At 43.1% G+C, this 72089-nt stretch overlaps 1 protein-coding gene across 1 annotated transcript; it reads right to left on the bottom strand.

The window, feature by feature from the left end:
- Window positions 1–32277: 32277 nt before the first annotated feature.
- Window positions 32278–66042, bottom strand: LOC308631626 (tyrosine-protein kinase SYK-like; the record flags this gene model as incomplete). Its single annotated transcript, XM_081263005.1, has 4 exons — window positions 65831–66042; window positions 50473–50934; window positions 49008–49168; window positions 32278–32461 (listed from the first exon to the last, which is right to left on the bottom strand). Exons 2-4 carry the CDS (start codon window positions 50884–50886, stop codon window positions 32278–32280), a joined length of 759 nt encoding a protein of 252 aa, XP_081119131.1. The 5' UTR covers window positions 50887–50934; window positions 65831–66042.
- Between the last annotated feature and the right edge of the window lie 6047 nt (window positions 66043–72089).

The raw sequence follows: 72089 nt of genomic DNA, 5'->3' as shown, positions 1-72089 counted from the left end.
CACTATGTCTGGCACTTTGGTAGTTTTTACCACAAGCTATGCTCATTGCCGAATCTTATCACCATCCCAGCATCATCTTCTCCATGCCTGACTGACTGATGGAAAAAAGGATAGCTTTCTCACTTACAGTTTAAGCCACTGGATAATGAATGGTGCAATTTTCTCTCATGGAACATGTTGGAGAAAGTTTAGGTGTAATATGTTCAGGGAAGTTTAACCATAGACAGCTATAGAAAATTCACTGGACAATGTCCAGTAGACAGTTAGCTAAGTAAGTGTGCATTTTTTGAAAAAACATCTTGAATATAAGACTGGATTTTAGCTTCCAAATCTCAAAATAACTGAATGCCAAGAAGCATTGCTGAGCTGGAGACAGATCCAATACAAATGAGAATATAACATTGGTATTGTTATGGGGCAACCACTCAGAAAACACACTAAATCTGAATTTGAAATGAATAAAAAGAATTTTATTTTATCTATTTTGCCAATTGCCAGTTTTACTTGGTCAGGGACTATTTCTGACAGAGCCCAATTTGGCTCTCTGAAAGAAAAGCTGCCTTGAGCTGTTTGTGGTCCGAATAATTAAGGAAGAAGACCTCATCCTATGGAATTTTGCAAATCACAAGGAAGTGGACTACGGGGCAGAGAAGGCAGTTAGCAGAGCAAACACAGACAACCATACAGAAAGTTATGTTAACAAATACTTACTGAGCATATGTTCCATGTCAGGAATTTCTCCTGGAATATTCTCAGCATTACCCCCAATGCCAAAGATTTAAATGCAAGTAGGGTATGGCCCCTACTTTCAGAAAATAAAAGAAGAATGGGGAAGTTTGTAGTAGGGACCTTGATATGGTGTTCAACATTGGAATTAGTTTCTACCTGGAGATGAATAAATCTCTTTAGAGGAAGTAAGAAAATGGAATATGAGCTCTACCTGAAAAGATGAAGGAGGCACTGGTAGTCAATGGGGAATACAAAGATTTTTCAAAGAGCAGAGTGAGCCATTTGCACCTGATCCTGATGTATTTGAAGATCCATGAATCCCAGTAAGGCCAGGATTGAGAAACATAGAACTTAGTTCTATGTTAGAAACATAGAACCTAGGATGTAGGTGAAGAGGCTTGCATGCCATTCTCAAGAGTTTAGACTGTACCTATCAAATATCAAGTTTGTGTATTACAGAAATATAATAGGTATCAGCAATTTAGATTAATATAATAGGTATCAGCAATTTAGATTATCACTCATTTTCCTCTGTGGTTATCAGTTCCTCCTGATGCTCAGTCATTTTGAATTGAATAAATCTGAATTACGTAGATGCATGTAGACAAGTTTTTCAGTCCTGGCCACTTCAAGCACTACTTTCTCTGGTCTTGCTATTAAGGTGTATTATAAATCAAGTGTTTATGGATAATCAGCTATTTGGAACTCTCACATAATAGACATTTCATATCAATCATATTACTAAATTGATAGAATAAAGTTAAGAGAACCACAGTAAGAAACTATCAGAGAACCTGTAAATAAGAATCCATGAGGGTAGCAAGAGTGAAGCATGAACAGAAAGAGCCAAGGACATTTCTACACACTTTGATCCATTCAGGCCCAAAGCTGAAGACCCTTCTGGTATTCAGTACTTTGGTCCAATAAATTCTGTAAAAAACCACCAAACAGACAAAGTGAATGTACATAGGTTTTTGCCATTTACAACCAAAATAGGAATAACTATTTTTAAAAATCTTATGAAAATTGAAATAAGTAGTTTCATAATTTTTTAAAATAAGTGAATCAAAAGCAAAAAGTCCCAAAGATGGGAGGACCTGCAGAAAAAATTAGAGCAGGGTATATAGATATAAAATTACCTCAATAGTTAAGTAACACTGGGAAATAAGAAAGAAGGGTCATTTCTTGGTAACTAATGGGTAAAGTGTCAGTTTTTACACTTTAGAGATTTTTGTACTTACTAGGAATTAATTTGTATGAGAAATATAAGTCTGGAATTCTGGAGAAAGATTAATCCAAAATGTTTAAATTTAGGATTTGCTAACATTTTTGAGAGTGAGTACTTGGGAGTGAATCAAATATGTGTGTGTCTTGGAAATCAAAGGTGGAAGATTTCCCAGAGAAAGGGATAAAGTTCACTGTGAAAGTAAGCATAGAATTTAGAAAACTGAGGGGCAGTTAAAGCCCCCTTTTTCTTCCATGTTAAACCCCATCAATGGTATTCTCAGGAATGGGAAATTAGGAGAATATTCATTATATATCAGTGGATCCTGAAAAGAAGAATGGTTAAAAAAATGAAACAAGTTGATACTAATCATAATTTCAGTAAAACTAGCAATGAAAAGTATACAACATCTGGAATGATACATAAAGGAGAACATTTTAGAATAGGGTTAAGAGATATTAAAAACACTTATTTCTTAAATGAAATTATGGAGGAAGTAGAAGGAAGCAAAGTGAGGAGGGAATACAACAAAAGAATAAATGCACAGGAAAAAAAGAACTTTTATATAGTTCTAATGGAGGGAGAAAACTTTGGGAATATATGGGAGACAATTTCACCTGGACTAATGACAAAGTAAAGAGGAAAATGGTTTTTAGGAAAAAAACATAATGCTACTGTTTTTACTTCCATGAAGCACAAGGTAGGGGACATACTGAGAATAAGCCCCATGAGAACTAAGAGTTGAGAGTTCAGGTTTAAAATATACATTGTGAATAATAGAAAAAGGTCCAGATCAGCTATTCAGATATAAAAGGGCTTTTTGTTGTTGGCCTTGGCATATTTTTATTTTGTTGTTTTAATTTCACAAATGTAACTAAATTTGCAGAGAAGGTAGATCCCTAATTGTAATCTATCTTTACAACCTGCCTGTGAGCTTCCTGGTATAGAATCTGAGAAACAAAGTGATAAGTGGTATCCAAGTCTCCACTGACTGCATAATTATGGTGAAAAGATCAATAAATAAATGAAGACTGGTGGTTTAAAAACATGGCACAGTGAATGACAGGATGGGTACAAGATTCTAGCTTAATATTTTGCAATATCAAAATCTCAATAAACTGGGAGAACAGGTTCATTAAAGGACTGGGTTAGCTAGAAGGTAATCAGAGAAATGGATCAAGTATACTACCAAGGTTTACTTTTAAAAAACATTTATTTTAAATGATGTTGCATGTATGGATAGATAATACTGAAAGAAATGTGTACTATTATTCATATTACAGAAAACTTAAATATAATAGGTCTCAAATTCCTTGGCATGAAGTGCAGACAACAGTAGGGAGCCCAGGGCAGGGGTAGTGTTCTGGAAATAGATATTGAATTAGTAAGTTGGATATTAGGAGGGAATTTATAAGTTGGGATATAAAAAATAAAGAAAATGGGCTGAAATAAAATTAGGCCACACTCATAAGAACCTGTATTTAAAAGATTTCTACCACATATTCACAGAATTAAGTTTATAGTCCACTAATATATTCTCAAAATAAAATGAGGAGTGTGTCATTTTTTAATATTGTCTTGGGCAAAACTTCTGTGTTATTAGTTCTCACAAATTATTGTTTAATTAATCACTCCAAACAAATTATTTGTAAAGCTAAGCTTAATTTAGTTCAATGTTACTCTTCCTCTGTTGACCATGCTCAAATAGTGTATTTTATATTGTAGTACTATGGCATCTTCCAGGAAGCTAGAAGCTAAATGTCTGAAAATTAAGTGGCTATGATTCCCTAACTTTGGCAACATCCTTCACATCAGGGAAAATATTCAACTCTTGCTTTCTGAGTCTGGATTATTTCTTAGAATGCTCTTCCAGTGTTGGTTCTGGCTTGACTGGAGTGGAAAGGGTGGTGGTGGGCCATGCAGCCTAGCCTGTTATGCAGGTGCAGGCCAGGGCCCAGGGGAGTTGGGTACACTGACCTGTCTCTGCTGCCATGCCCCTTGTGAGCAAAACTGAAGTGATATCTGAGCCAAAGTTTCGGGTTCAAGTGGTAACCAATAGCATGTGTACTTTTCCAAACCATCATTAGCATAAATTTGCACCAGTTGCATTGCTACATTTTCCAAACCCTGATTAGCATGAATGTGGACCAATAGCATTGACCCAAGGATTATAAAATCCTAGCAGAATAAGCTCTAGTGACAAACTGTTGTGGAGTTTTCAAAGTTTCCTGTCATTTGGATTCAGAACACTGGAACTCTGCAAAAGAGAATTGGCTTCATGCTTCTGTGATCTGCTAGAATTAAGATCTGCTTGGCTGCAGAAGCTTGCCTCTTGCATGGAACCGACCCACCCACCAGTACAAGCAAGAATCTCTACTTGGACTAAAGGGTCTTCATAGTGAAGTGTGTGTACTTTTTCATATATATGAATGCAGATGAGATTTGTTGCTATGGAAGGTTAAATAATGAAGTTTTAAAAGTGATGCCAGAATCCACTTTTCATTGAATACCAAATAATTATTTAGTAGAGGTTAGGATAGGTTGCATGCTTGAGACTAAAACGATAGATTCATTGTATTGGTGTTCTCTTTTATCTTATTTGAAAGGGCCATATCATTAACATGATGTAACAAATTCATGATTTGTTCTAAGAGCAAAAGGAAATGAACATTTTTTTGAACATTGTCACTGCAATTTTTATGGGGATTCTTGAAAATATTTTATATCTATAAAAATTACAGTGACAGTGTTCAGAAAATATTCTAAAAATTATGTGGAACCACAAAATTTTAAATATTTGAAGCAATCTTGAGGAGAACAAACAAAAAACCAATAAGTATTACAATAGTCTCTAACATCTATTGATGAACACTTTGCTTATTTGCTCTTGCCAACAGTCCCACTCTTTTTAATTTTTTCTTCCTTTATTTTGCCTTCCTGGAATATGTTGATAGATTTGGTGAGATTGGGCTTCTTTACTTGTTACTAATCTTAGAGAAAGATGATTAACTTTTCCCTTTTCGAGCATTATGTTAGCTTGATAGTAGCAAATACAGTGTTTATTGAGTTTCATTCATTATATACCTAGTTTGGGGAGGTTAATTTTTAAACCAAGAAAAGATGTTTAATATTTTTGAATGCCTTTTGTGTATCTATGGATGTGATCATAATGATTTATATATTTCATTTTTCTTATGTTATGCATGACATTTATAGATTATTATATGTGTTTTTGTTCCTGGGATAAATCCCAAATGGAGAATGATCCTTTAAACTTTTTGTTGAATTCAATGAGGTAGAATTTTGTTGAGGATTTCTGTTTTTATGTTCATTGGAGGCATTGATTTTTCTTTATCTTGTTTTCTCATCTGGTTGATATTTGTATAATGATGGTCTGACAAAATTATTTGGGAAATGTTTCTTCCCTTTAAGTACTCTTTATTAAATTATTTATTTATTTTTTAGTTGCTGATGGACCTTTATTTTATTTATTTATATGCATTGCTGAGGATCAAACATTGTGCCTCACACATGCCAGGCAAGTGCACTACAGCTGAGCCCCCAGGTGGCAGCACCGCCCTCTTAAATACTTTTGAAAATTTTGAGAAAGAGATGATATTCTTTAAACATTTGATAGAGTCTGATTGTGTCATTGCTTTGCCTTAAAACTTTCAGGGCTTTTGAAATGAAGATTAGAATCCTTCACATGACCTGAAAGGCTTATGTGATCCTTATCTGCCTTCCTTCCCAAAGCATAGCTCTCATTTCCATTTTCAAGATACATAAAGTTTCTAGAACATGCTGTTTGACATTTGCACATATTGTTTCTTTTGCCTGGAAATTCTTTCCCTGACCCCTACATTTTGCCAAGGTGATTCCAATTTATCCTACGTGGTATTTCTTAAATATATACTTCTCCAGGGGGCTTCCCTAATACTCCTCCTTCTCCAGCTTAGATTGTCCCTCTGTTTAATGTTCTCAAGGCACTCCATGCTTCTTCATAGCCATTAACAAAATTGCAATAATGTAGCTATCTGTGCTATTTTTGGTTTAATGTTGAACTCCTTTGCTAGTCTGCATGTTTTCCTTTTTTTAAAATATTTTTTTTAGTTGTAGATGTACACAATATCTTTATTTTTATTTATTTATTCTTATATGGTACTGAGGATTGAACTCAGGGTCCCACACATAGAAGGCAAGTGCTCTACCTCTGAGCTACAACCCTAGAGATTATTCTACACCATGATGATGAGTGAGAGTAATGAACTAATATATTTAAAGACCATGTTATTCCTGAAATAAGTTCTACATTTTTCCAAAGTGAAATATAATAGACAATTTGTAACAATCCCAAAAGTATTCAAACTACTTTATCCTTCTAGTAATAACTGTGATTTATTGACAAGAAATACTTAATAAAACATTGATGTTGGGTTACGTGTTGCTTAGCATACTGTAAGCTAAATTATTAATCAGTTTACTCTGATATGACTGTGTTATTCGATTCTCAAATCAAGACAATTTGAAAAGCTAAAGGGATGCAATAAATTGTTGAGTGGGAACAATAGCAGAAACCAGGACTGCCTTTGGTAAACCAGGATACATGATCATCCTGGCTGTTACAGGTTATATTCATTTGTCTACATCTGCCAGATTTACTAGATTTGGAAGCATATTTTTTTGCATTATTTCTTTCTGTCAAATATTTAACTACAAAGTAATCATTAGATAAATAATATTTTATTTCCTCTTTTTAGGAGAGAAAGGGTATGTTTGCTGTGTGTGTGTGTGTGTGTGTGTGTGTGTGTGTGTGTGTTCACCAGCTTTTTGATTTGGTTATTGGCATGAGAATGTTCCCTTTTTATACACACTCAGAATCAACTTCAAAGTTGTATGTGTATATATTATTTACTTGGCACAAATACAGTACCCTTAGCTAATGAAATGTGAATCAAAATAGCATAAAGGGGTTAAATTGGAAGTGAAGAAGACTGTGACATTGGCATTGAGCATTCAAACCTCCTAGGCAGGAATGTGAAGGCAGAGATAAAATTTTTCTTGTATTTTTTCCTATGTTTATGAAAGATAAAATGTGAATAAACACTGTTAATTCTGATTTAAATGTACAAAGTACCCTAATATAACCTAGTGAAGACAGAAGTAATAGCTAAAAGCTGATAAATGTGTATGTAGAAAGTCCCTTAAAATGTAATAACTATTCTGTCAGAGAAGAAGCAAGGACATTATAATCAGGCAATTGGGACTCTATTAATTATTTGTCAATTGGACAATAAAGAAAATAGCTTGATATAGGGATGCTGGATCTAGAAATAGCTGCAGAGGTGATAGAATCTTGACTTTAATTTGAGCATATCTGTTGTATGTCTTCAGCATCATAAGGTCCCATATCAGACAACAGAGTTGATATATAAATGTTGCAATAGCTAAACATCAGATTGTATAAAAAATATGATCATAATGTAAAAAAAAATCACTTGTTTTAGTTTTTAATTGAATCTTTAAAAATGGGCTCCAAAATATATCTACAACATATAAAAATATTAAAGATATTTCAGATTTATTATTCAAATGTCTGCAACTTTAAGTTCCCACTTATTCTTTATTCTTCCACTACAGTCCTGAGTATTGTACCTGCAGGAGATCTCTGCCAAGTCTCTTCCAATAGAATGTGTTTAAATTGAATGTATTGCTTTTCAATATTTTCCCCTTCTTGAACTTCTGTTTGATAATAAAGTTTCATTTTAGGTAATAGGGCTTCATGGTCTCAGGTTGGAATCTCTGAAAGCAGATGCTGAGATGGTGTTTGGGTTGTGTGAGGGTTTGTTTTTTTTAATTGTCTCCTGTCAAAGCAAAATTTCCATGATGGCTGGATGAAGACTCAAAGCTCTGAGCCAGCATGGGATATGAAATTGTCCTCAGCTGCCTTCTCCCTTTGTGTCTGTCCTGTCTTTGGATGCTGGCTGCTCTGGGAAGGTGTGACCTTGAGGCAAGTGGTGAACCTGAAAGAGCCCCTTGTGCAGGGCATCTGCTGGACCTGCTTGCTCTCCCACAGCTGAGCAGCAAATTCTCCAGGGAGGCGTCACTATCTCCATCATATTCTGCACCCCCCTCACATATACACAGACTCACTAAGTACAATAAATATTGACACTAATTTGTTTTCCTATGTTGGATCCTTCACAACTTTGCTATGCCTGTCTTAATTCTTTTTTATTATCTTATTTTTCATTTTCTTTTTTTCTTTCTTTTCATATTTATGTCCACTTCCTTGGCCATTGTAATGCCAGGGAGCCTAGATGGTTTTCTTTCATGCAGTGCTAAATTAAACAGTAGCTTGTCCTTTGCTTCTAGACAAGGTCTACACCTGCCTTCTTTTTTTCTTTTACCTTTTTAAGTTCATTAATTGATTAATTAATTGTACTTAGCTATATATGACAGCAGAATGCAATTTAATTCATTGTACACAATTGCAGCACAACTTTTCATTTTTCTAGTTGTACATGATATAGTGTTGCACCCTATGTGCAGTCAGACATGTACCTTGGTTAATGATGTCCATCACTTTTAACCATCTTTCTTGCCCCCATGCCCCCTCCACACACCTGCCTCCCCTTTGTCCCATCAAAGTTTGTCCATTTTTCCCATGGCCTCCCCCCCCATTATTGATAAGCATCCACTTATCATAGTGGCTTTTGGTTTTCTGTGATTGGTTTACTTCTCTTAGCATAATATTCTCTAACTCTATCCATTTACCTGAAAATGCCATAATTTTATTCTCTTTTAAACCTGGTAATATTCCATTGAGTATATATACCACTGATTATTTATCCATTCATTGATTTAAGGGTATCTTGTTTTTTCCCGTGGTTTAGCTATTGTGAATTGAGCTGGTATAAACATTGATGTGTCTGCATTACTATAGTATGCTGATTCTAAGTCCTTTGGGTATAGACTGAGGAGTGGGATAGCTGGGTCAAATGGTGATTCCATTTCAAGTTTCCTAAGGATTTCCATACTGCTTTCCAGATTGGTTGCACCAATTTGCTATCCCACCAGAAATGTATGAGTGTGTCTTTCCCCCACATCCTCACCAACATTTATTGTTGTCTGTATTCTTGATAACTGCCAGTTCTGAATGATGAAACCTTAAGAGTAGTTTTGATTTTGCACTTCTCTAATTACTAGATATTTTGAACATTTTTTATATATTTGTTGATCAAATGTATGTTTTTTTTTTTCTGAGACGTGTGTGTTCAGCTCCTTAGCCCATTTATTCATTGTGTTGTTTTTGGTGTTAAGTTTTTTTAGTTTTTTATGTATCCTGTGGATGAGTGCTCTATCTGACATGCATATGGCAAAAAAAAAAATGCTCAAAAACATAGGCTCTCTTCACCTCATTGATTGTTTCTTTTGCTGAGAGAAAGGTTTTTAGTTTGAGTCCATCCCATTTGATAATTCTTGATTTTATTTATTGCACTTTAGCTGTCTTGTTAAGGAAGTCAGCGTCTAATCGGACATGATGAAGATTTGGGCCTACATTTTTTTTTCAGTTAGGTGTAGGGTCTCTGGTCTACTTTCAAGGTTATTAATCCACTTTGAGTTGAGTTTTGAGCATGGTGAGAGATTGGGGTTTATTTTTATTCTTCTGCCTGTGGTTTTCCAGTTACATGGCATTTAGTTATACTAATTATCTATTGCAGTTACTTTTTGTTTTGTTTTGTTTAGACAGGGTCTCACTATATTGCTCAGGCTGACCTGCCTCAAATGCCTGGTCTCAGATGATCCTCCTGCCTCAGCCTCCTGAATAACTGGGATTAGAGGAGTATGTCACTATGACAAGACTGTTGTGAGGATATTGTGCTAAAGAGTATTTGATTAAAGGACAGAGTCCAGAAAGTGTAACTAACTCTAAAGAGTGTTGCAGAACAATGCAGTCCTAGTCACTAGGTTTTATGTTAAAACAACCAAGAACTGTGGAATATATTCCCATGGGAGTAAATATTTTTCTAATTGTCTTCAAAATTAAGTATTTTGACTTAAAGATCAATTCTGAGAGAGTTGACTTAATGCAGAGTAGTTCTTGCAGGATAATAATATCCTGCCAATAGAATAAAATTCTGTGAGATCCCACAAAAGAAGCAACATAGACATTTTCATATAGCACACTCCCTTATATATCCATTAGAGGAAAGGCTAAGCTGCCATAACAGAAACTTCTCCCTCATGTCCAGAGTATATAAGTAGTACAAGAAGAGTGAGGGTAATTACTCTATAAAGTTTTCCAAGAATCTGAGTACTTCTATCTGTTTTGCTTTTTCATGAACCAAGGGGGAAGAAAGAAGTGAAGTATTTTCATTTTTAAATATTTCATTTCACTCTTTAATTGCACCCAACACTCCCAGTACCACCCAGTGATTAAAGTATATTTGTATAAGCAAATTAATGAAAAACTGAAAAATCCAGTTAAAAGCTGTAACACAAATGAAGCTGCTTTATTAGTAATGTTATAGTTAAAGCAACATCTCAGGGTTTCATAAATTGACTTTCTGATCACTCAGGTATAATCAAATCAAACCTTTATTGAAGCACACTGGTGGTGACTGACCAGGAACATAAGGTCTGTTCCAGATCAGCCCAAAACAATTGTAAGGGCATTTATTTTAAGCTTGAAATATGCAAAAGGCACATGGGGTTTAGCCAATGCAAGCAAGCCAAGTTACAGAAGTGGGAGATTGCTGTGAGGTGGCAGGAAGCTTAGCCAATCACAATTAGCCCATTCACCTCAGTTACAGAAACAGAGCCCCATTATATTGTTCCTTGTTCTTGAGGGTTTCTACAATAAAAAGGAAGACAACTTGCCGCAGTCAAATAGCCTTTTTATTTGGCATGGCTGTTTTACAAATTGGAGTTAATAAACAAAATGAAGTCACTTTGGCTTGAATATCACAGTAACAGAAGGGGGGCATACATACCAGAGCCATTTGCCACATTATTCACTAAATATTGCCACACATAGAGAATACAGAGTGGTAGGAGAAAATTCTTTTCTTATGGAAATCATAGCTTAGCAGAAGAGATAAACAAGTAAAACCAATAAAATACAGATATTGTCATGGTGAATTACAATATCCTAAGATGGCAGAATGGAGATATACCACAGGAAACATGTCCTGATGGAGAAGATAAGGAAATGAAAAAAGGGAAATGTTAAGAAGCTGTAGAACCATTGGTATCTTAATGGTTCAGCTTTTATCTTGAAGATCATTATCCATTATTGAAGAATTTTAAAGTGGAAAGAGATTATAAAAATATGCTTTGGGGAGATATCATTTGGTGACCTCTTTGGGAAGAACAATGTTGAAGGTATGACATTTAAAACTAAAGGAGGAAGGTCTAGAAGAAGGGGGGGGGCTACAGGAAGTTGCTTTTCATGCAACTTTCCTGGCCTAAAATCAAGAAAGCAGATAAACAGGTTCTCAATGTGGTAAGTGAAAAGAGGGATTTTACTGGATTTAATACTGGACTCTCAGAATAGCTTAGGTACTCAGAAGTGTGGATATAATAAAATTAAATAAGAAAATGCAAAGACAGTTTAAGCAGTGTCTATAGTAGATACAATGCAGGCAAATGGGGAGAGGTACTAAGGAAACTTAGGTGGCACTGTGGCATGTGTTGATATGGAGAAATCAGAGATCAAGTACACTGTCAGAATGATCTAGTGGGTGAGGCTACATTGTAAATTCATGTTGAAAAGATTCTGAGGATCTCCCAGTTGTCCACAATAGCCAAGACAGGCACCATTTTCCCTACCACACTAAGATGGCTAACAGCTGTGGGATGAAGCCCAAGCATGACCTGTTTAATCCAAGCTGGGTTCAAAAACAAAACCAGGCAGAGACCTGCCACATGAGTCAGAGTGTGCCTAGGAAGCCAAGAGAAATTCAGGTGTAGATGATGTTATATCCAGGGGAATATGGGACATTCAGACCCTAGAGATCCCAGGTCCCTCTCACCCACTGAGTCTGGAGTTCACAGGACCAACTGGGGCAGACTGGTTATTTGATCAGGCAGGTGGAAGTGAGTGTGCTCTTGGGAACTGAGCCCAGGAGACTGGGAAGCATTGGATCCATAGGTGGCATAGGGGTTGAAGAATTGGCCCTTCCTCATAAGTGGAACCTAGGGGAGACTCCAGGGATGCAAACTCTCAGCACAGATCTGCAGCTGCCAGGCTCTGGAAGTATGCTGCTTTAAAATCTCAGATCAACCATCACTCAACAAAGCACAAGGGTCTAACTAGACTTAAACTCTACTGTCAGGAGATCCACCTCTGGGAACTCTGCTCACAAAACTCTAGAACAACCACCATGAGAGTAGAGCAGAAAACACTCTCCAATGCACCCCACCTCATACTGCCTAGAACTTCAAACAGCAACTTAATGAGAAACACAAAAAGAGGAAGAAGGATTGGACAGCCTCTGGCTACTACTCATGTTTGCAATGAACACCTCAAGAAAAAATGGAAAGAAAGACACTTGTGGAAAGATAACCAACATATATTCTCATTGGCAATTTTTGACCACTACAACAGAAATGATTCCTTAATTTTTTCATTAAGAACCTTCTTTCCTCTCTTTTTCTCTCTCTCTCTCTCTCTCTCAATCTCTCTTTATATTGTGTGCTTAATGGTTCATGGACATTTGTACAAATACATATTGGTCTCACTTTACTAATTTCTAGAATTTTTGAAGGTAGTTATTTTTCATGATTCTGTGTTTTTTTGAGACCCATTTTTTATTAGAATAATTTGGGGTTTTTTTGTCTTGTCTATTTCTCTTGATTCTCTTTCTCTCTTTTCTTTTGCTAACAGCTAAATTTTGTTGTTCTATACTATTTCATTAATATTTTACTTCTATTTTCTCTCTTTCCTCAAATTTATCATATCCTACATTTCTTCTGCATTTTCTTTTCACCTTTTGAAATTAAAAAAACCCTTCTGCCAACTTACTGTTTTTAATCTTGGCAATTGTTTACCATATCATTTCTTTTTACTATGCCAATTTACATTGTAGATGTCACTATAGGAATTAAGTATTTAGTTTAATACTGTGTTGGGGTAAGGTGATCGGTTGCATTCCCCAGGGAGGTGAGGTGATGAAGTCATCACACACGAACAGACTCCAGGAGTCAGGCTTGGTGGCAGTGAGCTCATTTTATTGTGGAAGAGTTACAGTTTATATAGGGCCTGTCTACCAATCATAATTGTATAGGCCAGCAGTGCAATATCTTGAAGCCAATCATCATAAAAATCAAAGTTAACCATGGTATGGGGAAGTAAGGGAGCTTGCCAAGTGGGTGGGGACAGCAGGAAGGGTCACCCCTGGATGTTTCCAGTGGCCTGTCCTAGAGCAAACAGGTGTTCCTATTTGCTCACACTGAGATATTTTCTCACCTATACCCATTCCATGGCTGTCATCCACACTGCAGGCTTGTTCTTTCCCACATTTTCACCCTTTTATTTTTTGTATGCATGTACTATAATAGCTTTCTTAGTTTCTATCTTATTAACTTGATTGTGTAGGTACTTTATAAAGACATATAGTATAGCAATACAGATAACACCCATGCCAGCGATAACCCAGTTAGTGGGGTCAATCAGAGCAGAAAAGTTATCCCACAGCCTCTGAAGGAAGAAAGGGTTGAGGATTAGGTTTGCTTTAGTTTCATTTAAAATAAGAATATGGGGATGCAGAGTCATAGTGAAATTACTAAAGGCTATATTCCAGGGCCCTTTTAACCATTTGGCTAATTCAAGCTGGGCCTTTGTAACATTTTCCACAGGGATCACTGTTTGACAGACATACAAATATTGAGGGCTAAAGGGTATCCTAACATTCAGTTGAAGTATATCAATCTTTTCATCCATGAGATCAATCTGTTGTTGTCGCATTAGGATACTTCCTGCAATTGCTGGTTAAGTTGCTCTAATACAGTTAAGCCTCCAGTGGAGCATTGAACTACCTGGTTGATAGTGGCAATGTTAGCTGTAGCCTGGGCTAAAGCCATGGCAGCTGCTTCTGCAGCTAGGGTGGAAGCAATAATGGTAGCAGTAATATCAAAGTCCCATTTTGGACATGAGAGGGAGATCTCTTTGGTGAAGTGTACCTGTTGGACAGAGGATTTTAATCTTTTGGGAACCATAGTATGGAGGGAGTCCTCATGAGCTCCACTGTCTTAATGGAGTAATTCCAGCAATTGGTCAACATACAGGAGGAATTAGTACAGTCAAGGTGACAACTGGTGGGGTGGATTGAAGAATGTACAAAGAAAAAAGGTGGTTTAACACACATGTGCCCCCCACACCAGTAGCATGGGTAGCAACAGGGGAATCAAAGGAGCCATCAAACCAGATTGCACCCATGGTAACAGTAGGGTTAATATCTATGCATTTATAAGATCCACATATTAATTGTTTACCCAGTTTTGAAAGACCAGGGGATTGTCTGTTTTTTTAGATTCTGGACATTAGTCATCCAGTTCATATGTTTCTCAAAGGTATTGTCTCTAATGTAGAATCCTCCTATGATGTAGGGCCAAGATCAACTAATGAGCTCATCCAAGAGGAAGAACAGTCAGGTGATGGAAAGGGAGTTTCTCCATGTTATGGCCTCTAGAGGCATCTAGAGCTCTCTGTATATTTGTACCATGGGCAGGGCTACAAGAATAGTTGGGGCCATGAGTGGAGCTCTCTAGCTTGAGGAGGCATGGTAACCCCTTTAGGGAGGTCACTACTGGTAATTGTTCTTGATTCCCCTTGTAGAGAGAGGGGCCTATACCCTACAATACCCCATCTCTCTAGTTCCCAGAGGGTGTCATTATGGAGGCATAATACACACTGGAATATTCTCTTCATGTTGGAAACTTTAGCAAGAAGTGAAAAGGTCCATGTATGATTGACTTTAAGTGATAGGTTCCAAAGATACTGTACTATAGGATCCAAGGTTACAGGACATTGAGAGATAACATTAGTAGTAAACAATAAGGGCAAGACTGTATCATGTAGGCCAACAGATAACAAAATTCCAGAAGTTGGTGCTGCTACCCATCATGCATGTGCTTGTAAGTTAGCGGTAATAATGGAACACATTAACAGAAAAAGAGTGCTTACTTCTGGCTTATGGCCTGCGTCATATCCTGGGCTTGTTGAGCCACACTTTTTGTGTCCTTCCCAAGTTATTTTTTGTGCTCTTATACAATGAGATCATCTGTGATGGTGTGCATTGTTTCTTCTCAATGGTGGTGGGGGTGGGGGTGTCAGCAGGCATAGCATTATCTGGGGTGTCGTTAAGAGAGAGCTTCTTCAGGTGCTTTGCTAGTGGTTCCATGATTCTGGGTGAGAGATTCATGTTGTAGGAATGGGTGTATGTTCTTTGCTGGGATCCAGATGGGCTGAGAGGCCCTTTCTGGAAAGACAAAAGCAAAACCTTACCCTTGTGTTAGCAGTGGATGTGGGCCATTCCATTGATTAGCCATTGAGTTCTTCCAGGGGACTAGGAGGAGCCAGGTAGTGTGGGGGAACGGTCCCCAATGCTTAACAGCTGGGGAAATGCCTGATGCATCAAGAGTTAAAAAATTCAAGTTATTAATGATTGTGTCAAGAGAGTATTAGGGTCCCCTTTATTTTTCCCCTTTTATTTTTGTAATTGAGTTTTTAGGGTTTGGTGGGCTCTTTCCACTATACCTTGTCCCTGGGGGGTTATACAGGATACCAGTTGTATGAGTGAAGTTCCAATTATGTAGGAATTCTTTAAATTTAGCATAGGTCACACTATTATCTGTTTTGATTGCCCAAGGTACACCCATGCAGAGTATTGCTTGCATTAATGCTTTGAAGACATGGTTAGTTGTTTCTCCTGTCAAGGCAGCAGCATATATGAAGTTGGAGAAAGTGTCAATGATAACATTCATAAACTTCTTCAGTTTTCCAAAAGAGGAAATGTGGGATATGTCTCATTGCCCTCTGGAATTGACTCCTTGTGGTTGTAGAGGTCCTAGTGGGACTAAAGGGGCACAGGCTTTGCAGGTATGTACAAGATGTTTAAATTGTTGAATTGTAAGATCTGGAAACAGTCGTTTAATTGCTGCAGGGGAAAGATGAAGTTGTGCATGTAAATGTCGGACTTGTTCAATACTAGAAAGAGAGCTAGTAAAACTTAATCTGTCCACTTCATGATTGCCTTCAGCTAGCGGGCCTGGAAGGCTAATATGGGATCTAAGATGCTGGATATACCAGGGTTGATGTTTTTTTTCAATGAGTTCACTCATAGTAAAAATCATAATGTCAATCAATGAACGTTTGGGTCGGAAAGTGGAAAACCCAAAGTTATGGCATAATTGTACAGCATAGTGACTGTCAGAGAAAATATTAATGAGGCTCGGGTGGGCCTTTAAAGTTTCCATAATTGCTTGTAGCTCTCTCACTTTTACAGACCCATTATGTTTCCCCTTGAGGATGGTTTAAGGGTTGGAATGTATGGTGGCACCCCAGGTCTCATTGTTAGCACCAGTGAAAGCTGAGACTGCATTGGGAATAGGTACCCTTTTGGTACAGCATGCTCCAAATCTTGAATGGGCAAGCTCTTAAAGCCCTGTTGGAATCTAATAGAGGGGTAGTGACAATTGATTTCTTCATTGAAGCCCTCCAGTATAGCCTGGTGTAACATTGTTTTGTACTAGATAATTGAATATCTTCTTGCTGAGAGGGGTGGTTAAAATGTCAGCTCTTTGTTATATAAATGTTTGGCTAAAGTCCACAGTTTTAGTGCTAGGAAGCCAATATCACTGAAAAGTGAGGTGGCCTTTTGAAGCTTGCTGAAAGCTATGTATGACCAATAAAGAGGCCCCTTTTGGTAAAATACTCCAATTGGTACGTAATAGGGCCAGCAAAGGCAAAGATGGATCATACCTTTCTAACTGTATGGATGACACATTGTCATTCATTTTTTGTAGGGTTACACTTGCCTCCATGGGTAAGGTGTCTAGGGGAACTGGAAGGGGCATCCTCCTGTAATAGGGAAAAGAGAGGCTGTAATTCCTGGGACAGCATTCCAAGAAAAGACCTTATCCAGTTAATTTGTCTGCACAATTGTTGCAATTTGGTAAGAGTGTAGGTATCTTTGATTAATAACTGTGGATGGGCAGGGAATATTACATCACCAATGTTATACCCCAGGAAGGTAAAAGGGGCTATCTTTTGGACTTTCTCAGGTGCTCTTGTGAGCCCTATACTCTATAGGTTAGCTACCAATTGCTGCAAGTCTAGTGTGGCAGTATCCTCATGTGTGGTTTGGGGCCCCGGAGCATTGGGGCCCCCTGTCCATTTTTTGGCAACAGAGCCCAATGCCTTTCTCCACGATATCGTGGATAAACACTTTGTTCTTGTTCGTTTTTTGATAATGGAGTACCCTCTATGGTTGTTTGAGAACGCAATTCATTAGCCCAATGTAATGGAGTACCCTCTATGGTGGTTTGAGAACGGCATTCATTAGCCCAATGTCTCCCTCTATGGCATCGTGGGCAAATACCCGGTATTCTACTCCTTTGATACCTAGTTTTGTTAAACCCTCCTCCTATGGGGCAATTCCTTTTAAAATGTCCTGTTTGTTGACAATTGTAGCATGTTCTTGGCCTGGCATATAAAGCCTGTTTTACTGCAGCTGCCACAATTTGCCCTTGTTCATTATTGTCTCTGGCATCTAAAGCCTGTTTTACTGCAGCTGCCATGACTTGCTCTTGTTCATTAATGTCTCTACATAATTTAATATATGTGTTTAAATCTTCCTGTTTCCATGGTCTAATGATATCTCTGCACCAACGATTTGCTTGGTCATAAGCCAGTTGTTTTATTAATGGCATTGCTTGTTCTGTATTCCTAAAAACTCTGGTAGCTGTTTGAATAAGCCTATCTACAAATTCAGCATAAGGTTCATTAGCTCCTTGTATTATCTTAGATAATTGACCTTGTAAACCTCCATGTCCTTGTAAAGTCTTCCATGCCTTAACTGCATCTACAGCAATTTGTAAATATACACCAGGATAATATGCAATTTGTTGCTGCCGATCCTCATAAGGTCCCTTTCCTAACAACATATCTAGATTTCTCTGAGGATAACCAGCTGCTGCATTTCGCCTAGCCATCTCCTTGCAAAATTCCTCATTGGCAACCTTCCATAACAGGTATTGTCCTCCATTTAGCACAGCTTTACAAATATTAGCCCAATCTGCTGGCGTCATGTTTAAGTTGGTAATGGATTCGACCAAGCTTACAGTGAAGGGTGCTTGAGGACCATAGGTTGTTACAGCCTCTTTTAGCTCCTTCACTGTTTTGAAATTTAAACCCTGGTAAATTCGCTGCCCTCCTACCTCAAATACAGGGCATACTTGAGATCCTGTCTCAGGATCCCAACTAACAACTGTGGGGGTTGGGAGTCTCCTAGCATATGGAGGTGGTGCTGTTGATTGGACACTTATGCCCTCTGGTGATAGAATGCTGTTAGTAGCAGTCTCCTGTAGAGGTGGTGCTGTTGGTTGGACACTTACGCTCTCTGATAGAAAGGTGTTATTAACAGTCTCCTGTTGTAACTTTTCCCCTGATGGCTTTTTCTGCTCTAAACTTCCTTCCTCCGTCTCACTAGCTCGAAAGACCTTCTCTTTTACTTGAATCTTTTCCTCTTTCTGACTAACTTGAGAGACCTTCTCTTTTACTTGAATCAATATGTCTTCTCCTTCCTCTACCTTTGTCTGAACTGAAGGCTTTGGACTAAGCAAACCAGATACGAACGTCCACAATGGCAATGTGCCAACTGGCAGAGTCCCTGGGTTGTTCTTTTCTATTCTTTTTAAATCTTCACCATGATGGTTCCATTGTGATATATCTAACAACTCCTCCTTAAAAAGCCATGGGCTACATTGTTGTATTGTATCAACGTATGCTCTGAGTGTTCTTGATTTTACTGGGATGCCTCCTTCCTCTAACAATTTACTTAACAGTCTTTCGGTTTGTTTTTTACTAATTGCTGATCCCGTATTTCTACTATAATACAACCCAACAAGATAACACCAAACAAAACCGAGACAGAATGAAATAAAAATGGAACCACACAAAATCATTATATCAGCCTTTCTATCCTCCTGACATGTGTATCCGTCCTTTCTCCCTATCTGTTCCTCAGACGCAAATAGTTTTTCCTCAGATGTGAGCGGTTTTTCTTCCATCTCACTCATCTCCAGGGACAGGCAAGTTAAAACAAAAATGAAGCAAAACAAAAGAGGAAACTTAGAATGGCTACCCATCCTCTCGCCCTGCCCTCAGGGGCGAGCAGTTTACTTACCCTCAGTCGCTCCCCGTACGGGCCACCAAATGCCGCAGTCTGGCTGGGCACAATTCAGGAGCCACTTGTCAAAAGAAACTAACTTTATTTTTAGAACCACACACGCCAAACAAAACAGCTCATCAGGAAAAAACCCTCAGAGCCCAACTGCCACCACCAGCTTCCCCAAGCCTCTCACTCCCACACAAACCTCACCACCTCCCACAATCCTCCTGCTCTTGAGGCTGATTGGCTGGGTCGCGTGGGCGGAGCCAAATAAGTCCCCTAATGAGCAGCTCCGTAGAGGAGCCAATCAGCTAGATGTTGCTGGGGCCGCTGTGAGCCAATCATCAGCTGGCAGTCTGAAGGGCAGGGAAACAGCCCAATGAACATCACCGCAGAAGAGCCAATCAGCTAGATGTTGCTGGGGCCGCTGTGAACCAATCATCAGCTGGCAGTCTGAAGGGCGGGGAAACAGCCCAATGAACATCACCACAGAACAGCCAATCAGCTAGATGTTGCTGGGGCCGCTGTGAGCCAGTCATCAGCCGGCAGCTGGAAGTTTGCTGGCAGCTGGAAGTTTGCTGGGGCCCCTTTGGCTGTGGCTCTCAACACTCATGGGCTATGACGATATTATCCATGTAATGCATATTGAGGCACTGTTGATGTAAGGACCTTGTAGCAAGGCTGACATAGAGCTGACATAAAGTGGGGATATTTTTCATCCCTTGAGATAGAACATTCCATTGATACCTCCTGGCTGGCATCTGGCAATTTTGTTTATAAACTGAAAAGGCAAAATATGAATGGTCTCGAGGATGTAATGGAATGGAAAAGAAGCAGTCCTTCACCACATGAATGTGGTAAGTCTTTTGGATGCCAGAGGGGGTGAGGCAACCAAGGTTGGAGGGTTCCCATTTTTACCATATGTTCATGGTACAATCATGAAGGAGCCTCCATTTCTGGGTGTCTTTCTTCTGAATTACAAATATTGGTATATTGTGGGGACCAACTGAGTGCTCAATATCCTTGTCCAATTGTTCAGTAACTATTGCTTTCAAATGTCTTAGTTTCTCCTGGGGAATAGGCCACTGCTCAATCCAAATGGGATCCATTGTGTCCCATTGTAGGGAGATAGGTTTGGGGGATGAGTTCGGCAGGACAGTGGCCCTTAGAATGGGGGTTTCTCCCTGATTATCTTGTTTTATCATGTACTAAAATCTCACTATAAAAAGCCTTGTCATCAGTGGTCAGCATGGTATCTATATTGGTAAGGAAGTTTTGTCCCATAGATTGCAGGGAATTCTTTCTTTTAATGGGGGGTAATGGCTCCGGAATTATCATCTGGATCCTCCCAGATTACTGGCTGGGTTGTCTCCCTAGAAGGTTGCAGTCCTGCGGTGCCCCATATGTTGGATTCCTGCCTAGTCTCCCAGGGCATGGCTTGAGTCTCTTCCCATCAGAGCAGTGTCATGTCCACTCCTGTGTGTCCACCACTCCCCGGAAGGGTTGACTGTCCAGTTTGATTAACATCCTAGCCTTGTCCATTCCTATAAGCATAGTCCAGATAACTTTGGGATGGAGGATCCCTCTTGTTAGTGGGGCTGAGGGTTGCCCTTCTTTCCCATTTAAAGGAAGTGGCCCAAGCTTAGTTCTGCAATGCTACCTCCTTTGGCATTTGGGACAGATCAAAGGGGGCTTTAGTGAGGTAGACTGATTGGAGTAGGGGCACTGGTTTTTGAAGTGATGAGTGCCACTGCAGCTCCAGCAAGTAGACCCCTTGTTTGTCCCTGGATGGTTGGTTTGGGGAGATGTAGAGTTGGTGGTCATGGTAGTAAGGGCAGTGAGGACCTGGTTGACTAGGTTAGTTTGAGTACCTAGGTCCTTTGTTGCCCACTCTAACCATTTAAAAACTTATTTCTAACAGGGGCTATGGCAGTTCTAGTCTCAGAAGTTGTGCCCTCCTATACCAATACCTTAATGAACTATTCTGTGGCACCCTCATGAAAGACCTTGCACACTACAGCCTGGGTAACTCTGGAGAGAAATTCTGGGAACCACTCATTGGGTTTTTGAATTAAGGAACTGAGCTAGAATTCAGCCTGCATAGAGGTGCTTATAGGTGCTCTGTACACTCAGGTGGACCTGATCAGAGTATTGGGCCTCTCCAACAACAGCCTGCTTTTGGGGGGTACTATGGTTTCCTTCACCCTTAAGCATATCCGTGGTAATGGCAACTTGGGCAGCAGCATTGCAGATGGCCTGTTGGTCACATTCATCATTAAAATAAGCTTTCCACTGTAGGAACTGTGGTCTTGTTAGGATGCCCTGCATGAGGATGATCCAATCATAGTGAGTCTGGAGATTATCTGCCCACTGGTCCATAAACTTCTCCATATAGGGAGAATCCAGACCATCTTCTAGGGTGGCCTTATGTATGGCGGCTAGATCCTTTTGGGTTGGAGCAATCCAAGGCTGATTTGCTGCACTGGGCCCTACTTTGACAGGGAAAGCCTAGATGGCATGGGACCTCATGTTAAGTAGGTCTGAGTACTGATTCAAAAAGTGATTATTAGGGTAGGGCGGTGGTGTGGCTGTGGAGCTGGAAGAGACTGGCCACTAGATGGAAGTAGAGGACAAGGTGAAAGGGAGTGTTCTGCAGGTGGCTGCTTGCAAGAGGCTGACCTGGCAGTTGTGGGCTGGGTATGGGGATGGGCCCTCTTATTCCTGTGGGCAGGTTCTGGTGCCTCAGAGGAATTGTTGGTGGAGACTCCTTAGGGTGCATTTCCTTCCATGAGGAGGGGGATGGCAGTGGCAATGGAATCTTCAAGTCTAATGTCAGATCTTTCAGCTACAAGGACATTGTGCTGGCTGACAACATTGTCTTCCATTGTTCCTCCCAAACATGCTATGATGGTGGTATGCACTGGAAAGAAGGGGTGAGGGTATGCCTGGCTTTCTTGAATTTTCCTCTTCCAAACCAACACAAGGACGCCATGCCAGAGCTTTTTGTCTCAGAGTGTATCAGTGGACATCAAGGGTGCCAAGCAAACTACATTGTCCCAGAAGTCAAAGATATCGGGGTCATTGGTTTTGAGACTGCGGCTACAAACAAGCGCCTGAAGGGCTTTAATTTGTAGCTCTCTCTGAGAGGGAGGAACGTTGCCCATAATGGAAATGGTTATTAAAGGGAAAGGATCCTGAGCTCAAAGAGCCAAAGAAGAATGGCCACTATGGCACTCAAAAGGAAGAGAAGTCCTAGAATCGGGGCCACTGATGTTGAGGGAGTAGGTGGAAGGAACGGGGGATATGGAAAAGATGCATCAGGTTGAAATGTGCTATTAGGGAGGGAGACTTCCCTGGCTGTCACCCCAGGGCCATATATCAATCACTGTGTCTCAGAAGTGAAGGGTGGCTGCAAACCATGACTTTCTTGGTTCAGGCACTGGGGAGACCAAACACTTATGTGTGCCTTCCGGATGAAGCAAGGAGCTCCCACTTTGTGACCAACCAGGGAGCAGGGGTTCGGGGGAGGCTATGTTCCTCCCTAACAAATCCTAACAAAGAGGGGACAAACCAAAACCACAAACTTTTGCCCCTCACCCCCGAAACCAAAAGGGGGCAAGAGGACTAAGCACTCACCAGGCTCAGACATAAGCTGATCAGGGGCACTCACCTAGTCTTTGTTGCCACAAAGGAAGTTGTTCCACGGGGGCCCCACGATGGGCCCAAGATGTTGGGATAAGGTGTTGAGTTGGGTCCTGTGGGGAGGTGAAGTGACAAAGTCATCACACAGAAACAGACTCCAGGAGTCAGGCATGCTGGCACTGAGCTCATTTTTTTGAGGAAGAGCTACAGTTTATATAGGGCATGTCTACCAATCATAATTGTATAAGCCAGCAGTACCTATCTTAAAGCCAATCATCATAAAGATCAAAACTAACCTGAATATGAGAAAGTTAGGGAGCCTGCCAAGCCGTCAGGGATATCAGGAAGGGTCACCACAAGATGTTTCCAATGGCCTGTCCTAGAGCAAACAGGTGTTCCTATTCGCTCACACTGAGAGGTTTCTCAGCTATACCCATTCCATGGCTGTCATCCACACCACTGGCTGGTTCTTTCCCACAATATTGTATATTGTTTACATTAATAGTTCTTATTATTTGTCTCCCTCAACCCATGAGTTGCTAGAAAACTTCATGAACACTATAAGTTCTTAGTGTAGAATCTCTGTCACCTTGACACATACTGACAATTGGGTAGACACACAAACAAAATGAATAAAGCAAGAAAACAAACCATCCCAAACATACGAAAATATCTGAATAACAGAATCCACGGACACTACAGTGGATAAAATGTAAGAGAAGGAGTTTAGAAAGTTTATAGTTAAACTGATCTAAGAGGTAAGGAATGAAAGCAGAGACAAAAAAATATATATAATCTTGTAAATAAAGTTGATCATGGAGAAGAGATGTTAAGAGACTATGAACAGAACTTTCAAGAAATATGGGCTAATGGAAAAAGGGCAAATTTAAGATTTATCAGACTAGATGAAGCCTTGGAGATACAAAATAAAGGAATGCACAAACTTTTCAGTGGAATATAAGAAATTTTCCAAACCTTAAGAACAAAATGGAAAATCAAATGTAGGAGGTATACAGGACTCCAAATATGTAACACTACAACTTACCCACACCAAAGCAAATTATTATGAAAGTGTCTAACATACAGAATAAGGAAAAAATTTTAACAGCCATCAGAGAATAAAAAGGTAACCTAATAAAAAGGAAACTAATCTGAATCTTCTACCTCTCAACCCATCCTCAAAGCTAGGAAGTTTTACAATAATATATACCAAGCTCTCAAGGAAAATAGATGACAACTAAAAATACTATACACAGAACATTTAAGTTTCAGAATTGATGATGAAGGAAAAACTTTCCATGATAAACAAAACTTAAAAAATTGATGATGAAGGAAAAACCTTCCATGATAAACAAAACTAGAAAGCCTGAAGTACATGCACAATAAAATATTTCATAACAAAGAAATGAAAAATAAGGTTGAAAGCAAAAAAAGAGGAACTACATTAGGAGAATAGTCAATAAAAGGGGAAACTAATATAAATTAAAAGCTAGAAATAAATCAAAATGACAGGGGATAAAAATTATTATACAAAAATAACATTGATTTTAAATGGCATAAAGTCAACAATCAAAAGATGGCAAATTGTATTAAAATAAGACCCCCAAAATACGCTATCTTCAGGAGACATACCTCATAGGCAAAGACTGAAGGAGAAAGAATAGGAAAAGACATATTACATGGCCCTGATAAACAAGCAAGGGTTTCTATCATCATATCACAAAATTGGACTTGAAGACAAAGTTAATTATAAGAGGCAAAGATGATCATTTTATATGCTTAAGGGAACCATACAAAAATCAGAAATAGCAACATTAATACTTACACTCTAAACAATGGAGTATCTACTTACATGAAACTTATATCAAGTAAAAAACAGACCACAACAAAATAATACTGGATGATTATAACATACCACTTGCATCATTGAATAGATCTTCCAAACAAAAACTAAATAAACAAAGTATATAACTAAAAATACAATTAATAATTTAGACAGCACACATGTATAGAATATTTTCTCTATCAATGACTAAATATGCATTCTTCTCAGCAGCACAAGTTTTCTAAAATAGACCCTATCTTAGGCCACAAAGCAACTCTTAGAATGCATAATATGCATTCTAACAGATCATAATGAAATGAGATTAGAAATCAATGATAAAATAAAAAAAATGATGCTACTCTAACACCTGAAGACTAAATAATACACTATTGAATGATGACTGGATGGTAGAAGAAATATGAATTAAAATAAAAACAAAAAGAAACATAGAGGTAAATGAGAATAATGATACAACATATCAAAGTCTCTGGGACACTATGAAAGTGGTTCTAATGAAAGTTCATAACATTCAACTCATTCACTAAAAGAATAGAAAGTCACTAAATAAATAATCTAACATTAAATCTTAAGGACTTATAAAAAGAAGAACAAATCAACAACAAAACAATAGAACAGAGAAAATATTTAAAATCAAATCTGAAATTAATGAATTTGAAATAATAAAATTTTTTTAAAAAAATTAATGTAAAAAAAATTTGTTCTTTGAAAACAAATAAATAAAATATGTAAACCCTTAGCCACACTAACCAAAAGAAAGATGGAAAACACTTAAACTATTAAAATCTATGATGAAAAAAGGTAATGTGACCAAGGACATTACTGAAATGTAGAAGAAAATCAGAGAAACTATTTTGAAAATTAATACTGTATTAAATTTGAAAATCTAGAATACACTGACAAATTTCTAGAGATATATGATTCACCGAAATTGAACCAGGAGGATATAGAAAATTTAAACAGATCAACTTCAAGTCATGAAATTGAAGATGCCATCAAAAGCCTACCAAAAAATGACTGGAAGAATTTGCAGCAAAGTTCTATAAGACCTTCAAAGAGAGCTAACACCATCATCCTCAAAGTATTAAACAAAATAGATAAGGAGGGAATCCTACCAAGTTCATTCTATGAAGCTAGTATCACCCTGATTGTCAAAGACACATCAAGGCCTGAAAGCTTCAGACTAATATGGTGGATGAACAGAGATGCAAAAATTCTTAATAAAATAATGGATATCACATATGAAAATACATTTAAAAGAGAGTTTTTAATGACCAAGTGGATTTTATCCCAAGGATATATGTTTGATTCAACCTACAGACATCAATAAATATAATTCATCACAAAAATAGACTTAAAAACAAGAATCATTTGATTATCTCAATATATAGAAAAAAGGATTGGATTAAAATGTAACATCCCTTCATGTTTAAAACACTAGAAAACCTAGGGATAGTAGAAAAAATGTTGATGACATGATTCTATAGTTCAAAAACCAAAAAAAAAAAAAAAAGCTTCACCAGAAAGCTTCTTAGAATTCATAAATGAATTGAGCAAATTGATAGGATATAAAATTAGTGCCCATAAGTCAATTGTGTTTTCAAACATCAATGACGAAATAGCTGAAAAAGAAATTAAGTAAACTGTCCTATTTACAATAGCCTCACAAAAATAAAATAAATAAGCTACTTGGGAATCCATCTAACAAATTAGGTGAAAGGTCACTAACAATGAAAACTATAGAACACTAATGAAAGAAATTTTGGAAGACTCTAGAAAATTGAAATATCTCCCATGGTCTTGGATAGGCAGACTTAATATTGTCAAAATGGTCATACTATCAAGAGTGCCATACATATTTAATGCAATTCTTATTAATTCTGATATTTTTCATAGAAATAGAATAATTAGTCACTAAATAATTAGTTATTTGGAAAAAAATAAGAGGCTGCCCAGAATGGCCAAAGCAATTCTTAGAAAAGTAATGCAGAAGGCATCATAATACTAGGCCTTAAATTATACCACAAAGCTACAATAACAAACAGCATATTATTAACACCAAAACAGACATGAAGATCAATGGAATAGAAGACACAGAGAAAAACCCATATGAATTCAGTTATCTCATGCTACACAAAGGCACCAAAAACATATATTGGAAAAAAGTCTTTTCAACAAATGGTGCTGGGAAAACTGGAAATCCACTTGTAGTAGAAGACAATTTAGTTCCTATTTCTCATACTCTACAAAATTCAAATCAAAGTGTATCAAAGACATGCATATTAGACCAGAAGCCCTCCACCTACTTGAAGAAAATATAGATCCAACACTCAAACATGTCAGTGTAGAAACATTCTTCCTTAACAAGACTCCTAAAGCACTAGAAGTAAAATTTTAAAAATCAGTAAATGGCAGTAAATGGGATGGTATTAAATACACCTCAGATAATGCATTAATTTCCAGAATATTCAAAGAACTGAAAAAGCTTAACATCAAAATATATGTATATGTATAGGTGAGTGTGTTTCTCTCTCTCTCTCTCTCTCTCTCTCTCTCTCTCTCTCTCTCTATATATATATATATATATATATATATATATATATATATATATACACACTCACCTATCAATAAATGGGCAGGAAGACATATGGATTGTCAACAAATAAAAAAAATGTTCAACATCACTAGCAATTAAAGAAATGAAAATTAAAACTACACTGAAATTCTATCTCAATCAAAGTGTCAGTTATCCAGAATGCAAGTAACAATAAATGTTGGTGAGGGAAACAGCACTTTCGTACATTGCTGGTGGGACTACAAATGGGTGCAACTACTCAGGAAATCAGCATGGCAGTTCCTCAAATATCAGGAATGGAACCACCATTTGACCAAGTTATAACACACTTCAGAAACTTCAGAAAAAAATTTAAGCCATGTGAAAGGGACTTTTTAAAAGAGCTACTCCTACTCCTATTTCAGACCTCTATGGGAGGTCCGCTTTCCTTTTGATAAGCATGGAATTCTGTATTGCCCCTTTTATTCCTCCACTTTCCCCTTTACTAAAACCTCACCTATCATGTTTTCTTGAAGCAATATCTTTGAAACCTTGAACACACATACTATGTGAGTACACATACTTTTTTGAAATTTAATTATTCTCTCTAGAAGAAGAACACTCTCCAGGTGCTTTAGCAAATCAGAAAGGTATGGACCCTGGTTAGCTTTCCAAATCTCCATGTAAATGTGAGGAAAAGTAAGATTTCTTTCTATTTCTGTCATGGGCTCTCTATGATGTAAACCTTAAGCATATCTCTCTCTCTCTCTCTCTCTCTCTCTCTCTCTCTCTCTCTCTCTCACACACACACACACACACACACACACACACATACATTTTATAAAATAAAGACATCATCTAAATCCATAATTAGAAAAATTTACTTCTTTCTAAAGGCAACATTATCTGGAAAGGTACCCTGACTGACAGTGTACAGTGTAAACAACCTTTTCTAATAATTTTACATAGCAGTTTGTTTTCCCTGTTTAGGCCCTGGGGTGTGCATACTCATATGGAGAAGTTGTAAGAGGCTGATCTTAGATGAAATAACTATCTACTCCTAGTCTAAATTTTTCAAAAAATATGTGCTAAAACCTTGAAATTTTCTGTTTAAAATAACTTAATATTCCCTCTTTTGGTCTTGGCTACCAGAAGAATTGTAGAAAATGATATGCTCTCCTTGTGGCAGTCCAAAGCTAGATTGAGCATCAAGGTTGAATCTTCTATGAATTATTTATGTGCTAAAATATTCTATTTATGTTAATGCCAAAATATAATGGTAATCTAAAATACTGTAAAGTATTACATTTCTGTGGAGAGAGTAAGAATAAAGCCCATTTTTATTCAGTAAATAACCCATATATATGGTCCATATGCCTCCAAAAAGTAGATATTTCTAAGATGCTTGTTTTGATTTATCATAACAGCAGTAAAAATCACAAAAAATTGTAAGATAAATGTTATTTAAAGTTACCATGAAGGTGCATGAATTACTCTTTGCAACATATGGTATTAGAACAACTGATTATGGAAATCCAAAGAATTAAATTGAATACCAGTGTCTCCCCATACATAAAATTTAACTCAAAAGAATCATAAACCAAAATGCAAGCGATAAAACTAGAAAACTCTTATAAAAATATAAGACTAAGTATTCACAAACTTGGGTTAGGCAAGTTTGTTAGGTAAGACATTAACATTCTAATCATAAAAAATTATAGATTGGATTTAACCAAAATTAAAAATTTGGAACTTCAAATAATACCCACTAGGTGGGATATTGTTTTTAAAGTAGACAATAACAAGTACTAATAAGAATGAGGAGCTACTTCAAATTTTCGACTCTCATGGCTGGGATGAACATGAAATGACAAAGCCACTTTGAAAAATAAGTGCAGTTTCTTAAAATGTGAGGTACAAATCCAGAAATTCACTACTGGTTATTTACCCAAGAAAAATTAAAACATATGTCTATATACAGTTATGTTCATGAATGTTCATAGCACCATTATCAATAAAAGTATAAAAATGGAAATAAATAACAATCAACAGATAAGTGGAAAATAAAATATAGCATATTGTACAATGGTATAATGAAATAAGTAGTGATGAATTTTGTAGCATAAGTGTTCCTCAAGGATATTTTAAGTAATAAAAGCCATTCATAAAGGATAATATGATTAAGTTTATATAAAATTCTAGCATAGGAAAATCTTAGAGATGAAAGCTGAGTACAGATTAACTAAGGCCAGTGGAGGGAACATGCCAATGGACATGACATTACTTTTTGGGGATGATAAAAATGTTCAAAATTAGATTATGATTTTGGTTTCACAACTCTGAAAGTGTACAATTAAAATAAATATATTTTATGATATGATATCTCATGAATGCTGCTTAAAAATAAAATATTCTATTGCTATTATGAATTGTTATATTTATATTATATTTATATTTGTTGCTGACCTCTTGCTTTTTTAAATGTATTTTTGTTCCTACTATTTGACTCATCACAGCACAAGTATTAAATTAGATTAATGAACTCTGGGTATTGGTATTCTGAAAATGGGAACTGTATAGGGTATTTCCATCAAAAATAAAATGAAGTATAAGTGATGGTGCAAAGGTTATGGCATGAGATGATTTACTTCTTTGCAAAAGACATTCCTTTGTTCATTTCCTCTGTCTGTGCTAGCTATCCCACCACCATCAGAATGAATGCATTTACTGATGCTATTCAAGGAAGAAAGCCCATCATTATTTCATTACTGGGCATTCACTCAAAATATTTTATGAGCATTCATTTTAAAACATAGAAAAGAATTTGAGGTTGTAAGAAGAAAATGGATTTAGCTTCTTAGGAAAGCACAAGAAATTGTGTTGTATCTCTTCTCCTGAAGGGATGAAATTCTCTCAAAAAGAAAGACAAGGAGTAACTGTAATATAGAAATTTGAATTCTATTTATATGATTTAAACTCCAAATTAATGCCCCTTTCCCAGGAAGTTTCTCATGCTACAGTTCACCTGATGACATATATTTATATTTTATAAAAGAAATGATAGGAACGCCATAGGTTCTCTTTTTCACACACACACACACACACACACACACACACACACACACAAATTGTTTTCACACACACACACACAAATTGTTTTGGTTCATTAATGCTTTCCTTATTTCTACTTTCCTCTGGAAAATTTTTCTCAGAACAATTTTTTGATAAATAAAATAAGATGAACACTGCTTATTTACTTACATAATTTTTAGATGGAATTAAAACTTAATTTTGTATGATTCATGCATTGAGAAAATTCTTAAGATAAAATAGTATGGTTTATTAAATTACCATAGTTATTTAATTTACAGCTATGATAGAGACAGAATATTTGGTAAATTATAATTGATATTACATTCCTCCATGAAAATATAGTTCATAGAACTTCTAAGGAGGAGACATTTTCACAATACATTTATTAGAAAATATCTGTTTAAATAACAAACAACTGAGTTATTTAATTCAGATTGCATAAAGTTTCAAATATTTAAGTAGACAATCATTAAAAATATAGCTGTGAAGCAGGTTCATTTTGTACTGATTATTAACCTATTAGTTACACATAGGCAACAAGAAAAAACAGAAGCCTAGGATTCATTGTGAGCTGGTCTGAAGGCTAAGAAGTCACTAAAAAGGTGTAACACTAAAGGTAAATGACCAAGTATTAGCATGACCAATATCAGGGTTCTTAGTCTTTAGACTTCCAACATAGAGAGGCTGATATGAGAATCCTACATAAGCAACAAATCTTTAAAGAATTATAAAATGGTTCGAAAATTGTTGACCCCTAGCTTCTGATGAAATCTCACATACAAATCTGGAGAAATTGTCTGGAGAAAGTCACAGTTCCTTCAAATATCCATTGAACTAACTTTAAAAATAGAAGTTTAAAATGAGAAGATTAATAAATACAATAGCAAAATCATGAGTCAAAATCAATAGAAAGGACAAATAACAAATTAAAAAAAACAGGGATTTCAATAATGAGATACAGAGTCCATAACTTAGTATAAATATTTTTAAAAAGTAAAATATTGAATAAATATTGATTTTAGAGTGATATTGATAAACCCAGCTAATTTCCCTCTTAATATTGGAATCATCTCCCCACAAATTCATGAAAGGCTTTACTATAAAATACTGCAATTTCTAAACTTGCCTGGAATGCCTGCCCGTGCTTTGAACTCATTCATGCCTGGCTTTCCCTGACCAGATAGCAACCTTGGCTGAAACTTTAGTGGCTTCTCCTAAATTCTGGCTCTCCCTGGCCAGATAATGACCTTCTGTGAAGCTCTAATGACACCTCATAAATTCTGATGTTGGGATCTAAATTTACTCCCTAAATGCTGATCCATTTAGACTATTAACCAGTCTTTGTGTTATGTTTGTCAAAATCCCATTATCTATAAGTTCTCAAGACAATCCCCCCACCTTTTGCAATTTTCTGTGCTACAAAGCTGTGCTCATAGAGAGCTGTGGGGCTGTCTTCTGTTCCCATAGGTTTCAGGAGAGACAGCCCTGGTATTTGTCTGAAAGACTATTCTGGGTTCTAGTTAGAATATCTTAGAAGGAAGCATTTTCCAATTCCCCAAAGCCAGGCTGCCTGTTCAACTCAGAGCCCAGGCCTGAATGGTAAGGGGCAGAACCTTCTGGACCTTTGTTTATCTGGCACAATGGTCCTTATGCCCTGGCTTCTCAAACATACAAGTCCCCTGGAGGTCAGGGAGCAGGCTCTGATTGAGGTGGGCAGGGACCCCTGTGTGCATTCCTAACATGCTCCAGGGGCTCTGCTGGTCTGGGGGCCACACTGTGGATGGACAGCCTGCCCCTCTTATTCCTTAGAGCCAGCCATGAGGAGGGAGAGGACGACGTGTACCTGCCAGAGTGTGTCGAACTTCTTTCCGTCGGGGATGGAGAGCTTCCCTGTCTTGTCCTTGTCGATGCGATAGTGCAGCACCTTCCCTTCGTGCAGCAAGCACAGGGCGTAGGAGCCATTATTGTCTCGGGCCCTGATCCTGGAAGAGAAGACACTGGGTCATCCCCACTCCAGCCAGTCCTGAGACAGGAGCCTAGGAAGCAGAGTCCGGGCCAGAGATCTGGCCAGCAGATGCTCTCGGGAACTTTCAGCTGGTGACACAGCCTGTGGGCTGTCCCAAACCTCGAGGGCCCAGGAAGCTTCAACTTCTAGCTCAGGGATGCTCTGCAAGAAGAGGCTGGTGGGTTCAGGACCAGGGCTCAGGTCTAGCAGGGCCCCAGCAGCCCTGGAGGGTAAGCCTAAGGCTCAGAGGACAGCAAACACGGCTCAGGGTGACTAGCACATGGGACCTTGCGGGGTTCTGAGGGTCTGTGGAGCGGGGTGGGCTCATCTCCTTTTGGACCAGGGTCTTGGTTTGGATCAACCCTAGATGGCAAGACCCACAGCCTTGCCAGGGATGCAGGTCAGAGGGGTCTGGTGGGGAGGGGTGCAGGGTGGGCACTCTAACCAGGAATTTTCTGGGGCACAAATCTAGAGATGTGAAGCTTCTGATCCTCAGGGCCTTCTTTACTCCTTCCCCTCTTCCTGATGCAGGGGCAGGGCTGGGATTCAAAATGTTTAAATAGCTGAGTCAGGTGAAGTCCTTCAGGGAAGAACATGCCATCCACTGGGGAGTGAGTGGCCGGCAGCACCAGGGCTGCTATCTGTGGTGCTGATGGTCCCTGAGAATCCATTGTCATTGTCATCATGGGTAACCTTCAGTGCCACCTGGTGTCCCAGGGGACTGAGACTTGGGATCTGATGACAAACAGATGAGGACACCCCTCATGCACCATGAAGTCTTCTGAGCATCTCAGGTACCACCAGACGCAGCCCTCTTGTCCCTGTTCAGGCCCTCCAGATCATGAGGTCTGATCAAGCGTGAGTCACCAAGGTCCCAGGAAGCTTCTCCAGCCCCGGCATTTGCTCAAATGAGGAAGCAGAGGTCAGAAAGCATGAAGCCACATGCCCAAGGGGACATGCTCAGGGAAGAGCTCAACTGTGGCCCAGCTGCCGTGGAGAATGTCTGTGAACGGGGGGATTTCTGCTGCCTCTTCTGGGTTGCAAGAGGTCACAGCTACCGTCACCATGAGAGTGAGATAAGCTCTGGAACGGGACGTGGCCACACTTCCCTTTCTCCCACCACATACTCTCATCTCCAAAATCAAGCCCGGGACTTGAAAACCAAACCCTGGCATGGGGGGTTGGAACTTTAAACATGAATTTCTTCTCGAGTGGTGCTTAGCCAGGCACAGTGGCCGGGTGTGTTTCTCTATGCCCTGCTGCTCAGGGCACAGGCCAGGGGGAAGATACACACCCAGACCCTCCCTGGCTCTGGTTGGTGACTCTACTAAAACCTCCCCCTCTGTGAAAACAGCCCAAACCAACAGAAATACCAGCATCTCAAGATTGAATTCCTGTTTCACAGTCATGGGTCACTTAAAGCCATAGTGGGCTACTGGTAAACGAACCCCCCCACCCCATAAAAAAGCACACAGTGAAACATAGTTTTAGATGGACGAAAACTGAGTCTACTCTATAGGGAAGCTAGTTTATAATGTGGGGTGATTTATGCTTGCTTTGTTTATCTTATAAACATCAGTGGCTCACAGAATTGTGTGGATGTATAAATAATATAAATACCAAATCATTAAGCATTATGCATATACGTATAAAAGTTGGTCTTGGGAGAAGGATGACCAGAGGTCACATCAAAATTCTTCTTGATTTAGCTGAGTGTGGTGGTGCCCGCCTGCAATCCCAGCGGCTCAGGAGGCTGAGGCAGGGAGATGGCTTGAGCCCAGGAGTTCAAGGTCAGCCTGTGCCACATAGTGAGACCCTGCTTCTTTAAGCAACAAACCCCAAGATAGACACAGGAGATCACAGACTGCCCAGGGTGAGCATGCAATCAACCTCATAAGAAATCTGGCAGATGCAAACTAAGGCCACCACGGAAATACCACGAGACTGCTCCTCCCAGCAAAACCCCCAAAGACTGATAACTTCTGATGTTGTTAAAAATGGGGGGGGCAGCAGGAGCCCTCACATTCTGCTGGTGGAGCATGCACTGGGTCAACCACTTTGGAAAACTCTTTGGGCTGTCCTGCAATCCACACCTTCATGGAACAACAATTCTATCTCTAGGTATTAAAAAAAACACGAGTATGGTGCACCTGAGAAAGTGTTCTGGATCAGGCTCGGTGGCCCACGCCTGGAATCCTAGCAATTTGGGAGGCTTGAGGCAGGAGAATCACAAGTTCAAGTCTGCCTCAGCAATTCTCAAAATAAAAAGTCAAAAGGGCTGGAGATGTGGCTCGGTGATAAAGCACCCCTGGGTTCAGTCCCCAGTACTGCAAAAAAAAAAAAAAATTGGGGCTGGAATGTTGATAACAGCTCTGTCTGGGCTCATCGACACCTGTATGCAATCTGGATTTTCACTCACCATAAAGTAAACAAATTGTATAAGCAATCTATTCATACAATATACCAAAGCAATAAAATGACAAGTGGCAGCCATATGAAGCATCAGTAAGTCTCACGAAGAGAAAACTTACTCCAAGAACATGAAGTCCCCCCAAAGCAAACTGATTTATACAGAAATGGACGCCTGGGCAGTAAAAGTAAAAACAAAACCAAAAACAACCAAAATGCCCCATAAGTGGTCCCTCCCAAGAGGATTGTGTAGAGGGAGAGGGTCGAGTCTTCTGGAACTCGGGCTGGATTTTATTTCTTGACCTGGGTGGTGTTGACTTGATACCTACTCACTAAGCTGCCCCTCTGTAGAGTCTGACACTCTCAGGTGTTTTATATCTCACAATAAAACCAGCATAAAAAGAGCACTGGATCAAAGAGGCATCGGAGACCACCTCTTGCTTTTGAACACGTGTTTTCTGCGAGACCCCCACTTTCTCAAGCTCCCCAAGGGAATGGTCCTGCAGATTCCTACTCTCTACCTGGCAGCCCTTGCATGTTCCCCAAGACAGGTAGCTGGCAGGTGTGGCAGCTGCTGTGGACACACAGCCTGAGCAGTGCCCCGGGCAGCTGGCATGAAGTGAGCACCGAGAAGGGAACCCACAAGCCCAGCATCTGGAGCTGGTGGAGACCAGAAGGCTTCGGCAACATTAAAGGGCCAGCAACCGGGATCCAGCTGCTGGCTGCAGGCAGGTCCTGGGCTGGACTACACTGAATTTAAAATATGAGACCAATGGCTTTGGAACCTGCCTCCTGGCTCCTCTTCTGAGCAAACTCCCCTTGGCAGGTGGTGTGGGCAGCACCAGGATTACTGAAAGAACCACCACAAGTCCTTGTGTTCCTGTCAGGTTCAACAGGCCTCGGGCTGTTCACCAAAACCTTGGACTGTTTATTTGGAAATTTTTTCCCAAAGGTTCCCTTAGAAGGAGCTAACAGATCCGTGGTTTGCCCTTAGAAAGCTTGGGGGTTTCGGGGCTTGATCTCAAGGTTATGCTGAGAAGTTGTGCTTACAGACCCTAGGCCAGTCCTTGTCCTCCTGTGGTGTGGCTCCCCTCCTAGGGGGGACAGGCCCAGGCCTGGGCTGGGAGGCTTCGAACCTGTGCCATGCAGAGGCGAGACAGGGGACTATTGTTCCCAGGCTGGGCACTGCCTGGAAGTGCTGACCCTCTTCTTCACCCTCTTGTGCCCTCCTGGGTGAAAGAAATGCATGGTCGTGATGCTGGGCACCGAGGGCCAGCTGAGGACCTGGGAAGTGGTGGGACGCTTGCTCCGGGCAGCCTCTCTGAGGCTTCTAGGATAATGACAGAACTGAGCAGCCAGGCACATCCCCGCCCACTCAGTGTTCCTGTTCTCCCTGGACATTTTTGTTCCTCTCAGGGCAGAGTAGAGCATCACTGAGCAAGACGTCATTCCAGAGGGGACCAAGGGCACCTGGCATCAGCTGTGTAGGCAGGAGGGACATTCACTGCGGCTGCGAGGCAGAGGATGCGCAGTTCTCACTCAGTGGCTTCTCCAGAAAGCAGGGCTCGGGGGAGAGGGAGGAGGGAATGCGGGAGGCCATGACATCCTGAAGAGTGTCATGCCACTCAAAAGAGATGACAAGGCTATTGATCCCCCCAAAGGCAAAATAAATAAATATCAATAAAATAAAAAGGCAACTTGTAGGGACTTTGGTTCTATGCCATCGCAGTGTTTAGGCACAGCATGCACAGGCCATACAACACTGAAAATAAGATCAGTCCAGAATGCAATCCATGTTGGGGACCATGCCAAGTTGCTTTTAGCATTTCTGCCTTTTAAAACATTTTATCACAAGCACCTCTCTGTTGGAGTCTATGAGGGTGGAGTAAGTTCGTGCTTCCTCTCTTTCAGCGTCATTGAAACTTGGACCAGCACCATTGAGCTGATGCGGGCATCGCCCTCAACTGCCTTTGAACATTCATTTACCTTCAGACAGGCTGGGATGCTCTTCTGCTGGCCTATGACTGCAAAGCCCCACACGTATAGAATGGCCCACTTTGAGACTGCAAAGCCACACACGTATAGAATGGCCCACTTTGAGACTGCAAAGCCACACACGTATAGAATGGCCCACTTTGATCGAGCACGGCCACAGATGAGAGCTCTGACTGAACTTGGTTTTTATATGGCATCGGAGGCTCACGGCAGTCAAGCAGTCCCACCCATAAATGGACAAGGAGAAGGCTTCTGTAAAACGCATAGCTCACTTTCAAAACAGAACAAAAATTGAGGTGAAATGTGAGAAGGGAAAAAGTGAGTATCAAATAAGAGCAAAAGAGTGGGTTTGGTCTAAGGGCAAACACTAATACTGGCGTTGCAGTGGGCAGGGGGTGACCTCTTAATCCAGCAACCAGGCAGGCACTGAATGTGAAGTCCACATGAACAGGGCAAAACCTCTTCAACTCTGGAGGAAAGCAATCCCAATATAGGACACCCAGGATTCCCACGGTTGAATAGCAATCGAGTTATGAGCGCAGAAATGATCACCCAAAACACAAGGGAACACAAATTATGAGAAAAGGTCCATAGATTAAAAAGAGAGAGGAAGAGACAGAGATTAATCTCCCCACCCTGTTACTTTCAGCATTTGAAAAAATCAGATATGGAATATAAACTATGTATGAAATGTTTAGAGAAATAAAAGATGGGATAATAAAAATTACTAACCATCATGATTCTCTCAAAAATTCCCAGAAAATATTTGAAAAACTACAACTGCTAGAAATTTTAAAAAACATAATTGATAAGGAAAAATCAATGAGTGAGTATAACAGCAGATTAAAAAGAGACCAAGCAAAACTTAGTGAATTGGAAAACAAATTCAGTGACATTACCCAGTGGAGCATATAGAGAAAAGTGAATAAGAAAGAATTATGAAGGATAAATTTAGAAGGTCTAACATATGTTAAATAGGAGCCTATGAAGCAAGAAATGGTAGGCAATTTATATGGGAACAAAAATAGCTAAGAGTTCTTTAGAACTGATGAAAGAAAAGATAGATACATGAGAACCACTGGCTCAGCTTTATATATTAATTTGTTCATCTGCAAATGATTCAAGTTAAAACCTGACAGTAGTCATCCCTTATATGAAGGCAGCTCTGTCCAAAACTCCCAGTGGGTACCTGACCTTGTGGATGGTACTGAGCTCTAGGTACACCAAGCATCACATTAAGTACTTCACTATATATACTTAGCACTTTACAGGTTACCTTTGGTGTATTCACATTGCCAGCTTCACTACTCTTACTCTTGGGCCATTATTAAATAAAATAAGGATTAACTGAATACAAGCATTGCTATATCACAACAGTTGATCTGATAATTGAGATGGCTGCTAAGTGAATAACAGGTGGGTAGTGTGTACAGTGTGGATACACAGGACAAAAGAATGACTCAGATCTCAGGAGGGACAGGATAGGACAACACAAGATTCCAATCAAGGACACAGAATGCCATGTAATTTAAAACTTCTGAATTGTTGATTCAAGGTATCAGGCTCCTAGGTGTCAGGCTTGCCTGACTCATAACCTGTGTTTTACATGGTCTCACTCAAGTTTCTACAAGTACAAACAGTTTTAAGGTTAACTCTGTCTCCCCAGACAAATATGGCAGCATTTGGGGTGTGATACAGGAATATTCTCACCTATAAATATGGGCACAGACCCTCCAGTGAATTATGGAAACCTCACATACTCACTGTGGTTATTTGTGCTTAATTCAGCCTTTACAGCTATCACACATCTCAAATAGGCTTAAACGAGGTCCCCAGACCAGCAGAATCAGCAACATGGGCAAACTTGCTAGAAATGTCAACCATTAATCTTAACTAAATCTTAACCTAATCTTAGTGAATTAACAATGCAGGGAGTGGGGACCCAGCAGGCACAACTCCTAGTGTGTACACACACACACACACACACACACACACACACACACATGTGAAAGCTGCTGCTCAGTATATCATCTCTTCTGGCCCTTGTATATGTTCTGTGAAGCCCAACTCAAGGTATAGCATCCATCTTTATCCTTAACCCTAATTTAGATTTGTTCCTTGGGCAGAGGGAATAATACAAAAGTGTGTATTCTAACAAGCTGAGGAACTGGCTGCAGAGTGAATAAATTTTTTATGGCTGCCTTATATCAGGTGGCCATTCACCGAAGAGCATCGGTGATACTATTTCTGAAACACGGTATCTACCTGTCTTCTGGGCCACGTGCTTGAGGCAGGGGGCAGGGAGGGTGCAGGGATCAGTGACAGGAGTTAAATTCTGAAGTTCTGATATTCAGGGTGATGATGTCCCTTCTGGTGTCCCCAAGCCAGGTCTTCCCAGGTCTGCTCCTGAACAAGACTGCAAGGCTCTGATTTGCACACCCCAGATTATGTGTGGACACAGCCCTTTCCTTAGGCCCAAATCACTGAATATTCTAGTCTCTGGCAATGTACAAAGATTTGTTCAGCCCTCTAAACCATCTATTCCTGTTGATCATATCCTGCAGGGCCTCCCACGGAGCCCCAAACCTGAGAGGCATGAATGAGTTAGTGAGTGTGTGTGTGTGTGTGTGTGTGTGTGTGTGTGTGTGTGTACAGGAGGAGTCTAAGGGTTTGGTGTGGAAGGGAGGAAAGAGAAGGGAAAAAATAACCCAGTGCATCATACTCCCCCCTGGAAAATGACTGATATAAAAAGGATGACTCAGGGACTAAGTGTTCACTCCTTCATGAAAGGGGCTGGGGGCAAGGGCAGGAGGGCATGTGAATTCATTTACAGAACACCTAAGAAAAAGCCACACAGGTGCTGTGCCTGTCCAAGGGAACTGGAAAGGGGGGAGTCCATCATGGCCTCTGAAGGGCCAACTGCACTCCTCCTTGCTCTCTGCTCAGAGGGCCTTCTGAACAACATTTTCCCCCTATATACAAAGAGCAAGGGCTTCTTGGAGTGATTTTAACTAGTACACCCAAGATCTGTCACGGGAGAGGAGCACTTATAAGGTGTCCCACCAGATCATGTACAACAACCAAGGCCAGAGCAAAGGGGCCAGGAACGCTTTCCTGACCCACAAGCTAAGCCCACAGGCCACATCTTCCTTGAGAACTGCCCCACGTGGGTGCCTCTCAAATCCCTGGTTTTCAGAATTGCCTAGCATCTTGGTGTAGATGTGAGGTGTCCACCAAAGCTCATGGGTGTGACCATGCAAGATATTTCAGACATGAACTGACCAGGTTATGACAGCCTTAACCTAATCAGTGCCTTAATCTGCTGGAATGGATCAACTGGGTGGTAACTGTAGGTATGTGGGGTGTGCTGGAGGAGGTGGGTCAGTGGGCGGGTCTTTGAAGTTGACATTTTGTCTCTGGTCTGCAGTCTCATCTCTTCTCTCTCTTTGCTTCTTGACAACCATATCCTGACCTGCTTTCTTCCACCACACTCCTCCACCATGATGTTCTGCCTCACCTTGGATCCACAGCCACGAAGTTGGCCATCCATGGACAGAGACCTCGAAGACCTGAGCCTCAGATTAACCTTTCCTCCTCTAAAATTGTTCTTGTCAGGCCTTTTGGTCACTGCAATGAAACAGTGGACTTCCTCCCTCTTGGTTTCCCACCCTTCCCTCCCTTGGCCCATCCTGGCCTGGGCAGGCTGCGGTGGCCATCTCAGACCCTGGGCTCCAATGTCTCTGGCTCTGTGTGGGCTCAGAGTTCCCTGTCTGTGTTAGTCAGCTTTGCATCTCTGCAAGCTTTGCATCTCTTTTGCACCTTATAAGTGCTCCTGTCCCGTGACAGATCTTGGGTGCACTAGTTAAAATCACTCCAAGAAGCCCTTGCTCTTTGTATCTAACAAGATCAACTCAGAGCATGAAAAGTTGATTTTGGCTCAAGGTTTCCATCTCTGCCAGTTCCAGTTCTTTGGGTCTGAGATTAGGCAGAGCGTCATGGCCAGAGGCCCCAGTGGGGACAGCTCTCAGATCATGGTGGGGTCAGGAACGGAGAGGGAGAGAGGAAGGGGATCTAAACCATAACACCTTCCGCCATCCATACTCAGGCCAGCTGAGAGGCCTCCTAAGAGATTTTAGTTCTATCCCAGAAAGATTACTCTGTGGCCAACTTCCGTTCTCAGAGTTAACAAGGACCCTAAAAATATACAAATTGTGACTAATAATGAGTTGTGAACTTACAGAAAGGACTGATATCTATTTCTAGATAGAGAGAGCAATATTACTCAGTTTTTGTGAATGGGGAGGCAGTCAAAATACCATGTGATACAAACCTTGTAGAGAATAAAGGGGATTTTAGAGATGTATCAGGCAGCTCATGGAAAATCATGTTATTTTTCTAAATTTGTTTGCTAATAGTATTTACCAGCTTTTTAAAAAAAGGCAGTAATTGATTATGGTTACTTTGCACTTAATTTTGTATTTTTTTTAAAGAGGGTCTCCAAATTTTGCAGGCTCTGGACTCCACCAATCCTGGATTCTTCCCTGGGGGGAGGGATACATAATTTAAGGGAAATTAACTTTTTGTTTCCTTTTTCTAACAAATTCACTTTGTAGCCACCTGAGCTGTGACTAACTTCTCAAAATAGCAAGCTGGAGGAGATCAGAGAGAGCCAAGAATCGTGTTTCATCCTTCCCCACATAGTCTCACAGGGACCTGTCCCCATGTGGAACAACATGTGCTACAGCATTTCAGATCACAAGGAGCAAACATGAGCTGGGGAGGTGGAACAGATCCACAAAAATTCACTAATTCAGGTGGTGGACAGACACTGAGTACCGCGCACAGGTCAGTCACAGGCCTGCACAGGACAAGGTCATAGGTGGCTTACGGGGAGTCACAGGCAGAGACAAAGTGACAGGGGCATGCTTGGAGTTCACAGTGTGCAATATCAGGGAAATGAGGCCAGTCAGCATCCAAGAGCCTCTTTCCCTGTCCCTTAAGACCACTCCACCCTTAACCTCCGGAGACAAGATAGAGTAAGAAGCATTGATCAAAGTAGACTTTGGTAGCTAGTAGATATGGCAAGGGGTGGGGAGGACTGAGGCAGTGAGGGATGGGCTCTGTATCTTTCTGTGTCCCACCTGAGACAAGGTGACCCAGTGTCACCTCTAAAGAGGGCTGCAAGGACACAAGTTTCCCCCAAACAGGAGTCTTGCTATGTTGAACCATAAAGTAACCCAAAACTTCTAGAATGAACTCTCACAGCTTCACCTGCGACTACTCGGCTGATTCTCTAAATGGAACTTCTAGCAGGTCACTCAACAGTACCCCATAGGGAGTCGTTGGGAGTTAGCTCCCTATGTTCATTCGTGAGTCAAATTCAGTCTGTTTGGTAGGCTTCTACACATGCCCAGCATCTTCACACTGTAAGGTCCCTGCTTAGTATCTGGACAGCCATCTTCAGTGACAGCCACCATTTTAAGAAAAATTTTGCTTTCCTGCCCGAGGGTGTTTCTGAGAAAGACTCACCACTCCCTTATACCAACCCCACCCTTAACAGCTTGCATTAGGACCCACCCTGCTCTGATCCCTGAGTCTGCCTCATAAAAGTCCCAAGCCCCCAGCCAGTTTTGCCTCTCTCTGTCTACAGAGAGATGGCCTTTGTCACCTCTGACAAATAAACTGTCCTGTGTATCTCGGCCTGGTCTGTCTTTCATCTCTCACTTACCCATCTCTCGTTCCTCACTTTCCTTCAGGAATCACAAAACTTAGATTGTGTTTCTAGATTAGGGAGCCCTGAGGTTCATCATAGGGAGGTCTGAGGGAAGGAGGGTTGGTTTGGGGAGACTTAGCTGGGGTCACCCTGGGCTAGGAATGGACCTGTGTGGGAGACCTGTGTGGGAACCTTAACCCGGAACAGGGAAGTCAGTCAGGGAGATGGGTGGACAGGCATCAGAAATATCAGGACAAAAGAACTTACTTAGCAGTTTTTGTTCTCTATGTATTTGTTCTTTGAGGTTTGGCTCATTTCCTCTTTTTTGGGGAGGGGAGGAGGGGGGTACTGGGGATTGAACCCAGAGGCACTTAACCACGAAGCCCTTTGTGTGTTTTATTTTGAGACAGGGTCTTCCTAAGTTGCCGAGGCTGGTTTTAAACTTGAGATCCTCCTGCCTCAGCCTCTTGAGCTGCTGGGATTACAGGTGGGCACCACTGTGTCCAGGTCATTTCCTTAGTTTGGGTTCAGAGCCTTCTCCAGACTTCCATTAAACACTGGCGAGACCACACTGTGGCTGCAGTCACCTGGTATCCAGGGGGGATTAATTCCTGGACCCCATAAGGATAAGATGCATAAGTTGCTCAAGTTATGTTAAAGGGAACAGAACCTACACACATCCTACTGTAGACTTTGATCATCTCTACTTATAATACCCAACGTAAATGCTGTATAAAAATTGTTAGTCTATATTATTTAGGAAAGAATGACAAGAAAGAAAAAAGTCTTTGTATGCTCAGTACAGGTTCCAATTTAAAAATATTTCAGATAAAATTATCAGCGCTTATTTACCTAACCTCACTTGGCTGTTTTCACTGCTAGGACCTCTGGTAACTCAACTTCTGCTCCTCTTGCTCAGTCCAGGTCTTTTTAATCCAATAAAACTTGTATCTTCCAGATTACAACAATTCCATGTGAAGAGATGGCAACACAAGATTATCAACCATCGCTGCAACTGAGACCAGTGTCTATCTCCTTTAGAACAGTCAGGATGGGACTTTTGATCCCTGGCTAGGCAGGGTCATCACCCCTTGCTAGCCTGAAGCGACCATAGAAGATGGATCTTCACCCCTCACTAACGGGTAAGATTAAGGGATCAGAGTCTCAGGGGAGGAAATAGAGAGGGATTTAGAATAAGGAGACAGAACTATGGAATCTTAAGGGAAACACCCTCAAGCCATTGAAATGCAGAGTTAAGTCACTGAGATGCAGAAAACACACTTGCAAACTTTGGCCCATGTTCTTGGTTTGTGATCTTGAAAACTGAGGGAAATACACAAGCGCACAGGAAAACTGGCATGATATTGTGTGGCCCCACCCTGGATCCACCTCCCATCCAGCCCCTGAGGTAGCCCTTCTATAAATATTGACCCCCCCCAATCCAAGGCAGGGATTCTTACTTTCAAGACAGCCTACATTCTCCCTTAAATGTGCATCTACCTTCCTAATAAACCTCTATCTGTGCCTTAAAACAAAAAATTCAGATCCACGAATGTGGGACCCACATAAATGGGAAAGCTGGCTATATTAGTTATCCATCTGCGCTGCAAAGCAGCACCTCATGGGTGATGTCTAGTCATCAACAGCTGCTGGATCACCTTTGCTTCATTGAAGGATGGATTGCTACTTGGAGGGAGTCACTAGATCTTAACAAAAGCAAGTTTCAGAAATCCCAAATTCTCTACAGGGCCCTGTCTCCAAGTACACTCAAGGGCAGTCCTTGCCCTCAAATTCTGCCTTCTGTCTTGTTGCCACATTGCCCTGAAAACAAGGACAGAAATGAGATGTGACCCCTAACCACAAACTCAAATGGAGAAGGGTGTGGGCCCTGCGCACCTTATACAGAGCCATCATCCTGAGCACCACACGAAGGGACAGGGACTCAAGGGGAATGTGAAGCTTGTCCTATCACCAGGGAGCTGGAAGTCCAGGCACAGAACATGGGGCACCAGGGACATTCTGCACTGTGCCCTGGGGACTCTGCAGCAGAGCTTGGCACATGCCACCCTGTCTTCCCACAAGCATTAAACACAGCTCCTGTGCTCAGGCATGAGAAGGCAAAGACCCCAAGGTCACAGTAAAAAATAAACTCTGCCCCACTCTGCTGGCATGCACGAATATGCACGGCCTGGCTCTGAGGGGTGGGCCCCCTTCCTCTCCAGAGCCTGTTGAGGATATGAGAGGCAGAAAGACCACCCTGAACACCTGGTGCCTCTGGCCCTAACTATCCCAAAGGTGGCCCCACCAACTCACCTGGAGCAGAGCCTACCAACGCCTGAGACCTTCCAGGTTATCCCTCCTCCTCCACCCTTACCCTCCTCCCTCTGCACCATCTACAATGGCCTCCCATGGGGGCCCAGCCCTCAAGCACACCCCTGCCTCGAGGCACTCACAAGAGCTCAGGTGGGATGCATCCTTATGGCCACAGGTCTCTCCTTTGCAATGAGGTCCTCCCTCACCACCTGGCATAAAACAGGACCCTAGTTAAGTGTCCTCAACAGACTATCAGCTCTCCATATTCACAGGTTCCACATCCAATACTCGTTCAACCAACTGGGAAACTGAATTATTTCAAAAACAAACAAACAAAAAATCAGTCTGTACTGAGCATGCACAGACTTTGTTCTTGTCATTATTTCCTAAATAACATAGAATAACAACTCTTTCCACAAGATTCACATTACATTAGGTATTACAAGCTATGTAAAGAGGATTTAGACTATCTGGGAAGATGGGCACAGGTGATGTGCAGATAGTTTACCATTTTATACAAGAGACTCATGCACTGGTGGATTTTGGTATCTGAAAGGGATCCTGGAACAAATTGCCCCACGGATGTGGAGTGATGACCGTAGAGAGCACTTCTAACTGTTCAGTGTCTCTCACTAAGAAGCTGGCTCCACAAAGGCAGATACTTGCAGGGCTGACTTCTCCCACGGCAGAACCCCTCAGGGCACCCAGTATTTGGTGCTTTACAGAACTACAGACTCCAGTAATGTTGGTTCATGGGTAGATGAGCAGATATAATAACAGGAGAGGAGATACCAGCCACATTTTTTGGGAAAATCTAAAAAAAGGCTTGGGAAGGACTAGGAGAAAGAAACCAACAGCTTGGTGACACCCGCCTTTTCTAAGTGAGGATGCCCAGCCGCGACTGGAATCCAGTTGTGACTTCAAACACCCTGTGCCATGGCTATTTGTTGAAAGGAAAGAACATCTTAGGACAGGTCAGATCTGAATCACTCAAAACCAGGCTTGGGATCTCCTGCAGCCGTGGTGCACCCCCACAGGGGCAGGTAGGACAGACACCTGTCATAGACTGAAGACAGGAGTACTTATGGCAGATGTGCAGCCTCAAGATCTGCTGCTGGCTCATAAGAGTCACTGGAGTCTGTTAGCTCTACTTCCCACGAAATAAACACCAGCGGATACTTGTCAAGGTGAAGGAATCCGGACCAGCCTGGGGGCAACCTGAACTTGGGAGAATCATCACATTTGTTGACATAGACCCTGCTCCATGCCAGACACAAGGAGGATCTGGGCCAAAATCAGGATGCTAGAAACTTCACAGTCTACAAAAGTACACGAGCCTATATTCAGACATGCAAGCACTGTACACCACTGCCCCGCAGAAATGTACTCGGTCACCACCAAGCACCCCACTTAGGTACTGCAGGAGGACTCATTGTCATAAAATAAAATCTTCAATAGTAAAGGTTTCTAGGATGCCTCTTTATATTTTATCTGTAACAAATAACCATGAATGTTCCTAGTGAAGAGAATTTCCTGGTGCTAATGTTGGAGAAGGAACACTAAAAGTTAGTGGAGAGAGAAAAACGCAGACTGGTCTGGACCCAGAGTCCACGCCCTGCTGTGAGCTTGGCATGTGTTTTCATTGAATCTGCAAGGCAACAGTAGGCAACATCACCACTGACCCCAGACCCAGACAAGCTGAGCCTTCAGGAAGGTTATCTCGTAGTCCGAGGTCCTACAATTGGCAATGGAACCTTGGTTGTGAAGTGGGGACTCTCCAGCTCCACCATGGGCTCCTGCCTCTCGATAGTAACCTCCCTGATATAAGACTTGAACTGAAGGGTGCTGATAGTGGGCAACCCAGCATGTTTGGCAGCGCCAGGAAGGAGTGGGGACTGGGGTGTGGGCAACAAGCAAGGTAGCATCCAAGAGATTGGAGATTACAGTGTAAGGCAGAGCAGGAACCCAGTCCATAGCTGGCTGCACTGGCACACACCTGTAATCCTAATGACTCGGGAGGCTGAGGCAGGAGGGTAGGAGGATGGCAAGTTCAGAGACAGCCTCAGCAATCTAGCAAGGCCCTAAACAACTCAGCAAGATTCTGTCTCAAAATAAAATGTGAAAAAGGGCTGGGGACATGGCTCAATGCTTAAGAGCCTCTGGTTCAATCCTTGGTACCCCTCTCTCACCAAAAAAAAAAAATAACCCAGTTATAGAGATGACTGGGGGGACTTTGAAAATGTGGATGTTGGAGAAGGAACACTAAAAGTTAGTAGAGAGAGAAAAGCCCTCCCCACGGGCCCCTGCACCCCATGAGCTCTAATATCGGCTGATGCAGATGCACAGTAGTTCTGAGACTCTCCTATGTTAACTGTGAGCCCCAGGACCACGAGGGTGCATGGGATGTCAGTCTGTACAGCAGACAGACAAGGGTGCACACTGGGTCCCCTGTCTTCTGCATGAAGTTCATACATGGCCTTGAAGAAAGAAGGTGAGAACAGGACTCGGGTCCAGGTAGGGTGCGAACACTTTTTTCAGCAACAGGTAACTTTAAGAAATAAAATCTGCTCCATGGTTATTTCCCAAAGAGTCTAAGAATAGGTCCTCTTAGCAAGAGCCCAGAAGGCCTTGTCTCTGGGTCTTGTCCCTCGGGCACTCAATACAAGAAGTATGCAGTCCTGTGACATGTGTGTTGGAAATTATTGCCGAGGAAATGGAAAAAACCCAAACTTGGAGAAAATGAGCTTCTAGGTGTCTACACGAAGGGCAAACACCTTTTCTTCTGCACACCATCAGTGCCAGCGGCTGGGGCTGCATCACCCTGAAAGTCACAATCTGACATCATGCATCTCAACCTGGGCTACTTTTTTATTTTTTTAAGTTTGTGTTTAAAATCATTTTAAAAAATCAGAATTATGAGAAAGATTCTTTAAATAGGTGGATACTCAGAGAATACACTTCTGTTTCTAGAAAAAGTTGACAGAGTCTACCCAGTATTCATCAATGTGCCTGACCACTAGATTACCTCACTGTTTCTGGTTCAGTTTCTGAGGCAAGAATGGGGTCCTCTGTGGTCCCCGGGCAGCATCTCTGGTGGGAACACTGAGTTGTGACAAATGCACATGAGCCTTCTCTCTGCTAGCAACCATCTGCCCTTTCATCTTGCCAGAGCACCTTGGGAGACAGGTGCTTTCACCCCAAAACAGCTCTCAACCTTTCTGGACCATGACTCCACCCAGCTGGCCCGCTCCTCCAAGGACCTTCTCAAATTCAGGTTTACACTGACCCAATAAAGACCACGAGCAACAGAACCCAGGATTCATACCTTCTGATGTTTGAGATTATAAAGCTGAAGTCCGCAAACCCATTCTGATTAAGTAGCTATCATCACTGTTTATATAGACTATTCCCAGGAATCTTTTGGAAAACAAAAAAAGAAAAAAATCTACCCTGTTAGCACTTAGTTCCAAGAAAAAATATAAGTCCACTCTGAGGTTGGAGGTGGGAGGATCTGAAGGAACAAATTTGTGTTTGCCTTTCTGTTCCATGAACACAGACATATTGTCTGTGCTCCCCATATTCGCCATGAAAAGTGGAATTCAGGTTGACCCTCTCTGAGCTGAAAATCTGAAATGTTCCAAAATCTGAAACTTGGGAGCTTGAACGTGTTACCAGAAGTGCGACATCTCACACCTGGTCTTATGTAATGAGTCAAAATGGGTGCACCAAAAACACCATCTGAGATTCTCTCATACAACCGTACACAATGTGTATTTCCCGAGATATTTCCAAAATTAGAAAAAAAAATCAGAAATCCAAGGCACTTATGGCCCCAAGCATTTTGGATAAGGGTTATTCAACTGTCTGTGGCTGAACGCCATTTTCTTTAAACATGGAGTCCCTCTATACCCAAGAAGAGTGTGCAGTTCAGGGACACACTAGGCAAAACACACTGGGTCACGGTTAATAGTTTAAATATGTAGTGACCCCTTCCTGGGGTCACATGGAGTCTACTCATGGGAAAGCCGAGTTCCCCTTAATTGTTCAAGCAAGCCCAGAGGTAGAAGGTGAGGGGAACAGACATAATACTTACAAAAATTTTCCATTTGTCTTTGATCCTATCAGGACAATCTGCTCAGATTCATCCCGAGAGATGTTCCCGTGGAACCAGGGCATCTTTTCATGGGCCGTGGTGGCGATCAGCTTCTCCAGCTGGGACTTCTGACTGATGATGGCCTGTTCCAGAGCCTGGCCCTGTGTGACCAGGGAGAGAGAATGAGCCACACCAGGTAAAAATGGGAAAAAACCACACAAGCCATGTCTGATGTTTGGTGAGCTCAAATGTGGCCAAGGAGGATCAGATTCCATCCATCCAATCACTTATTCATTCAGAAGAAACCAAACTGTAGGATCTTGAAGGTGACTTAAATACCTTCAAGTGTATAAATAAGAAAGATGTTTTGGAAGAAAGAGTTCGGCCTTTTCGAAACCAGACAAAACGTTGAATACCACCTGGTATAAACACCGAGGCCAGAAAACCAGATCATCCACTAGGTAGACAGTGAGTTGTATGATAGAACCTGGTTATTCCAAGAAGGTCTTAGGTCAAGAAGCCCTAAGAGGTGAACAAGGAAGGCACCTGAGGTGTCCGGTCCCCTTTACCTAGTTACGCTGGGGACCTCACTGACCCTTAGGGGAAAACTCTTGCCCCTATGAGCAAAGCGAGATGGAAACCAAAGGTGGAAAACTGGGCCGGGCGCTTAGTCAATCAACTACTTTGTCTTTCTTAGTGGGAAAGAAACCAATCTTTTCAAGAGTTACTAATGAAGAAGCCAGTGTTTGAATTTGCATTAATCAAGAAAAACCCAAGAAGTAAAAATAAAAATAAAACCACCCCAAATGTGTAGCTGAGAAGAGCAAGGAGGGTAGGTAAGGATGTGGATACCTTTGCCAACTTTCCAGAGGCAAACTTTTGTGCACGTGTCCAAATTAAACACAAGCATCCTCTGCCGTGGCAAACCTGGCCTCTTGGGCTTTATACCAGAGATATTGCAATCCAGCTTAGTATTGGCATAGAGTGATATCATTAGCAGCAGTATTTATAATTGATAAAAGGCTTCATCAGTGGATACTAGTTAAATAAATGATCGTGCCCAGTGGGCAATGCCAGGTGGCCAAAGAAAGGGTGGTGCACCTATGTGTGTGTGAGACAGAACATTCAGCAAGAGATATTAAGAAGCTATAAATTCAAGGGCCAATCATTGTGCATGGCATGACCCTGTTAGGTAAATATCAATGTCTCTTTGAAAAGTCCCTCCATGAACTTGGTGGCAACATCTCCTGTAGTGCAGAAAGCCACATCCCGGGCATGAAGTTTCCCTGCCTCAGCGTATAAAGGAGGAATGGTAGTCTTCCTAGAGTCAGTCGCTTTTTGGCTAAAATTGATGGTTGAGGAGTTGGGTGCTCTTTGGGGCACACTAGGTTTGCATGTCATAGGGACATCTGTGTGGGATCCCAGGTTCCCATGAACACAGGGTGCAGGTCCAACTGAGACCCACCTGCAGGTTCCAGGTCTGCTTTACATATTCCCTGATGAGGTTTTCCTTCAGGTCCTCGAAGGGCCCTGTCTTGGGCTGCACTCCGGGGGGTCGGTTGCAGGGTTTTGTGAGAAGGCAGATGAGGCCATCGGATTCCTGCGAGTGGTACTGGCAGAGGTCAGCAGGGCTGCTGTGGGTCCTGCCACCTGAGATGGCATAGGTGCCATTGATCTCCCTCTCGATGGTGTAGTGGTGTGCCTTCCTGCCGTGAGCCACTGACAGGGCAAAGCCACCCAGGTAATTGCGACTCTGACGCAGCAGGTAGAGCCTATCTGTCATGCCCCCCTGGACCAGGTAATCTTCGGCCTCCTCCCGAGTGATGTTGCCAAAAAAGAAGGGCAGGTGGTTGGCGCTCTCTGTTGGGCTGTTGGCCATGCCTGCGCCGTCTCCTCAGGAAGTGACAGGGCCCAGGCAGGGAGACACCTGGGGACAAGACAAAGATGAGAAGACTCCAGTGAGCAACTCAAGCTGCGAGAAATGTGGGCTGACTCCCTCTGAGCCCTTGCCAGCTGGAGACAGATCCTCCTGCTCAGAATGGAGGTGCTTCCCTCTTTGGACTTCCCATCATGCACTGTCATTTCTGCTCACACGACTTATGGTTTCCCAGCCCGCCCTCTGCATAATTAACCCAAATCACAGCCTTTGGCCAAAGTGACCAAATTCACTTTTTTTTTTTGGTGGGGGACAAAAAAATTTAAGAAGAAACCTCCTAAAAAAGAGAAGTACACAGAAGTGTTATTGCAAAACAGGCTCAGGCACTCCCCGTGTGGGTGGACGGCAGCACCCAGGAGCAGAGACCAATACAAGCTTAAAGCCAGGGTTGCTTTGGAGATGGTGATGATTTTTTATTTTTGCAGGGCACGTTGCCAGTGAAGATGCTGTTGAATTCCTTTCCTCTCTTTTTTTTTAAAATTTTTTTTTTTAGTTCTCGGCGGACACAACATCTTTGTTGGTATGTGGTGCTGAGGATCGAACCCGGGCCGCACGCATGCCAGGCAAACGCGCTACCACTTGAGCCACGTCCCCAGCCCCCCTTTCCTCTCTATCTGAACTACAGAGATGACTCCAGATAGCCACTGGGTGAGTTGAAATCCAGAGAGAAGCCGTGGGGGCCTCATCTGTGACCATGGAACACTGTCCCCTTCTGTCACCAAAGGCCTCCCCACCCATGGTCTGGGGTGGAGACCAGACATCAGCTGCCTGAGGCACCCAAGCCACATCCTCCTGCAGTTTGCTTGAGCGTGGGAACAGTATGCCCCGACCCCACTCCACTCCACTCCATCGCCTCCCTTTGTCACATGGCTTCCCAGGTGACCAGGGCTCCTCCAATGCATGGGTGATAGATAGTACAGGCTCACAGCTACAAGGACATCTGAGCAGGAAGGTACTGCCCCCCAGGTGCCAGCACACACTGCAGAGGGGAAATGGAGCTGCAGACAAAGATGATTGATTGATTGATTGATTGATACCAGGGATTGAATCCAAGGGTGCTCAAGTACTGAGCCGCATCCCCAACACTTCACTGGATTTTAGAGACAGGGTCTCTGAGTTGCTTAGGGACTTGCTAAATTTCTGAGGTTGGCTTTGAATTTGCAACCCTCCTGCCTCAGCCTCCTAAGCCACTATGATTCCAGGCATCCGCTACTGTACCTGGTGCAGATGCAGTTTTAACATGGAGCTTTGTAAATGAGATGTCCAGGAGGTATCCACAGAGGTGTGTATTTTAAACTAAAGGGACTGGTCATGGAAGGAAATCATCCAGATGGCCTCACTGTTCATCTGGGGAGAAAGCACTGGCCCCTTCATGTTCTCCAGACTCCCCGAACACCTCAGGCCTACACGACATGCCTCACACACATCACATGCACATATATGACATAACACTGCATCACATACATAGGTATCCAACAAATACACCAGACCCACACACAACCCACAAACACAACACGCATGTCATGCACATCACCCATACACCACCCCCACATCATACACACTCCATAAACATGCCACATCACATATTCACCACACAACATACACACATCATATACATGTCACAGACTTCACACACATAACAGACAACACACCACACCTACAACGCAATACACCACTCACATACACATATCAACCATCATTCAGACAACATACATATCACAATCACACCTCATGTATACATGTGTCTTACATACACACATCATACAACATACATACAACACAAACACCATACACACCACTCATCACCAAACATGCTCCATGCAGCACAATTACACACATACCACACACATCACATCCCACATATACCACACATACTACACACATAACACACTATGTACACACCATACACACATCATACAAACCCTACATCACATGTACATGCCTGCACCACATGCCACATCGTATCCACTGACTACATCACATATACACACACACCCCACATGATACATAGCACGGCCCCCACATGATCATATGAAACAACCCCTTGGGATGTGAACTGTCCTCGAATTGGCTGCGCAGCACAGGAACACCCACCTGATGCAGGTCACTGAATTTTCTCTGGACAGTATCCTCCTCTGAGTGGCCCTGCAAAGACAGGGGTGTGGTCCAGTGTGATAAGATGCACAGTCATTGTTTTGCTTGCTTTTCATAGTATTTGACTGTTAACGTCTAATTTTTCTTGGTCCAACACGTTTCTAAGAATTTAAAGCACAGTCTACTTGTTCTTAGGTTGAGGATGCTCTTAAGGAGGGGACATCTCTGGTGAAACCGAGTGTCTTTTGGGAGGTGCATCTATTCTGACTCTTCCCCTCCCTGGTTCTCTCGCCATGGTGTCTGCGGCAGGCTCGGCCACGCCCCTAAGTCCTCTCTTGTCACACTCCCCACTTTTCTGGCCAGGGGTGCTGGGCCTGTAGGGCCTGGACTATCCCTCCTACCTCCTTTCACCCTGCAGGCTGTCCAGGGGCCTGCTCCTCTCAGGCACCTGCTGTGCTGCTGTTCCCGCCATCTTGGGGAGGCCACAGCGTCCATCTGCTGCCTGCCTGCATGTGGATCCCCTGGCATTGCCCAGCAAGGGACACAGGGGACCTTCTGCAGTGTTGTGTTCTCCCAGGAGTGACTCCCAAGGGCTGTGTGTCTGGTCCTCACCCTGCACCACGACAACGGCTTCACCTGCAGCTGCAGACCTTCACCTCTGACCCCACACACCCTGACCGCACACCTCCTCCCACGGCCTCCCTCCTGGGCTGCACAGACTGTGCCCCCTCCAGGTTGCCCATGCCCCTGCCATGGGGCTCACTCCGGGCATCCCATCCTCAGCTCTCTGGACCTCACCAGGGCTGCCACAGACATCCCCCCTTTCCTGGGCTCACTTCACGCCCCCTGCGGCCTCCCCACACCCCTGACCACTCTCCCCCATCCTCACAGAAGTACCTCATATGCTCCTTGCTGTGTGACTGTCCCTGACTGCTCATACCCCCTCCAGGTCCCCATGTCCCTCTTCAGGTAGCTTTAATCCACTAAGAGCTCCAACTAAATAACTTTTTAAAGGAACAATATTTTAAATGAAATGCTAACAACCATCTTTTGAGCGATATAAATTGGAACTACATTTTCTTTGAAAGTTCACTGGTTTCTTAGTAATAGCTCCATCTCTGCAGGTGATTCGGCCTGAATCTCAGGTTCAAGTGCATCAACAGAAGACAGAGCAGGTTGTCACAAGGTCCTGGGGTCCTCTAGAGGCCCTCTGAGGTACAAGTCCTTTATAGCTCATTTTGGTTTGTTTATTTCATTTCTAATAATATACGTGGCATGGTGTGATGTTTTTGATACATGTATAAAATGTGCACTGATCAAATCCAGGTAATCGGCATATCCACGTCAGTTATCATATGTTTGTGGTGAAAACTTTCAAAACCCCCTTATTTTAAAATGTACAACATACTGTTCACAGTCACTGTGTTTATAAGCTTTTTGTTGCTGTGACAAAAATGCCTGAGAAAATAAACCTGGAGGAGGAAAGGTTTATTTCAGCTTCTTGTTTGGAGGTGTCAGTCTCTGGTCACCTGACCCTGTCACTATGGGCCTACAAAGAGGCGGCACACCGTGGTGGATGTGCGTGGTGGAGAAAAGGTTGCCGCTCCATGGTGGCCAGCAAGGAGACAGAGAGAGGGGACGAGAGAGACCCTCACTTCCTCCAGCTAAGTTCCGCTTCCTGAAGTTTCCATCTCCTCCCAACAGTGGCACCAGATGAGATGGAAGTCTTCAACACATGAGCCTTTGAGGGACATTCCGGATGGAAACGACAGCAATCCTCCTTCTGTGCAGTAGAACCTTCTAACTGTCCCCAGGAACCCCTGCCCCTGCCCCCACCCTCCCAGACTCTGGGACCCTCCACCCGATGCTGCATTTCCACCTCCTTCCTTAGCAGAAGGCCACCTCTGGTTTCCCTGGGGAGAAAAAGAGCCCCCTGTGCTCAATACTGGCCCCATCCTGGCCTAGAGGCCCTCTTCCTTCTGACCAGAGGATTTCTTGTACTGGAGGTGACCAGGTGCTGATCTGAAGGAAGAGTGACCTTGTCCTGTGTGGTGGGTGCTTGGCCAGGAGAGCTGCTCACTATAGGAACTGCTGACGGCATCCTTGGACTATTAAACTTAAGGCACAAACAGAATCGGCGACAGAGCAGCAACGGCGGCACTCCTGCCTTCTCAGGGATGACCCCCCCACTCGGTCCTGGTCTCCACCCTCCGCTTCCCCGAGCTTCAAGATGGTCACTCCACTCCAGCCACCAGCCACCAGCCACCCCGCCCTCACAGCCAGACTGCTGTTCTCAGCTCTGTTTTCCGGACGGACGCTCGCTCTCAGCCCCTATGGCAGATTCAAGGAGCTCCACCTTCTCACCAAGCCTGGGTCCTGGCCCCAGCTGTGGCCTCTCCACCACCAGAGACAGGGGGAGCCAGCCACACACCTGCCATGAGCCTTCTTCCTGCGTGCCCATGAACTCTACCATGGTCCCCGTCACTGCTGCTGACACACTCTGCTCACCACCTCCCCGACCCCTTCTCCTCTGTTTGCAGGGAAAGTCCAGAGTTCAAGGTCACTTCCCCTGGGGATCATTTTCTCAGTGCTACTTAGAGCGCACTCTGTGTTTCTTGTCAATTCAACATTGCCAGTTATTTTTCTCCATGTGTATGACCAGTTTTTTTTTTAACAGCAGAAAATTGAGAAACAAAAAAGACCTTTCGTTACAACTGGACAGCAAGGCCCTCCAATACCTGTGCCCCTCAGCCCACCAGTCCATATGCCTCAGCACACACCTGTGCAGGTAGCTCTTCAGCAGAAATGGTTTTCAGGTGCCAGGTGAGCCCCTTAAAAATAGAATTCCGTGCTCTATTGGGGCCTTTTCATGATGCAGGTTAAATGTGCCCTTAGGAATAGAAAAATGATTTTTAACGTGGAATAACTGTCCATGCTTCCCTGGGTCGCATCTCTCCCTTCTCTACTTGATTTTTCCCTATAGCAAATCTCCGTAAGGTGACAGCCCTTTAACACATCCTCATTGATGGTCACATTTGAGTCTATCTTCTTCCCCCCCTACAGAGGGCCAGCTCTAGAAGGTTAGAATAGGGAAGCCTCTGTCCACTGCCAGGTCTCCATGGTCCTAACAGCTCCTAGTACCTGGTGGGTGGTCAGGAAACGCAGGTGGATTAATGGATACCCATCTCTCTCCACTGAGCTCCTGACCTGTATGTTGGCTTACCTATCATCGCTTGGATATCTAAGAGGCAATTCGACCTTTCGAGACCCAAGGAGGGGCTTTCGATTCTTCATGCCTATAACCTCACCAAATATATCACTCCCTCAGTCTCCTCACTTAGGAAATGATACCAACTACAACTGGTTGGTCAGGGTGAGACCTAGAGACTGCAGATGTCTTCCCTTTCCTCCATTCTGCACATCTCAGGTCAGAAAAAAACCTGCTCCTACCAGAAGCGTCGGGCAACGCTGGGGCAGGCTCCCTCCCAAAGAGGCAGCAGCTCACGTGGGCACCGAGGTCCACCCATCAGCCAAGAAGCCGCGGATCTAAGAGGCGAGACGAGCTGGTCTCCTGGGCTCTCTCAGCAGTTTTCCTTGAGAATGCGTCCGCGGGACTTCTGCCTCCCACCATCTCCCCGGGCTGCCTGAGAAGCAGCAGCCACCATCTTTCAGGTGAAGGCATCGGCTCTGGTCCTGGCTTTGGGCCCTGTGCTCCGGGTTGTCTGTTCCCTACTCACAGGCAAGGTGACCTCTCTCCTCTCATGCCACATCCCAAACTCTCTTCTCCTGCAAGGTTCTCCTTGCCTTGGCCTGAGACCTCCAGGCTCAGCTTGCTCCCCCTGTCCAGCCACATAGCCTCGTTGCCTGTCTTCATGGGTCAGGTCTGTCCATGTCCAGCCATGGACCTGTATCCTGGCTGCCTTTCTCCTGCTCTGACCTGAGGTCTCAGTTCGACATCATGCTCTTAAGGAGGGTGGTCCAGATGGTCCCTGATGGCTCCAGATTCAGGAGTCTGCCTGTGCCCAACCCGGTGGCTCCCCACTCATATTTAACTTAACCACAGAACCTACTCCTTCATAACATCCCTGTAAGCCTGCTCTTATCCTAAAATGTACGCATCAAAGATCTGAAAACTTTAACTGACTTTCTCATGCTTCAGGGTCTGCAAGCTCTCCACAAAATAACTCTTCCATAGAAACATGTTGCTCCTTCCTCTTTAGAATTCTACAATGAATGCATGTTGCTTTTCTGATAACAGTCTAAATGTCCAGTCGCTGCGCGTCCAGAGACCCTTGGCGATAAGTAGGTCCAAACTTATGGATGTATCTGTCCTGCAGCCACTTGCTTGGGACTTGGTTCTTGTGTGAGTTCATAGCTTCTTAGGGGGAAGGACCTGGATCTTCCTGATGAGGATATGCCAGATGCTTCTGGCAGGAAATGCTTCCTCATCTGATTCCCTGACTCTTCTCCAGCCCCAATCTTCTTCCATGTGACCCCAGGACACAAAGCACACACACAGTTCTTTCCCCGTGCCTGCACATCCACAGTGGCTACTCCAAATCAACACATTCTCCTTCACCTGATATTTCACAAACTCCCATGTCCCGGTCGGCACCCTGACTTTGTCCACATGATATCCTATTGCTAAAACCTTTCTTAAAAGTGCTGCTGAGCTGGGTGCAATGGTGCACACCTGTCATCCCAGCTACTCAAGAGGCTGAGGCAGGAGAATCTCAAGTTTGAGGCCAACCCCAGCAATTTAGCAAGACCCTGTCTGAAAATAAAATAAAAAGGGACTGCGGGAGTACTGGGGTTGTGGCTTGGTGGTAAAGTGCTGGCCTAGCACGCATGAGGCGCTGGGTTCAATCCCTAGCACCACCTAAAAAAACAAAAAAACTAAATAAACAAAGTTATTGTGTCCATCTATAACTAAAAATATTTTTTAAAAAGAGGGATTGGGAATATAGTTGAGTGGTAAAGTGCCTCTAGGTTCAATCCCAGTACCAAAAAAAAGTGCCAAAAAAGTGCCACTAACTTTGACATTAACTGCCATTATCTCCCAGGTCTGTGCCTGGTGGTCTATCAGCACAGGCGTGGATGGCCCCAGCGGCCCAGAAGTTACACTGGGCTTCTGGAGGTTGAAGTTTCCCTTTCACATGTGGTCACAACATGTCCCCCACCCTTTATTTACATAGTAAGGCAGCTGCATTCACCCCACCACTCCCTCTGTTGGTTCTGTTTTCATTTGGCATCCCTCATTGCAATTAGCGCTGAGTCACTCAACCCAATTGCTCTTGACACTGGGGCTGGGCCACTCTCAGCTCTGAGTGTGTCAGGGGGCTGTGTGATTTACTGGAGTTTACAAGTTATTTAGGAATGTCCCTGGCCTCTACCCACCAGATGCCAATAGAATCCCATTCCCCAGTCATGACAACAAAAATCATCTCCAGACATTGCCCAACCTTCTTTGGGGACAAAGATACCCACACCTGGAAATCACTGCATTAGCTGTTGTGGCCTGACCACAGATCTCAAGTGTGCCTTCTAGGTTTTAGCTCTTTCACCAACAAATTAGATGGAGAAGCGACCCTAAACTACTTTGTTAGCATCATCACTCAGGAGCAGAGGCTGGGGAGGGTTGGAAAGACGTGGAGTCCCATGGGAGTGGTGCCTGCTGGCCCAGATGAAGGCAAGGTCATAGGCACAGAGCAGAGGCTGGGACATGGAAAGGCTGGTGTCCCATCCCGGCTCCATGTGACCTGGGCACCTTAGTGTCACAGATCTTCACCTGTGAAAGGGGAAGGCAATATACCAAAGCCACCATAATAAATGGCAGCAATGAGCTGGTGGGCCTGCAAATTGGTACAATCATGGTGATTCCTCAAAAAATTAAGAATGGAACCATCATTTGACCCAGCTATCCCACCCCACTTTTAACTCCTTTGGTATATATATATATATATATATATATATATATATATATATATATACACACACACACACCAAAGGAGTTAAAGCCAGCACACTACAGTGAAGCAGCCACATCAATATGTATAGCAGCACAATTCACAATAGCTAAGTTATGGAACCAACCTAGGTGCCCTTTCAACAGATGAATGGGTAAGGAAAATGTGTTATATATACATAGTGGAATATTACTCAGCCATAAATAAGAATGACTTTATGACATTCACTGGTGAATGGATGGATCTGGAGTGAAATAAGCCAACCCCCAAAAAAAACAAAAGCCAAAGTTTCTCTCTGATATGTGGATGCTAACACACAATAAAGAAAGGGGGAGAATAGAAGTTCAGTGGATTAGACAAAGGGGAATGAAGGGAAGGGAGGGGATAGGAATAGGAAACACAGTGGAATGAACTGGACATAACATTCCTTTGTTCATATATGAATTCAACACAGTGAAGTTCTACATCATGTACATCCACAAGACTAGGATCCTAATTAGAATAGGATATACCCCATGTTTGTATAAATATGTCCAAATAGACTCTACTATCATGTATAACTTAAAGAACGAATAAATAAATAAATAAATAAATAAATGTCAGCAGTGAATAGAGAATACGGAGGTTGCCCAGGACCATTGGTACCTCATGAGTGGAAGTGTGGAATAGAGAAGGATTAGCTCATGGTGAGATGCAGAAGAGAAAGGAATAGAAAACTCGACACTTGGAAGGAGGGTGTATGTGTGTGAGTGTGAGTGTGTGTGTGTGTGTGCGCGTGCGCACGCACGTGCACTTGTCCAAGAGAGAGAGACAAGACACACCCACATGACCATGGTGGACAGCTCATAAGAGGCCTGGGATTAACCAGAGACAGTGCTTCCTTCCCACAAAAACTCCCCTTGTGCCAGTCGGGTGCCAATCAGGCTTCATTCCACACATGACACACTGCGAGGGGTTAAATCTAGAAAGGAATCCTATGTGTTTTCCCAGGGTTGGCTCTGTCTGCCCTGGCCCTGAGCAGCCCCACCAGCAGCCCACCCTGAACCTGTGGAAATGAGTTCTTGTGAATGTCGAGGAGTCCCTCTGTGTCTAATAAGCACCTGCATGTCTCCCATGTGTTTTATTTCAACCCCCCTGTATTGTTTTGCAACCGACTGACACCACTGGATCTTCTCACTGGACATTAGGAGTCCATTTCTCCAGTTCCAGAAATAAGTTGACTGTTTGACCTTTGTACTTAAAAACCTATTTAGATTGAGACATCAGCTCTATCTTGTCAGGGAGCCACTTTACAGATGGAGAGCCATAGCCTCACACCTGCTGCCATGAGCATGATCTTTCTCATGGACTCTGAGCTGCTGTGTTTAAGGGCACTATAAGTAGATGAGGCACAGATCCAAAGGCAGGTGCAAAGTCATCCAGAATGCATAACTCCAGTAGAAGGGACTCCATCTCCTGCAGAGGAGTAGCCAGCATGAATGCCAACACAGTGAATAGGAGCACAGCTTCTCAGGCCCACCAGACACCTGCCCCACCCACTCCCTGGCCCACTTCACGTCATAACTTTTCATTTATTTTCTTGTCTGTGTTCTCCAATGTCACAAGAATTGACATTCCATTAGAGTAAATATGCTTACCATTTTGTTTCCTGCTCCCCAGAATAGAGGCTACCTTCACCATGGGTCTCTACCCTGCAAAGTTTGTTGAAGAGTTCAAGTGTCTCTTTGGGAGGCAGCTTCCAAGAGGGCACCCAGTGAGCCTCACCTGGTGTTCACACCCTCACACATCCATTGGCTGACCTCAGAATGATGTGTGGAATGTCTGAGGCTGATCCATATAAAAGCCTTTGTAGTGTCCCCTCCGTCTATCATGATAAAATAGGGCTATTCAAGTGGATTGCTCACCCTTGGGGAAGACAGAGGCCATGTTGTAAGGATGCTCAAGCAGCTCTCTGGGGAGGCCCATGTGGAAAGAAACTGAGGCGTCAGCCAACAGTCAGCCTGGTCTTGCCAGCCATGGGAACTATCTTGGAGGAGGGTCCTCCAGCCCCCCTCAAACCTTTAAATGAGATTGCAGCCCAGATCACTGCAGCCCTATGGAGACCCTGAGTCAGCCCAGCTGTCTCAAACACCTGATCACAAGTATGATGAGAGAAAATAGAGGTTGAGTAGGCCTTACCCAAAATGATTGGGAATGGAATTGTTTCAGATTTTGGATTTTTAAAAAATTGGAATATTTTTATGTACCTAACTAAGAAGAATTTTGGGGGATGAGACCCAAGGATAAACACAAAAATTCATTTGTGCTTTATATACACCTTATACATATAACCTGAAGGTAGTTTAACAGAATAACTTTAATAATTTTATGCATAATACAGAATTTCACAGTATGGAATTTTCTATTTGTGGTGTCATATCGGTACTCAAATTTTCAGATTTTGGAGCATTTTGAATTTTGGATTTTTGAATGAGATGCTCTCAACCTTTAAATGATTGCTATAGTTTTAATCAACTAAGTTCAGGGCAATTTGCTAGGTAGCAACAGACACCTAATACAGTAAGTGCAATGGAGTTGGGTGACAGAAGCAACCATTGCTTGATTGATATATAAAGGAGTTATTGATAAACGAGACCTAAAGCCAGGGGGACTGAGGATAAAAACTCCTGGCAGAGCCAGGATAAGCCTTTCTGGTATGGAAGAGGTGAGGAAAGGTAGTCGGAGGTCAGGAAGAGGAGAGCTAAGCTGCATGAGCCCAGTGTGTGGATACGGCCAGCTTCATCCTATCTTCCTTCATCTCCAGGTCTCAGACCAGAGGACAGGACTGGCTCCCCAAATCCTGCAAGGGCCACAATCTTGAGCCCAGCACTTACAGATAATGGCAACCAGGAAGAAAGACGATTCTCAAAGTTCAGATTAATTCACTGTCACTAACATCATAACTTATAAAGCCTCAGAGTATCGTTTCTTTCTCTATTTTCTCCTCTCTCCATTTCTTCAGTATTGATAATCTTGGTTCTATTCTCTTTTCATTTCATGCACGAGACAAAATACAGCGGTTTCTTGTTATGCATGGTAGTTATCTTCTATAGCATGTACAACACATCTGCAAATTCTGAACACTGCTCCTTAGGAAAATGCAAAGTTAAATTCTTGGGATCCTCCAGCTACATATTTATTTTCTTTTGGTACCGGGGATTGAACCTAGGGGCACTTATTACTGAGCTATATCCCCAGCCTTTTTAATATTTATTTAGAGACAGGGTCTCTCTGAGTTGCTCAGGGCCTCACTAAGTTGCTGAAGCTGGCTTGGAACTCGCGATCCTTCTGCTTCGGCCTCCTGAGCTGCTTGGATTACTGTGCCACAGCGCCCGGCTGGCTGGTTACCTTTTTATCAGTTGATCAATATGTGACCTTTCATCAACTGTGTGTTTCTATTTGTAAAAAATGACTTCATATATATTGTTGATATATTAATAGCGGACTCATGGCCACCAATACTGCAACTCATGTATAAAGCTGACCTTTTCATTCCATAAAACACATCTCAGACCCGACGCAGCACTTTAGCACTATGCTTGGGACCATTATCCATGGTGAAGTCACCAACAGAAAGCACAAAATTGCCCCCTCCAAAGGGGCCATAAAAAGACCAGGCAAAGGGACACCTGTTCACACCAGAATGGCTGAGACAAGAAGGCAGAGTGTCCCTTTATACAACCTGAGGCAGAACGTCTCTTATTCAACCTGAGCATGTGTGTCAGGAGATTTTTTACCACCTTGCACATTTACACAAACAGTGGTAAAAGTACTGTTTTGATTTGGGGGTTTCAAGTACATATTAATGAACAGATCAATTTGTAAATCTGAAAGTCCTAAGTAGTGAGCATTGACTGTAAGTAATTTCTGCACCCCCCACTTTCCCTGAATCTCATTCACAAAAACATTCCATTGTGCTTCAACGTTTTGGGAGAACCACTCACCTATGACGATGTTCCTAAACACATTATTCTTGTTCTCTGAATCTGTCTAATTTCCAGCATTTTCTAGCTTGACTGGGAAACGGCAGAGGAAACCTTTGTAGCCTTTTCTGAATGCCCTGTGTGTCCTCGTTACCTAAGGGCCTCAGACCTGTGGTTGGGGCTTCTGCTTTTCTGGAGACCACTGAAGCATGGCTCCTGCAGCTGCTAGCTTCCCCATCCACAGCCCCTTAACTTCTTGTAGCAAACATTTCCAACAGCACTTAGCCATGGAAAGCGGCTCATTTTCCCATCTCTAGGCCACAGGAGTACCTCATATCATATAGACCGTGGCAGAAGTAAAAGGTTCTCTGGGCAAACAGCAGCGAAGATGATTATCTGATAAATCCATACCAGCGTGTATTAAGAGATGTGTGCCATCCTGTCATGTAACAATTTTACCTCCAAGAATTTAAGGAAACAATCTGACGTGGACAAAGATCTATTTATACAAGCGCTCATCCCTCTTGCACTGCATATTAGAAATACCCTCGCTGTTAAAAAATAAGGAATTAGTAAAAGCTAGTTATGGCAAGGCATCTAAGAGGATACTATCAGACCATTCAAAGCCATGTTTTCAAAGATCCTTAGTGTCATAAGCAAATGCTTTGCTACACTGCTAAACCACCAACATCATGAATAATATGCAAAATAAAAAAATCCATACCATTTAGGGAAACAAAATCAGGAAGATGCAAATCTAGGTTTATCATACTTGAAACCACACAGCCACTCAAATGCAAAGTAGCCCTGTTCAGATGCGTCTGGGAATTTTCTTCAGGGTTTGAAGCTGAGAAAATTGTCAAGATTTGGGTAAAAGGAAAAACTTCCTCTGTGGGTTACATTAATTTTCATAAGAAAGAGGAATGAGCTCAAGCTAAGAGACAGAATCAGTCTTGCAGGGCTGGTTAGGGATTGGCTGGTTAGCTATAGAGAAATGACCAAGCCAAGAGAGATGCTACAGGAATCATCCCCCACAGCACCTGCTTCCACAGACCACCACCCTCGACTAGTCTGCCCTGGGTGGGTGTTCACAGCCTTCTGTAGCAGGGTCTCACCATGCAGATGCAAACATGTCATTACAAACCAGGGGTTGCAACATGGAAGGAATGGAAATCAGAACACACTCAACCTGCATTAGCCCCTGGCCTACCTGGTGGATATTTCATTGTGGATAAGTGGGATTGCCCTCTGGGAGACCACGTGCAGAGCCTGCCCCCAGCCTCCCTGTGGCCCGCCTGATGCTTGCTCTCCCAAAAGGTAATCATGCTTCTCGTTCATTCTGCAGAGTGCACCCCTGTTTCTGCACCCGCAGGCAAGCACAGGGGACTCTTTAGAATACAGAGACCTCCCATTTCCAGAAACAAAAAGTAAGCTAGGCGTGGCCAGCCTGGCTTTCACTGTCATTTGGAAATACAGGAGTTGCTGCCCTAGAAGAAAACGCCATCCAAAGCTTCAAAACCAAATTCGTTTGCTGCACCTTCAGAACTTGGAAGCCCTGAAAATGCAAGGGCTGACATGCATCAGCAAACCTACAGACCTCCTCAGACTCCACAGTGGAGGCTCCATAAGCTAGATGATATGCCTCTGTGTCCACACCAGTGGGTGTGAACTTTCAGCATAGTTGGCTACAAATAAGCAACCAGCCCAATAAGGACCCTTACCCTGGGCAGAGAAGCGAACAGGGGAGGACAATGAAAGTCATCCATGGCAGGCTCATGCCTGAAGCAGGGGACCCAGGTAGATACGTCACCTGGGTGCCAGCTCTGAAGTTTCTCCACGCAGAGCCCACTTCACACAGGTGGGCTCAGGGGATGGGGAGGGGCACACAGGCGATGAGTCATTAAAAAGAGCTGGGCTTTTTGAATAATTGAGTGGAGACTGGGTCAAGGCCAAGGTCATACCTTAGCAAAGTCTGTCTCATGCTCTGTGGAACAGAGGAGGACAGGGCCAGGCTTCTGCCAGTGGCCTGGGGCGTGTGTGGATCCTAAGCAAGAGCATCTCCTCAATGAACTCAACCATCTACTGTGTCCCGGGAGCCACCTCATTGCCACTGTCCTCTGGGAAAGACACCAACACTTGGCAAAGCAGTGAGTTAAAGACTTCCTGCGGAACATGCCTGCTAGAACTTGCTGGTCTTGTCTTGCCTGGGCAAAGCACCCAGGGAAGATAAATATGGCAGTCAAGGTACAGAGCTCTCCTGGATCCTGCTCCAAGCCCCAACACCCTTGCGGGGAAGCGGCGGTCAGCAGAGACACAGTCAGTAGACACAACATTTGTCTGATCCGCAGGGGCTGGGCAGAAGTCTCCAGCTTCCAGACCCTATTTTTACTTTTGCATTCCCTCCATGTCATTAGCACCAGCTGTACGGGGACCCTGTGGCTGCCACAAGAATCAAATTCCCTGATTTAAACAAAAGGGACACCCTGGCCGTGTACTAAGACATCTCCAGGGTTTTACTGAGCACATATAAACTCATTTTTTTTCCCCAACGATTAAAAATAATCATGGGAGATTCGTGATTGTAAAATATTCCAGAAGCCTCTGAGAGTGGCTGATTGTATAACTGTCTCTGTCATAAACCCGGCAGGTACATGTATCCAATGCTTAAAGGAAGGGGCAAAGGTCATACACGGGGACTGAAGAGTGGTTTAACCCCCTGGAGGGACATGTCCCATGGGGAGAACACACAGGCACAGATGTGACCTACCATCACCCCTCCTGGGCACAGCCACAGGAGCCCTGAGACCCCCCCCACCACCACCACCGGGGTCTCCTCCTGATTGGATTCCTGCCAATCGGACCTACCTTCCTTCCCTGGGTTGACACAGGAAGCCGGAGGGTCCCAGGCTGGAGACCAGACTGCATGGAACTCAGGGAGGCCCGAGTGCAGAAGAGAGGACTTTAAAAACCCAATTGCTGAAACGGAGAGAGAGCTAAAGACAGGCCTGGGCAAGCTGCAGGGCTTCCTGCTGCCAGGAGGTGTGTGTGTGTGTGACAGGCCAGCGCCTTTCCTCAGTGTCCGCCTGAAAAACAACACCAGAAAGCAGAAGTGTGAGGGCCCCGGGTTGTGGGGCCTCTTTGAATTTCACCTTCAGAACCAAGTGCTGCCGGGAGGCCTGGACCCCACCCAAACAAAGGCCAGCCCAAGAGGGGGTCAAGGGACAAGTGTGGGCCTCTTCCCGACAGGCAGGAACCACGCTTTCCCGGGGGGGTTCCTGACAAAATGAGCTTTGTCTTAGGGTGCATCCACATTTTCTTCTCTATCTTTTCTTTTTCTTTTTTGTTTAACCTGAGCTAAAGGTTGAATAATCTGGTTGATGGTTTTAAAAAACCAACATGGATTTTATTGGGTTTCCCCTACTGTTTTCCTGTTTTCAGTTCCCATGATTTCTGTCTTAATTTTAATTTGTTCCTTTTTTGGTTGGATGAAGCCTAATCTGCTTTCTTCCCCCCCCCCTGTAGTTTCCTAAAGTGGAACTGTAGGCTATTAACTTTCCATATTTCCTTTACCTAACGTAGGGTGATGGTTTGGAGATGGTTTGAGTGTGTCCCCAAAGGCCCATGTGCTACTGGAACTGATCCCCAGTGTGGTGTATTGAGGTTGTGGACTTTTAAGAGGTGGGGCCTAGTATGTGGTAATCTGTTCCCAGGCACCACCATTGGACAAGGTCAATCTCAAAGGAGTGAGCAAGGTCTCCAGGAACTGGATGAGTGACTTTGAGAATGGGGTGTTATAAAAGTGAGGCCACCCATGTCTTTGGTCTCTTCCACAGGTACTCACAATGTGGTCACCTTCTGATGCCCTCTGCCAGGCTATGATGCAACATGAGGCCCTCGCCAGACATAGCTGCCTGAACTTGGACTTTTCAGCCCCCAACACAGTGAGCCAAAACAAACCTCTTTCCTTTATAAAGCACCTGCTCTCAGGTATTTTGTTCTAGCAACACAAGATTGATTAAGACACAGATGCACTTACTGGTATAACTTTTTCTCCACAGCATGTATATGTTGCATCCCCCCACATTTTCATAAGTTATATTTTAATTTTTGTGCATTTCAAAGACGATGAACCAATCAGAGGTCTACATAATTACTCTACAAGAATAAAAGGAGAGAAATAGCAGGAGAAACAAAGGGCAGCTAAGGGACACTTACCTGGATATTGTCCCAAAGGGTAGGTGAAGCCATGACCCCAACAGAAGAGAATCATCCCTCTGCTACAACAGTAGCTCAGAGCAGGAGACCACAAGTTGGAGGAAGAAAGTGGGAGGCAAGAAGAGGCACTGAAGGTAGTGGGCAGAGACGAGGGTGGGGGGAAAGCAGAAGATAAATGGGGACTCTTGGCGGGGCACAGTGGGGCACGCCTGTAATCCCAGCGACTTGGGAGGCTGAGGCAGGAGGATCGTGAGTTCAAAGCTAGCCTCAGCAAAGTAGTGAGGCCCTATGCAACTCAGTGAGACCCTGTCTCTAAATAAAGCATACAAAGGGCTGGGGATGGGGCTCAGTGGTTAAGAGTGCTGGAGTTCAATCCCTAATACCAAAGGCGGGGGGAGAAATGGAGGCTAAAACAGCAAGAAGAGAAGAGACAATGACATTGCAGACATGGAGGAGAAGACGGAGTGGCTGGAGCAGGTTGAAAGACCAAGGGGATCTGACATGTGCCACACTGGTGTCCCTGAAGTAGAGAATTTAAATAAAGGAGAGGAACAAAATTAGAGTAAAATGAATTTCCAGAAATAAGTCCTTGTCTCCAGGGGTTAAAAGATCATCTTCAAGGAAAAGTAAATCATTTGATCTTACCTAAAACAAATTACCAAGCCCCCTTCTGAGCAGGATTTGAAATGCATGTACTAAAGACAGATGGGACCCCTATGTTCACAGTAGCCAAGAAAAGGAATCAACCTCAGTTTCCAGCCACAGGGGAATGGATAAGGAAAATGTAACATACATACACAGGGAGTATTACTCAGCCATAAAAAGGAGGAAATCCTGTCATCACAACTTGGGTAGATCTAGAGGACATTGCGTGGAGTGAAAGAAGCTGAGCATAGAAAGATAACACCTCATTTTCATGTATTTGCGGAATCTAAAACAATCAAACTCACAAAAGCAGAGAATAAAACAGTGATAAACTAGGAGCTGAGGGTGGGGTGAGGTAACTTTGGCCAAAGAGCTCAGAGCTTCTGTTAGAGAGGCGGGGGGGGATATGTGATCCATATTTAGGGTGATGGCTACATTAATAAACTCAATTTGATCATTCCACGCTGCATATATGTGTCATAACATCATGGTGTACCACAATTATGCACAAATTTAACTTATCAAAAGTTTAAAAAAAATGATTGGGAAAAAAAAATACTGGTCCTGTCTGTGGTGACACCTGAAGCCAGAAGACAGAAAGCAATGTTCACATGGTCCTGCAGGGTGGCAAACCCCTCCAACCCAGGACAGATGGTCCAGCTGGGCTTAGGGACGTCAACCTGTAATTTCAGGACTGGGAAGTTAAAGTTTGTGGTATCTCTATCGGGAATCAGAAGGTCAGAGGAGGGCTCCCTTCTCAACGTCGGCCTCAAAGTCGCTCCATTGCTAACAACGCAGATGTCCTGGCCACCACAGCCGCCTGGGCCAGCATCTGAGGGCCACCCTGCTGCCCCAGTGTTGCCCATAAACACTCACTGGTATGAGCTACTGCTTTGCCTAGCCAGCTCGGGTCACAAGGACCCTGAACCAAGCCACTGTGCTGCAGGTCTCTGTCACCCAGGGCCCCAGCCCAGGCAGACTCTCTGTAGCTCTTTAGGGGGCCCAGAAAACCCCATTATTATTATTATTATTATTATTATTATTATTATTATTATTATTTACAGCTCTCTGCATGAGCCCAGCAGACTCAGGGGACACAGATCACTTGTTGGGGAATTAATATCTCAATAGGGAAAGTTCTGGGGCTCAAAACTGATCCAGACACAGCTGGAGGGAAAACAGGGCAGAGAAGTTGTGACCGGATTCAAAAGAAGCCACGTAAAATACATCCTGCAGGAAGAAGGCCTTCAAGGACTGAAGAACCCGAAAAACCCTCCGTTTTCTTGACTGTGGTCAACCCCATGAAGGCCCTCGATGGCATCCCTCACCCAGTGGAGTGGCTGGGCTGTGGGGTCCACATGCCATGGGTCACCATACTTCCTGGTGCCAGGCTGAATCATGCCAGGAAGTTTTAGACGTCACAGGCCCTTCAGAGTGATCTCTCTTGTGGTATTTTTATCTCTGCTCAAATTAAACAGCACAGGAATTTCAGAGACAGGCAAACGGCCCATCTCTCACTCGGAGGCAGGGACAGAGGCCGGGCTGGAGTCGGGGCCCAGGCTGAGAGAGTCCCCAGCCCCTGGGTCCCACTCATCTCTGCCCAGCCAAGGAGCCTCAGGATGCTCCTGACTCTCAGCCCAGGGCAAGACCTCCGATCACACTCAGGGTGCCTAAAACCCCCAGTGCAACACAGTACCAGGAACGAAAAAAAAATCTTAATCTACTATTTTTGAATTCTTCTGGAACCACTAGTACATGCTAGGCAAGGGCCCAACCACTGAGCCCCCTCCCCAGCCCTGGAGTGAGTGAGTGAGTTTGTTTGTTTTAACAAAAGCGCAATGAAGAGTACTAAGGTTTTTCTCCACTCCCTCAAAATTCTCTTCAACAATGTCACTCAATTCTTTGAGGAACTCTGCTTGTCCCTCGGTATCTGCAGGGGATCCACTTCAAGACATCCCCACCCCAGGGACATCCAAATGCACAGCAGGTCAGGTCCCTGGCATGAACGGCAGGGTATTTGCATTTAACCTATGCCATCCTCCCATGCACTTTAGATCATCTCCAGATGACCTCGAATACCTAATAGAATGTAAAGGTCATGCCAATGACCGCCACACTGCGTGGTTTAGGGAATAATCACAGGAGATGGCCATGCGCACACATTTCAGCACAGATGCAATCGTTTCTAAATGTTCTCTGTATGATGTTGGCTAAATCCTGCCATGTTGCTGAAGCTGTGGATACAAAGGGCTGGCTGTCTGCTGAGCCACTTAATCCAAGGATTCCTTAATTGGATTTCTCCAAAGCTGAGTTCCCCTGTGTAAGACTGTTGCGAGGCCACCAGTGGGAACTGGCCCAGTCCCCTGCTGACTCACTGGGAGCGTGCCACAGACTCTACAGCCCTGGGTGTGCCCCTTTTTTCTTTCTTTCTTTTTTTTTAATTGGTTGTTCAAAACATTACATAGCTCTTGACATATCATATTTCACACTTTGATTCAAGTGGGTTATGAACTTCATTTTTACCCCGTATACAGATTGCAGAATCACATCGGGTACACATCCACATTTTTACATACTGCCATACAAGTGTCTGTTGTATTCTGCTGTCCTTCCTATCCTCTACTATCCCCCCTCCCCTCCCAGGCACACACTCGTGTGTCGGGAAAGCTGCTGTGTTGAGTGGACCGTTTCAGCCCTGGGCATGATCGACCAGGAAAGGTGGGCGGCAGGTCAAGGCCAGCTGCACCCCTGGGCTCCTCGTGGGCTGACTCCGTGGGCTCAAGTCCCACCTGGCATCCAGCAGACCTTGCTGCCACCATGGAAATGCTTGTCACCTATGTCTGACACAGAGCCACAAGTCACGTGTGGCCGCAGGCCCTGCACATGTGGCTGGTGTGACTGGAGAACTTAATTTTCATATTTATTTAATTTTAAGTAATTGAAATATAAATGGCTCCATGTGGAATCTCCATGGGGGAAGTCAGAGAGAGGCCTTCTGTACACACCTGGGCACCAGGCAGTGCCCTCCCTGAGACCAGGGTGGTGGGGACTGCAGGTCATGAGGGTATCACATAAACATACCCCAGGAACATAGTCTGTGTGGCCCAGACACCTCTCCCTTCCAGAAATTTCTCCTACTTGGGCCAAATTTGGAAGATCTGCTATTTTATTATTATTTTTTTTAATTAGAAGGATGGTTACATTTTTCTCCAAATAACTAGTTTATTATATCCAAAGCTTCTCTAAAACTATTAGAAAGGAACTTTGAGAGGACCCAGAACATGCAAAGAAGGTATCCTTCTAGAAGTACAAAACCTACAAAAATGTCCATGGCATGGTCCCCAACTGGATGCTTTAAAAGTATACAATAGAGGTCAAAAATCATGTGACAAAGGTTTTAGGGCTTCAAAGTAAAAGTAATGGTATGGGGAAGGGTGTCCCTGTCCAAGGATTAGGGATGGGAGGGGGGAACATACACTCTCTTCCTCGTTCAACCTAACTTACTAATTCCCCAACACATGATCAGCTTACAGAAAGCTTGCTTCAAAGTCAGGAGACCCTGTTGGGCAACCGCCATTCTGTTGCTGTGACCCTCCCATAACGTGTCTTAAATTCATGTGACTCATACACAAACCCTTTTTTCAAACCCCAGGCAACCCGCAGCTATCTATCCCCGATTTTCTGCACTTGACCATGAACATTTTGCAGAGGGCCTGTTCTTCACAAGCTATTGGTCTCTGTGCTTTGCAGGGAGCTCCTCAGAGCCTGACAACAATCCCAGGGGCAGGTATTTTTAGCCTCCTTTTGCAGGTGAGGTAGCAAGAGCTTAGGCAACTTCAAGCAAAGTCTGTGCCCCACGTCCAGGGACCTGGTCTGCTTGCGCCAACTACACTCCCTCAGAGAGGACTCTTGTAACTGCGCTTTTGGGACTGGATGTTTATGGGACAAAGCCATAGTCCTAGGGATTTCCTTACAAAGTGCATGGCGTGAGCTCTGGGACTGTCCTGGGCGAGTGTGTACAGTGTGGATGGAGGCAGTCATGGCTGGGAGGTGACAGCACAGTTCAGATGGGCCACACAAGAGCAGCCTTCAGGTTATGTCTACGGCAGCCTGCAAGACCCGGATGCCAAGCCATAGCCACCAAGAGACCAAACATAGCCCAAATTCTCAACCAGCAGTGAGGCTGTTTGTATCCTTCTCATGGGAAAAAAAAAACAAAAAAACAACAGTTCACGTTAGCAGGCACATGACACATGGTCTGACA

This window comes from Spermophilus citellus, assembly GCF_964194105.1.
Source record: "Spermophilus citellus genome assembly, chromosome: 12".
In the NCBI taxonomy this organism is placed as follows: Eukaryota; Metazoa; Chordata; class Mammalia; order Rodentia; family Sciuridae; genus Spermophilus; species Spermophilus citellus.
The sequence above is the reverse complement of the archived record's forward strand: the minus strand, read 5'-3'. Positions and strand labels throughout refer to the sequence as shown.